The following is a 63,365-nucleotide window of genomic DNA, read 5'->3' as shown; positions in this document are numbered from 1 at the left end:
CCGGGGCCGGGGCCGGGCTCGGGCTCGACGCGTCCCTCCAGGAAGGGCCTGGGAAGCCGGGGACTTTCCTGGGCCGGCAGCCAGGCGGGGAGCGGCTGCTCGGCGAGCCCCGCTCCCGGGGGTGCCCCGCAGCGTGGCAGGGGGAGATGCGGGGCTGCCAGGGTTTTGGGGTTTTTTTTTCTTCCTTCCCCCCACTAGCCCTTGAAGCAGGGGCCGGGGTGGGGAGGTGCTGAGGATGCACCCCGGGGGTGGGCCCTGCTCCCAGGGTCCTGCTTATTCCCTTTTTGCAGGGCTCCGCTGGCCCTGGGAAACCTCCCCGGTGGGCGATGCAGCAGGGGCTGTGTCCCCCCCAGTTGCACGCAGCCTGGCACCGGTGCTTGTGGCTTTCCACTCTGCAGCGGGCATGCTTATACTGGAGTTTACTGGCCAAGCTGCCCTGCTGCGGTCAACCACCCCTTGGCCTCCGAACCCTTTGTGCCCAGCATGGCAGGCTTCCACCCTGCCTGCAATCCCTGCGAGCAATAGTTGACCGCAGCAGCAGCTGGGGGACAAGGGTGGGCACCTATGGGGTGTCCACCCCGCTACCTGCCCTGTGCCAAGGCTGGGTGACTGCTCTGAGGACAGGGAAGTGAAAACGGCCGATGTTCCTGCCAGATCTGTGGGACCTGTGAGGCAGGGTCTGCCCGCTTCACCTGTCCCTGCCAGCACGCTCACCTGCTTCTGGGAGAGACCCGGCCGGATTCTGATCCGGTTTATCTTGGTCCCGTCCTGGCGCATCACCCTGAGCCAACAGGGAGTTCCCTCCGTGCTACACCGGGTGCGAGCTCAGACATCGGCCCTGCTGCTGTGTCTGGGGTGAGAGGCTTTATTTCCTTGGGAGAGGGCGTAGAGTCTGTTTCCCCCCCAGGCCTTGGTATAATAACCGAGGTGGAGGTTAAAAAAAAAAAGAAGAATTAAATATTATCTTCGCGGAGCCTCTGGGGATGGCTGTTGCTTAATCACAGCAATTCGGGATTGTGTTGGGACCGAGCTGGGCTCCGAGGCAGCCTGAGTCAGATGCGATCTCTGTGCAGCAGGGGCTTCTCCTGTGTATTTACACTGTCTTTGTGCTGGGGGGGGGCGTAGCTCAGGATGAGACCGGCTGATTTAATTAACAGATGACTTCATTGGAGCCAGCGATGGCTCCTTGACCAGCTGTTGGACCGGGGGGGTGGTTGTTTTAGGGTTGCAGGTTGCCAGGTCCCATGGGCAGCCCCCATCGTGAAGTCACGGCCCCAAGGATGGGCATGGGGCTGGGGGCACTGGCTGTCCATCCCCGTGCTCCTTCTGGGCTCCCTTCAGCCATTTGAATGATTAGATGTGGTTTCTCATTTTCATCAGCTCGCAGACAATGGGGCCAGGGGGAAGGCAAGGAGCCCATCTCCCCTGTATCGGTCAGGACTGAATCAACCCCAGGTCTTTAGTCCGAGTTAATTTTATATTTTGGCTCTGTTTTCTGAGGGCCAGAGCAGCTGGCAGATGCTTTATGGCTTTATTGTCCAGCCGGGATGCTTGGGAGAGGGCCTCGGAGAAAACCACGGGGTTTCGCTGCCCTTCCCTGGCTAGCCCCATGCAAGTGCCAGCAACGAAGCAGTGAGTGCTCGGACCTGTGGGCATCGTGGCACCGGGGCTGCCAGGGCAGCAGGACTAGCTGCCAAAATCCCCCATGCAAGGGATTTTTTTGCCTTGTACCCTCCAAAGGCATTTGCTGCCTTGGGCTGAGCGCGGCCCCACCTTGAGCACTGTGGTCAGTGGGTGAATGTGGTCACCTTGCTCCTTGCCTGGACCCAGACGGATCCCATCTCTATGCTGTTTTTCCAGGCTCCGAGACGCAGATAATACTGTTGTCTGCCCACGGCAGCCTGGCAGGATTTAGTAGGGTTAAGTATTAGGCACCCAGAGCCTATGGAACAGAGCTATAATCGATCTAAAAGCGCAGTTGTTTATGCTGCGGGTGTCCCTTTGGGGTAGGAACTGGCCTTTTGGGTTGTAGCCTTGGGGACAGAGTTTCCGACAACGCTTTTGGAGAACGCGCTGAAATGAAAGTAACAGCCCGAACCATGAGCGCAGATCCCTGCACCTCCTCAGCTTGCCCTGTCTAAGCATCCTGCGGCACCACTCAGATGCTCATGCCCACTGGAGAAGCAGCCTGGGACTCTGGCATTTGCATCCTCCAGTGCCCCAGGGTGACTGTAGGTTTGTCACTTCATGCCAGCATCCCACCCAGAGGTGCCACTGGCATGGCTGGAGGGGTGGTGGAACAGGAGGGGACCAGGAGATGTGATTTGGGCAGCAGGAGGAAGATCTGGAAGCTGCAGCACCTTGCCGCAGGACTGGCCATGTCCTGGGCATAACGATGCCATCCCACCTCCGCTTGGACCCGGCACTGGAAACCATGAGGACAAAGCTGCCGCTCATCTTCCTAGGGAGCCCCGAGTGCTCCCCATGAGCTCGGGCTGAGGCAGACAGGGGCTGCGAGGACGCAGGGTGCAGGCTGAGCCCCTCCGCCAGGCGCCGAGCCCTGGGAAGGGAGAGATGGAGCAGGTAAGCAGCCAGTGGGCGTCTGGAAGCGCAGCTGGGTGTAGGGCTGCAGTTAGGATCCCTTGGTGCCGGCAGGGCAGGTTTTGCAATGCAAATACCTTTCTCTTTGCATCGAGCCCTGTTCTCACGCAAATCCCTGGGTTTTGTACATTTTTTTATTTCCTCTGGTTCTAGATCTTGGTGCGGTCATTTTTACCTGTGTGGAGGCAGGTAGTGCATCCCCACCGCCTGATGCGGCTGCCACCTCCATTGCTCCCAGACACGCAATGGGATTGAAATGCTGGGTGAAAGGCTGGGCTTTGTCCCGTAGTCGCACAGTGGGACTTCCCTGCTGGAGGAAACTTGGTGGGGACCAAGCGCTTGAGGGACTGGACGTTCCTGTGGATATTGTAACAATCCCGAGTGATCGTAATTAAAGCTGGCAGTTTGGAAGGGATATTAAACCTTCTGCATCCAAGCTGACGCTGAGCAATTTGAGAGCAGAATAAGACCCCATGGGGGAGTTGGATTAAGCCACTCGGGCTTCCCATGGGCCTTTCCCGCGTCCCTCTGAAGCACCCGCTTGTGCCAACGGACCAAAGAGCTGGAAGTTTGCAGATTCCTCCCAGCAGCGACTTCTCCCAGGGCTGGGGCTGGAGTGGCGGCAGCAGCGGGGGGCCCGGGGCGGCCGCTTTCCCAGCCTGACACGGGGGGACTCGGCTGCGGAAAGGAGCGGAGCAGCCTCCGGGTTGAGGGACGTGCCATGAGCTCATTGTGAAGCCTCAGCTCCGCCAGGCGAGAGGAGCTGTGGGGCTGGATACAACCCGGGGAGAAGGGAAAGAAAATTGTTGGTGTTTGTGCTTCTGGAAGGGGGTGCAATCAGGGGGAGGGCAGCGAATTGCCTTGGTGGCCTCTCCCCAGCTCCTTGGTAGGTGATGCACAGCCAGTGCTTGGGGCTTGAATAGACATGGTGGTAGGGGATCTGCTTTGACTCCCCAGCTCCTGCCTGGGGAGCCCATCTCCCCCTCCTATCCAAGCAGAAGCACCCCTGGGGTTTTTCCCTCACCGCGCACCCACCTTCTGCTCTTTCTGAGTCACCCATGGGTGCCCAGCTCTTGGTGCCAGCAGCCTATTTGGTGCATATGTGAAATATGGCCACTGCTCCATTCCCCCCTCCACCGCCTCCCGCTTCCCCGGCAGCGCGGGGCTCGAGGGGCCGGTGGCTGGCGGGGGAGCGTGGTGGTTGCCAGCCAGGGAAGGCATCTATTGTGTGGAGGCAGCAAGGCGTGTTTGCGTAGCCAAGCAAGCAAATGTGCCGGGCACTTGGCTCGGCAGACCCATGTGCTGGGGCCGGGATGTGCCTCCCATTCCCAGACTGGTTTCGGAGGTGTGCCAGCGGCATCCCCACCGTGGGCATCGCTACTCCAGGGGTTCCGCGAGCCAACCTCCCTGGTGTCGGCGTGGTGAGGGAAGACAGCCCAAAAATTATGGTGTGAGGCAGGCCTGAGGCTTGTATTAGGTTTTCTGCCTGTCCATAAACAGCTATGGACTCTGGCTTGCTGTGTGCCTCAGTTTCTCCATCTCTGTCATGGGCAGAGCCATGCTTCCAGCCCTCCCAGGCTTACTGGGAGGATAAACAGCGGTGGAGTCATGTGCCGGGAATCCAGGACCCCGGGGTCCACCTGGCTCATTCTGTGACTCAGTTTCCCAGTCACCGCAATGCTTGTTGGGTCAAGCAGGAAAACACCTGCCCAGATGTGGCTGATGGTTCCTTCTGCTCCTGCTTGGCCCCAGCGGTGGGAAGCCAGTGATCATTGGTGTGCGAAGGGCTGCGTTCACCCCCCTCTCATAGCCACATTAGAGCATCCTGACTTAATGCTGGTATTATTTAATTGATCTGGATTTGCAGATGCTGGAAAAAGAGCACCGCTGGCATAAATCGGTGAGCTCTGGCATGGGAGCAGGTGGATGCTCGCCGATCCACTCCAGTGCGAAGGCAACCAGTTTGGTCCCAACCCTCTTGGCCAGGACAGAAGTTGTTTGGCCGCCAATTTCTCCCTCTGCCCTTCGCTCAAAGTGGGTTTTTCTCCAGCAAATGTCATGCCTGGCTCTCGCGAGGTCTTGGCACTGAGTAAAGCTGGGAGAGAGCCACGCGGTGTGGGTTTGTGCTACCTGGTCCGAGGGGCATGCTGCCTCACCAGGGATGGGAGGAGAGGATTTCCCTCTTCGGATTTGCCCTGCAGCTGTTTGAAATAGGAAAGCTTTCTCATCTAGAAATGCTTGGATCTATGTTTTTTTGAGCATTTGAATGCAAAAGATAGTTTGTGTTTGAGGTTCATGGACTCAAAGGCAGGAGAGACAGCGGCAGCGGCTTTTCTGACTGCCCCGAAGCCCAGCCGAGCTCTCTCTGCTTTGAACCCTGTGATGTGCTCCAGCATCATCCCGAGAAGCCATCCAGTCTGGACTTGAAGATGTCAAGAGATGGCAAATCCTCTCCTCCCCTGGGGAGTTTGTTCTGATGGTTAATCACCTGGCTATTAAAAATGTGAGTTTTCGTCCTTGTTTGCATGTGTCTGGCTCTCGCTCCCAGCCCTTGGCGGTCGCTCTGTGTCTCCACGGCCTCAGTAAGGCGAAGCCACTTATCCTCCTGGAGACGAGGCATCCATTTCCAGCCTCTCCGCCTGAGCACCTTGTGCTGCCGAACCGGCTTTCCCCACTCTGCCAGGCAAACCATCCGAAAAAAAAAAAAAAAATCCCTCTCTTCCCCACTGGAGTGGCCAAGTTGCTCCGCTGGCACTGGAGCGGCTGCGGGGCAGGAGGACAAGGAGCTCCCGGCTCCAGTGACCTGCAGGATGGCTGCTTGATTTACAAATTAACCTTGCAAAACCATTGGGTTGGGGGTTATTCCACCCACCAGCCTTTGCTGGGGAGAATGTTCAGCTGTTTTGGTACAGGCAAGACAGAGGGTCCTTGTCGGCCAGAGCTGAGCCCTGGTCCGGATGTGGAGGTCGCCCGTGGTTCATCTGTGGATCGTGCCAGAGCAAACCGTCCCGTGCCGCTGCTCTGCTCTGGGAAAGCACCCCAAAACCTGCCCGTAACCTCTGCCCCTTCACCAGCTTGTGATTGAAGGGCTGGGCTCGCTGCAGCCCTCTGCAGCCATTCCCATGGCTTGTTGCTCACTCCCCTTGGAAATGCGTGCCTTGTTCTCCCTCTGAATGGATTGACCTTCATCTCCCAGCTCTGGTTTTGCTTTTGGGAACTGGATGGCCCCGGGGTCCCCACACCACCAGTGCAGCCATAGAGACCCCTGACCCCGGGGTGGACTTGAAGTGTGGCTGCTGACCACGGGATTGTGGTGGCCGAGGAGCATTAAATCCACAGGCTGGTGCCTTGAATGACTGAGATGCATTGGAAAACCCCATCTTGATTTTGGCTGATAAATTGGCTTCACCTCTCCAGGAGTGCCTGGCTCTGGCTGGAGTGGGGAGGCATGGGAGCAGTGCTCAGCCTGGCTTGGGACACTTCGGGGAGGGTCGCATCCAGCAGCAGACAGCCGCGTGGTGCCGGCATATGGGCCAGGGTGCCAGTGTGGCATGGAGGTGATGCCTGGGCAGGTTTTGGGCTGTAGTGGTGTCTGGGGGGTTTTCCAGCCCACCCTCATTTTCCTCCCCTGCCCATCGGGTGCTCACCAGGGGTCAAGGTGAAGCAAGGAGCTCTCATGGGGCGGATGCCCCCGGAGGGAACCGGAGTGGGTGACCTGCAGGACAAGGAATTTGGCTGACGGTGCCTAGTGTGACGTGCTGTGGCTGTCCCCCAAACACGTGGCTGGGTGGCTGCCACGGCACACGCGTGGTCCCAGTCCCCAGGGAGGGGATGCCGTGAAGCAGCCCTGTGCGGCAGGGATGCCTGGCTCCTGATTTCCTTCTTTCTTGCTTCCCCCAGCTTGACAGCGGACCCCCGGCAAGGCCACCTGTCCTGTGAGCGGCCCCCCCATGCACAGCCCCCCTCCGGTGCCCGCCAGCTGGATGCCGTCCCCGCCGGAGGCTGAGGATGCCCCAAGTGCCTCGGTGCCCCCCGGGACGGGGGACAGCACCTGCCTGCAGCCGCCTCGCCTCAACTTCCCACACCACCCTGCCGGTGAGTCCCTGGGGGTCTGTCCCCTGCCCCAGTATCAACCTCCTAATGGTGTTAATGGGACCAGACTGGGGACAAGCCAGTCCTCAGCCCCCCTGTGCTGAGGCCCCGGCATTGTTCCCAGCAGAAACCCGATCCCTGCCTGCAAACAAAGCCCAGAAGAGGGGGGGCTGGCAGGGGCTGGGGGGGGTGCACAGGGGGGTCCTTTCTCTCCCAGTCCCTTCCCCTTCCCCCATCGCTCGCTGGGGATGCCGGGACGAGTTCCCGGTCCTGTTGCCATCTCCTAGACAACCAGCGTGGGGGGGGGGCTTTTGTTTCCATAGTGATAAATGTGTGAGCATCCAGCATCTGGGACAAAAGGATCACCATCCCTCCCTCCCTTTTTGCCTCCTCGACCCCATCTCCCCCTCTTTGAGGCCTTGGAAAAGAGGCCAAAAGACATTTGGGTTTTATTTGGTCGAAATGGCATTTCCGTGGTAACCCAGCATGGGCTTACCCCCAAACACAGCTGCCGTGACCCCCCCCAGCATGCGGTACTGCCTGGGAAGCGGGGTTTGGGGCTCTGGGGGATGCCTAATGCCCGCAGCCCCCCAGCACCCTTAGGGTGAGGGCAGGAGGATTTGGCAGGACCCCTCTGATGGGCTCCAGCATCCCCTGATGTGGGTCAGGCAGCCCAGTGTCTGCGATGGCTCCCATCTGTGTCCAGGTCCCCTCCCTGGTGGGATCACAGACCCAGGCAAGCCAGCACCGAACCTGCATCAGGCCTGTAAGCGGCTTGGGAGTCCCCAAAACCAGCCGGGTGACCCAGACTGGGACCCCGGGAGACCACTGACAGAGACCCCGGCTCCTACCAGCATCCTGTGAGCCTTTGCCCAAGGTCCTGGTGCCCGGCTGGGATCTCAGCAAGGTGTTCTTTTTCCCAACCCAGCAAAGATCCAACACCATAAGTAGGTGTAGGTGGCAATCATGTGCGTGTGTGTATATATTTATATATGTGTGCATCTACAAATGGCTGTAATGGGAGTTTGGGGTTGGCTAATAACGACATGGCAGCCGTGAGTCAGCGCACGGGGCGATGGTATCTGCTCCAAGCCAGCCTTGCGATGGTGGACTGGTCCTTGGATGCTGTCGGGGTGGCCCAGGCCAGTGGTCCTATCCTCAGAGCCACCGCGGTGGCATCTGGCAGCCTGGGAGCCCCCCGATTCCCCCGGTCCCAGCAATCCCGAGCTCTCCCTGGCTTAGGCTGCTGCTGCAAGGGGAGCTGGAGCCAGTGCAAAGGGATGCTCCTCGAGAAACCGGGACTCCCGCGCCTATCTCCTGGGTGTAAGATCCCAGCTCCACACCGGGAAACGTGTCCGGGCAGAGCCCCGCGCTGCAAGATGGGCCTGAAACATTGCCTGCACCCAATTATTCATTCCTTTTTTTTTTTTTTTTTGGCCCCCACCCTAGGCACTCAAAGTAACTATCTTGGTATTAATTAAAGTGTAAATCACCCAAAACAGAAGCTAATCATGCAGTATCATTAATAAAGGGGAAGGTGACCATCCTGGACCCAGCTTGGGCATGGGATAAAATAGAAAATGCCCCAAAGTGACCCAAATTCCCTTTCTCTGCTGAAGTCTCGTCCCCATTTGCCACCAGGGCTGGAGCTGCAGTGGTGCAGGGACAGTGGGCAAGGGGATCTTCACTGGTGGCCAGGACCCCCAGGGTATTGCCAGGATGCTGTTGTGCCACCACTGACCCTTCCCCTTCGCCTCCGCAGGCGGGCAAGCTGTTTTCTCCTGAGACGAGCCCAACCAAGTGATCAAAATAGAGTCCCTCAAGGTGACAGTCGACTTCTTGAAGGTGCCCCTGGGCCTGAAGAAGCCCCCTCTGAAGGAGGCCCTGGCCACTGTCCCAGGGCCGGGGAGACCCAAGCCCCTCGGCGTGGAGCGGCACAAGCCACGGCACTCTGACACCATGGACAATGAGTCACAATACTCGGGATATTCCTACAAGTCCGGGCATTCCCGCAGCTCCCGCAAGCACAGGTGAGGGGTCAGTGCCTGCCTGGGGAGGGATCCCCTGGCCCCAGTGGGCACTGCCACCCAGGTGCACCCACCCCACTCCCTTTTTTTGCCTTCCAGGGATCGGCGGGACCGGCATCGCTCAAAAAGCCGGGACGGGAGCCGCGGGGACAAGTCGGTGACCATCCAAGCACCAGGCGAGCCCTTGTTGGACAATGAGTCGACCCGGGGGGATGAGAGGGTGAGTTGGGCAGGGGGAGGAATAGGGTTGGCATCTCTGCCCCATCGTGGGGATGCTGCTGAGGGTGGGAGCCGCTGGCGGGGCACGGGGGCTCCCGGCATGCCTGGTGCTCCCCAGCAGAGCGGTTGAGCCGGTTGGGCTGGCCCTTGGCTGGCGGATGGGCTTCTGTGAGTGCTGTGGCAGCGCCGGCGGGGAGGGCAGACAGGCGGCACGGGTGCAAATGAAAGGGGACCGGCTGTTGCGGCACCCTGGGGAAGCAGCTGGGTTGGGCACGGGCTGCCCAAGGGTGGAAAACACCCCGGAGATCCACTCCCTGGGGATCCACTCCCTAGGGATTAGCTTCAGCTCCTCGCTCGGCGAGATCCTCCTGCAGGCGATGCCGGCTTGGCCATGCCAAGGCATAATAACCCCAGCCCAGCTCCCAGCAGGATCACACCGGCGAGCAGGTTGGTGCAGAGGAGGGTCCCACGCTGCATCCCCCCACTGGCCACCCCAGTCCCCTGGTCCCATGGGGGTCCCTCGCCATGAGTGGCAGTGGGGGCAGAGCTGCTGTGCCCCCCACACTGGGTGCCGGCACTCCTCTGGCCGCCGCAGAGCCTGGTCCCTGGCTTTAATCATCTCCCAGCCACCTACGCAGGCAGCTCCAGCTCTTTTCATCTTCCCCCACCAAGAAGTCGGTGCCGGCAGAGGCCGGGGTTTGCGGTGGCCGGGATGCCGGCGGCGGAGCCTGCCCGGTCCAGCTGTGGCCAGAGCAAGCTGATGGCAGCGTGGGTTCACCTGGGGATGGGCTGGGACATGGACTGGTCCTCCCGGACCCTCCTCTGCTTCCCATCCCTCTGGAAAGCCCCAGGCTGTGGCTTTATTTTGTTGTTTGGAATGAAATTGCTGGCTTTCCTGCAGAAATTCGGGGGGGGCGGGAAATAAGATACGATAAAACCCCAAGTTTCAGGGATGCCAAAGTGCAGTAAAACAGAATGCACAAGTCTGAGTGAGAGGACAGACAGATGGACAGATGCGTGGCTGCGCCAAGGTGGTGTTTTCAGCGCCTGCAGCACAGCACCTTCTCCTTCCACTAAAACCCCATGTTTTAGCTGGGAAGGAATCAAATAGGGACAGGTCATTTCTGCACCCCTCTGGCTGGAGGAGGGGTCTTTTTGGAGGCAATGGGAGTCCTGTCCAGTGCAGTGAGCTGCCAGATTGCTGGACACTTTGTCCTGCCTGGTGCAGTGCTGGAGGAGGCAGCGCCCGCCTGCTCAGCAGCAGCGAGGGTGTGTTGGGATGGCAGCTGGGCATGTTCCTTCTGGCCCCGCTAATGAGGGGGTTTGCCTGGAAGCAGGATGCTTCCCACTTCCAAAGCTGCTCTCGCCAGTGCCGGAGAGGTGAAGTACGGCACAGAGCCGCCGACGGGGGTTTCCTAGAGGGTCCCAGCCAAATGGCTGCATTCCCCTACCCCAGGCTGAGGTTTCCACTGTCTAAATGGGGGTGATGGCGCCAGGCAGCGCACCGGGCTTTGAGGTTTGGTGGATGGGAGATGCTGGAGTTGGGTTGGGGTGGGGGTCCAGTGCAGCTGGCAGCCCCCTGGGGTGCTAGGGACGGGGAAGGGGGGACACGGAGCCATCCCCTGCATAACCCTCCCATCCGCCCTTCCCAGGATGACAACTGGGGCGAGACCACCACGGTGGTGACGGGGACGTCGGAGCACAGCATCTCGCACGATGACATCACCCGCATCACCAAGGACATGGAGGACAGCGCCCACCTGGACTGCTCCCGGCACCTGGGCGTCTCGCTGGCCGGGGCGCTGGCACTGCTTGCCTTCCTCACACCCCTCGCCTTCATGCTCCTACCCCAGCTGCTGTGGCGGGAGGAGCTGGAGCCCTGCGGGACACCCTGCGAGGGGCTCTTCATCTCCGTGGCCTTCAAACTCCTCATCCTCCTGCTGGGCAGCTGGGCTCTCTTCTTCCGTCGCCCCAAAGCCTTCTTCCCTCGCATCTTTGTCTTCCGAGCATTGCTAATGGTGCTTGTCTTCCTCCTCGTCGTCTCCTACTGGCTTTTCTATGGTGTACGGATCCTGGACTCACGGGACCGCAACTACCAGGGGGTGGTACAGTACGCCGTCTCGCTGGTGGATGCCTTGCTCTTCGTGCACTACCTGGCCGTGGTGCTGCTGGAGCTGCGCCAGCTCCAGCCCCAGTTCACCCTCAAAGCCGTCCGCTCTGCTGACGGAGCCAGTCGTTTCTACAACGTTGGCCATCTCAGGTATGGGGGTGCCGGAGGGGATTGCTGCCACAGTGGGTTCCCCTCTTTGTGTGTGTGCATGAGGTGTGCGTGTCCACTGGTTGCTCCTGGGTGTTTGTGCAGTCCCATGTGTGCATTCCCATGCACATGTACATGTGTGCATGTGCATTGGTGCATGTGCAGGTGCCCAAGTGTACTCATGAGTGGTTGTGCTCACGCTTCTGCCCTCCACGGCACCCCAGCATCAACCGGCTGGAGGAGCTGCAAGCATGCCCTGCAGCGGGTACAGCCCCGCTCCATCCATGGGATGAGATGTCCCCACAGTGCCGCACGCTGTCCGTCCCTCCCTCCTTGTCCTGCCCCGGCTGTGTGTGCCTCCCACCCTCGGCACGGTGCTAACTGGCTCTCTGTGCCCCCCATGCCTGGCTGTGTCTCCCTGCAGCATCCAGCGAGCAGCCGTGTGGATCCTGGAGAACTATTACCACGATTTCCCGGTCTACAACCCTGCCCTCCTCAACCTGCCAAAATCCGTCCTGTCCAAGAAAATGTCTGGGTTTAAAGTCTATTCACTCGGCGAGGGTGAGCTCCCCTTCCCCTGGCTTCTCCTCTTGTTCTCTCTCCTCCTTCCCTTTCCCATCCCTGTGTTTTCCTCTCCGGAGGCTCCTCTTGGCTCCAGAGAGCCTGGAGTGGGATCGCTGCAGCCTGACTGTGGGGCAGGGGGAGTGTGGGGCACCAACCCTTCTCTAACTTCACCCTTTTCCCTGCAGAAAACACAACGAACAACTCCACAGGCCAGTCCCGGGCTGTCATTGCGGCAGCTGCCCGGAGGCGCGACAACAGCCACAACGAGTATTACTATGAGGAGGCAGAGCATGAGCGCAGGGTGCGGAAACGCCGAGCCAGGTACGGGGCCGGTGGTGGGGACCGGGCTGCGTGCCGCATTGGGTGCCCCACTGCTGTGTGTCCCATGCGGTCCCCATCCCAGGACCCCCCATGAGGACCTGGGCAGTGCTGGCAGGAGGGAGTGAGTGCTCCTGGGGTCACCTCCAGCCCCGCAAGACGAGGTTTTCCTGCTCTTAGGGAAGTGAATCCCAAGCCCAGCTGTTGTGCAGCACAACCAGATCTCCCCCAAAACTGTTTTGGGGTAGAAGCTGGGTTCCTGCCAGCAGCAAGTGGCTCCCCCCCCAACCCCAGGGGATTTCCTGCCCGTGGCCGGACTCTGCCCTCTTGCAGCCACATCCATGGCTTTCCTCCCAACAGGCTGGTGGTGGCGGTGGAAGAAGCCTTTACCCACATCAAGCGGCTGCAGGAGGAAGACCAGAAGAACCCACGGGAGATCATGGACCCACGGGAGGCGGCTCAGGCCATCTTTGCCTCCATGGCCCGGGCCATGCAGAAGTACCTGCGCACCACGAAGCAGCAGCCCTACCACACCATGGAGAGCATCCTGCAGCACCTTGAGTTCTGCATCACCCATGATATGACGCCCAAGGTGCGTGGAGGAGGGGCATGGTGAGGTGGGACAGGTCCACAGGTTTGCCCAAAGCCTTGGTCCAGATCATGAGGACTTGGCGGGGGGGGTCCCCACCATGTGAGAGCATCCCCCTGGGAGGACAAGGGATTGGGGGATACAGCCAGAAAAGTGGGTGTAACCCCAAGGGAGCAACACACAGTGATGGGAACCAGCTCCGCGGGGATGTTTTTCCTGCAGGACCTGCTGAGCAGCTTGAGGCTGCAAAAAAAAAAAATAGGCTGAGCCATAGGAAGGTGACGTTCACATGTCTTTTCCCTCCTCCAAGGCATTCCTTGAGCGTTACCTGATGGCCGGGCCCACCATCCAGTACCACAAGGACCGCTGGCTGGCCAAGCAGTGGACGCTGGTCAGCGAGGAGCCGGTGACGAATGGCCTGAAAGATGGGGTGGTCTTTGTGCTGAAGCGCCAGGACTTCAGCCTCGTGGTGAGCACCAAGAAGATCCCTTTCTTCAAGCTCTCAGAGGAGTTCGTGGACCCCAAGTCACACAAGTTCGTCATGAGGCTGCAGTCGGAGACCTCCGTGTGAGCTCAAGAGGGATGGAGAGGGGTCGGGGGGGGGAGACCCTCTCTGCACCCCTCTGTCTCATCCTCACCATCTCCAACGGGGCTCAGGGAGGCCACGGCTCGAGGGCAGAACTGCAGCGGGCGCTAGGAAGCAGCACCCATGCCCGGCTCCATCACCTACCTGTGAGCACTCGCCCTCAGCCTCGGCTTGGCCCCCGTTGGGGTGGGCTGAGCCCCTTCCTCTTCCTCCTCCTCCTCCCTCCCGAAACCCAGGTCCTTGTAGCAATCCCCCAGAAGGCGCAGCCGGCGGAGGACAGTGGCACAGCCAGGAAGGAAACAGTGTTTCGGTGCCATAACTCAAGGGCTAACTCTACATGTTCTTCACCAGCGTCTTCAAGAACCATCAGGTCCCCAGGACCTTCTGCGCTTGCGCGTTTTCTACCTGGCAACTGTCCTGGCTCTGGCCTTAAACTACTGCCCGGCATCTGGGGCTGGTTTTTAATCCTAGAGATTTTTTGGGGGGAGTATTTTGCAAACACCTCCGCGATCTGTGGCTGCTATGAAAAACTCCCCCGGCATCCAAGACACCGGAGTGGCGATGCTCCTGGCTGTAGGAATGTCCTCCTCGCCTCTCTGCTGATGGTTTCTGTGCTCAGCTCTTAACAAAAGCAAGTGAAAATCTGGTTTTTAAGAGAAGCAGAAGGTTTTTTTTATATGGTTTCCCTGCTCCCAAGGTGACCCATGTCCCTGGTCCCAACAGCATCTCCATGGGGCTTCCCCACGCCAGTTGGAGCTGTGGCCATGGATTGCAGGCCCAGCAGCTTGAAATGTCTCTCAGGGTCCAATCCTGGCCCCAGAGCCAGCGGGCTGAATGAAACGAGGGGTTCCTGATGAGGGTGATGAAGGCTCGTAGCTCAGTGAGGTCCTTCACGTCCCATGGTGGCAGGTGGCCTGTGGTGGTCCCACAAGCAGGGGCTGGGGCTGGCTCGCCATCAGGGACGCAAAACCTTTTGCCTTCCCTTGGTTTTGTTAAGGTCGCAAATACCTCATGGATTTTTTTTTTTTTTTTTTTTCCCCACCCTCTGGATCCCATAATCCAGCCATGCCGTGCCGGGTGGGGGGGCTTGTGTGGTCCCAGCGGGGGGGTTGTGGCTGGTTTGGTCATGGGAGCTGCCAAATTTCACCCCAGGGAGGCGTGAGGTTGGATTTGATTTTGGTTTATTTTGTCCTAAGCACTAAAAGGGGTGTGATTTCAGGGCGGGGGCAACAATGCCGCTTGGGCTGTGGCACGCTGGCCACATGTGCCACCCCAGAGGGGCTGGAGGCTTCCCCAGTAAGTACCAGTAGCAAAATTAAGATGCTGGAGGGGTTCTATGGGGTCTGTCCCCATCCAGGCACCGCACTGCTCGGGGCTGGCTTTCCCGATTTCCAGGAAATCGCCATGTTTGGGGAGATTCTAACCCCTCCCTGCTGCTCCCCTCGTCTTCCAGCTTCTTGAGGCCGAAGGACCTGGGTTTCACCCCCCTGGTCCTCCCAGCTCCATCAGTGCGGCTGCTGCTGGGAGCCTGTTTTGGGGTGTTTTACAGGAAAAGAGACTTCAGTGAGCGCGAGCAGATGGGTCAGCCCGGGAGGGGGGATTTTCCACTTGGAGTTTAAGAAGAATAAACCCTTTTTCATTTGTTTTTGGTTTTGGTTTGGGGTTTTTTTTTCCACAGAGCCGAGACCTTGTGCATGCGTGTAGAAAATTGTAAAATGTAAAATTGTTTTTTAATATATAAAAAGCTTGTTTTTACAGTTTGCAGTGGATCAAAGCATTACGGCAGTGGTAGGAAGTTTTGTTGGTTGTTTTGGGTTTGTTTTTTTTTCATAGAGCAACTAAAATTGTACAAATTTTTTTTTTTATAAAATAAACCCACTTTGACTTTTTTTTTTTTCCTCCTTCATCTTCCTGCACCCAGTGCTTTGGGGTGAGGCAGCAGTTTTAGGTCCCAGCTTTGCTCCTGCCCAATCTGGGCAGCTCAGAGATGCTGCAGTGGCAGGATGTGGCCTCAAGGGAGCACTCGGGGAGAAACACGTCCTGCGCTTGGAGGATCCTCGGTGCAGGACAAGGGCTTGGGGTTGGTGGGGGGCATGGATTTAGGGTCTATAGGGCCAAGGAGGTGGGGTTTGAGGGGCCAAAGATTTGGGTTTTATGGGGTCAAGGAGTTTGGTTGATGGGGTCCAAGGGTTTAGAGTTTTGAGGGGTCCAAGGATTTGGGGTCTGTGGGGCCAAGAGTTTGGGCTTTACAGAGCCAAGGGTTTGGGATCTGTGAGGTCAGGGGGTTGGCGTCTATGGGGCTAAGGATTTGGAATTTATGAGACAAACAGCTTGGAGTCTAATGGGGCCAAGGGTTCGTGATTGTGGGGCCAAGGGTTTAGAGTTTGAGGGGTCCGAGGATTTGGCGTTTGTAGGGCCAAGGATTCAGGCTTTATGGAGCCAAGGGTTTGGGATCTGTGAGGTCAGGGGTTTTATAGGGCCAAGGATTTGGAATTTATGGGGGCCAAGGGGTTTGGGGGGCCAAGGGATTTGGGGTTTATGCGGGTGAAGGGCTTGGGATGAGCAGAGGGGAGCAGGGGCTGCTGCTCTACCTCCCCCCAGTGCAGATGGGAGAAATGCCCAAACCCTCCCCGGCGCGGGGGGGGCAAGACCCAACCTCGTTGCTGGGGGGAACGAGCCCCCCCCCCACGCACAGCTCCCCGGGGGCAGGGGCTGCTCCCAGCCTGCAGAACCTCCACCTGCCCCGGGGCTGCTGCCGCCTGCAATCCCCTCACTGTGACAATCGAGGTGGCGGATGTTTGGGCTCCTGTGCGCCCTCTCCAGCACCCACCTGCACACACCCCCCAGCCACCCCTGGGCCCCTGCACCCCTGCTTGTGGGGGGGTCCCTCATGCAGCAATGGCACCACTGATTCACTGGGACCCAGCGTCAGCGTTTCCTTTGGCTTTTACACCTTTTCTCCCCTCATCTCAGCCCTGGGCCGCCCCCACACACACGCTGTGCCCCGCTCCCTGCAGGAGGATGTTTGCTGTGGGTGGGGGGAGCAGAGCGAGGGGAAACTGAGGCAGGTCAGTGCAACTGCAGCACTGTCCCCAGCACAAGGGACACAAGCTGGGGTGGGGGGGGGTGCTAGCCCCCCTGCCAGGCTGTGCTGGGGCTCATGGACCCCCCCCAGCTCCTCATTTCCGTGGGGACATTCTTGCTTCTCCAAGGGTATGTTACCCACAGGGTCACTGGGGCTCTGTGGAGTGTTTATTTCCCGCCCTATCTTTGCCCTGTGATGAGTTCAACAGTCATCTGACAAGCTGCTGGCCCCAGGGTGGGGAGGGCGGTTTATTTCAGTCCTGTGTGGTTTTTTTTCCTTTCCGTGACTAACGGAGGCAGCACAAGAAACTCCTTCCCCCAGCCATCTCGGAGTGGGCTGGCTGCCAGCCGCCTCTGATCCGTTTCCAGACATGGGGGAAAAAGTGACGGCTGGGCTGGGCAGGGGGGGCTGCCTGTCCCAGCAGAGAAAGTCCAGGGGTTTTGGGGTGAAATCCTGCTTTATTGGCTCGGCCATGCCCAGCACAGACACCCGGAGCCTCTGTCCTTGCACGTGGGGCACAGCAATAACAGCACACACATGGCCACATCCCACGCGGTTTCCTGTCCCACGCAGGTCCCCGTTCCCACCAGGATTCGGGCACACACTCGAGCATCCGTAGGAAGGGCTGAGGAGGCACATGATGCTTGTAGCACCCTGGTTGCCGCGTGGCCTCCAGCTGGGAGCATCATCCTGGCTCAGTCCCCTCGGGAGTGGCCTCGTGGTCCCTGGGGGTGTCTGGAAGCCACTGGGATCCCCTGGGTGCCCTCAGACAGCACCAGGCTCCCCGGAGCAGCAGGGACCACCAGCGACTGTGGGTGTATCAGGCTGGGAAAGAAGCAAAATCGGGTGCTGGGGGGGCTACAAACCCTCCCCAGGGACCTGCATGGGCTGGAGGGACTGGAACTCAGCTAGCAGCACACCCCCCTGCCAGGTACTGGGGTTCAGTGCATAGGGGTGAAATACCTGGGGTGGCAGTGGCGGTGGGGGATCTGGCTCACAGAAGGTGGTTTCAGTGTGCTCTGGGGGTTTCTCTGGCCCCTTCTCCTCCTGCAAGAGAGGCAGTGGCTGCTTGAGGACTCAGCTTCACCATGTCAGTTGCGGTGGATGGGGAAACTGATGCATGGGCTGGGGCTTGCCCAAAACCATGCAGGGGCTGGAAAACAGCTCTCAGCCCTCCCAGCTCACGTGTTGCCAGCAAGAAGATCCCCATCAGCTGGGCTCACCTGGGAAGCAGGGATTATTGGGGTGGTGTCCTGGATAGGGAGATGGTCCAGGGCTCCCAAATCTGCAATGCAACGAGCTTGGATGTGAATCACAGCACTGAGACCAGGTTGGCGATGGTATAACGAGATGCCCCGGCCTCACAGGGCTCAGGCTGACCACGTCTTACCTGAAGAGTCGCTAGCGGGGGTGGCTTGGTCCTGGGTCCCTGCGGGCCAGGGCAGACACAGGCGTTACAACAGTGAGGCCGAATGGGCTTTGCAAAAAGCTGAGCAAGACCCTCCTGGGAAGAGGGCAGCAGTGGGGGATGAGCTGGTGAGCTTTGGGTTTTGATTTCCAGGAGGAAAAAACCCTTGAGCTTCAAGTTTGTGTTAAAGCAGGGAAGGAGAAGCTGTGGGGAGAGATGGCAGAGCTGGCACAGAGAGATGCAAAATTGAGCAGAAAAGGGAATTATGGGTTAAACTTCTGGACTTTTAAAGCCAGATCTGAGCAAGGGGCAACACTCACCATAGGGCTAAGCTGTGGCCAAAGGGGTTTCTGGCTGGTGCAAGGGCCTGATCCTGCCCCCCACCCCAGCACGAAGCCAGACCCCCCCACTCACCGAGTTGTACCAGAATAACTGACTTTTTGCAGCACTTCTCAATGCTTTGAGGATGTGGGCTGCAAGATGGTTGTCACCCTTTCCTGCTAACCCAGCTGAAACCAGGACACATGCAACTGAGTGAAGGGGGGAGATGCTGGTACCCCGGTGGGGGAGCTCACCTTCCCCCTTGGTCTGCCGGTATGTGAAGAAGAGCACGAGCAGAGCAACCACCACAAAAATGGCTGGGGACCAGTACCTGATGGGAACAGCCGATGTATTTTCTACAGGAAGAGAGAGGAGATGTGGGCATGCTGCCCGCAAAGGTGGCTGGGGGCAGTGCCAGGCACTGGGGGGTCTCTGGGGGGGGGTGCAGGACCCTCCAAGGATGGTGGCACATCCCCAAGTCACATCTCTTCCTTTCTCTGTGGGACTCACGGGTTTTGTTCCCCATGGCGCCTGGTCTTGTCGGCATGGAGGTAGTGATGGTGTCTGCGGTCCAAGGAGGCATTGGGGTGGCTGTTGGCCACCTTGTCAACTTGTCCACATCCTCAGCGGTTGTGGTGGGTTCTCCCACGTGTTCCAGGACATCATCACGCTGCGTGGTGCTTTGGTGCCCTGGCTCCTCTTTTTTGAGGATGAGAGCTGGGAACAAGTGTCATTAATTCACGTTAATGGCTCCCCAAACCAGAACTGCCCCCGAGGATCAGGAACACAGCTGCAGAGCTGGGAGCTGTACCGGCCCCACCATGGTCCTGCACAGGCAGCTCAGCCTGCACTGCAGCACTGTAGCTGAGGGAAAGGCAAGGCAGGAGCAAGAAACAGCTAACCCACGTCCCTCTGGCCTCAGGTGACTTGGGACGGAGGCGTGGGGCTGGGGGGCCATCGCCTGAGCGGGTGAGCGGATGCCAGCAAAGCAGCAAGTGCTGCCGTCCCACATCCTGTCAGGGCGGCGAGCAGCCAGGTTCACACGCTTCTGCTGCACGACTCTACCAAGACAAACCCCCGCTAATGAAGAAGGTGCTAAATGGCGGCTGTGCCGCGGTGGATGCTGGAGAGACCAAGCCGAAGTCCTGTTGGAAGTCATGCACGGCCACATGCTGCCGAGCAGCGTCACGTTGACACAGCCCCCATGGAGCTGCCAGAAGTTGGGCAATTGGTAGCGGTGCCAGCATGGATGGGTGCTCTGCGGTGGCAAAACAGGCTCCCCAAGCAAACCAGCCCATGGCCGCTACGGTCCCGGCCGTGAAAGGGGCTGGGTGGTCAGAGAGCATCCCTGCTGCTTGGCCAGCAAAGGGCTGGGCAGGTATGAGGAAACCCAGGGTGTAGGTTTGTGGCACAGCCTGGCACTGACACAGCCCAGGAAACCCCAGCCCTTCCCCTGCACACAAGCCAGTCCCAAGCCAAGCAATAAAGCAGTCAACCTGAGCCTTACCCCCATGAAACAGCCAGGCAAGCATCCTGCCCTGCTGCAAAAGGTCCCCCAGGAAGGCATCGGGGCCTGCTGCCTTCACACCACCTCTTCTTCCTCCTCCTCTCTCCAGCCCCAGAGACAGGGGGGAGCCCCCAGACCCCACTCTGCCACCCCAACCCCACTCACCAGCTCCACAGCAGAGCACTGCCATGCAGAGCCACCCCATCCTGATGCCTCTTGGCTTCATCCTCCTCTGCCCCACCAAGCCTTCCACCGCCGCTCCCTCTCTTGCAATGTCTTCCTTCCCCTTTCTGCCCAACCAACAGCTTCCTGTGAGCTCAAAGGTGTTGGCACTGAAATAGGGTGATTAATGGCCAGAAACCGTGCTGGGGGGTCATTTCTGGGGCTGTTCCCAGGGTTAAGGGATGGAGCCCCGTCAGCTGTCGGCGTGGGCGAAGGAGGAGGTGATGCTCCAGCGCTGCCCTGGCTCTCTTCAGGCCAGTCCCTGGTGCCATCACTGCTGTTTTAAGCCCTGTCCAGGCTGGGGATAGGAGTTACAAGGACAGATTTGGTGCCACACAGACGAATCCCTTGGTAAAATGCATGACCCACCGAGGTATATATTTTTAATTGATCGACATGGATTTGAAGAACTCAAAAACAAGCATGTCATATACTGTGAAAATGCAGAGAACAAATAAATTACTCCACAATCTTGTCAATAATGGACTGTTTTCACCCAAAATAATATGCAGACAGAAACTGAGCTCGGATGTGTCTTGCATTTTTATTCCAGCAGCTCCTAGAAGGCTCTCCTGTGCCAGGCACTTCAAAGAAATCTCCGGTTTCATCCCTGAATAATTTACTATCAGCACAGACAAGACAAAGAGCAGGGGGGAGCAGCACACACGGGAAGAGGCTTCCCATCGAGGGCAGCATCTGTCTGTCCGGCGGCACTGGAAAATTGATGCCAATGTGCGCGTTTCACTCAGTTGCTGGTTCTGGGTGGGTTTGGGGAGCAGGAAGGGTGGGGACATGCCCTGTGCCCTGCTCACTGGGCACCCAGTTCCCTGTAAGTCCCAGCTCAGGGTGAACCCACGCAGACCCTGCTGCAGGACACGCATTCCTGTGGGTTGCAGCCACTACCACGCCATGCAGCATCCCTGCATCACTTGGGGCTTGGAGAGCTGCTCTCCTCCCTAAAGCTCCGCTGGGAAGCTGCCTAACTCCACAGACACAACACTTCACATAAAAATATTTCATCCAAGAATAAAAACCTCATATACAAACACATCAAAGGAATGGAGCAGAACAGCATCAGCCACGTTCCTTGTCCTGTTTTCCCCCAGGCCCGGACCACCTCATGCTCTTGGACCTCGGCACAGCCCTGCAGCGTCTCAGGGGATGGCAAGCAGCTCACTGGCAGCATAAAGTGATGCTGAGCATGGTGCTGGGGTGCTGCAAGGTTTGGAAGGTCCCAGGCAGGCACTGGGGAAACAGCCGGCACCGAAACTGCAGCAGCCTGGATGTGTTCGCCGTAGCAAAGGCACACGTGTTTCTATATTCAGCTTTCTACCAAGTGTTATTTTTGCTTTCTCTTGGTTTGGCAACCAAAGGAAGCAGCCAAGTATTTGCCAAGTTTAAAAGTATAGCAAAAACAAAAAGGGGCTTTAAGAGGCTCCTCAAATCTTCCTGTCCTCTTGTTCTGAGGCTCTGAACTGCCAGGTGCTGCAGAACAAATCCCAGGAGCATCAGCTCATGTCCTTGCACTGGGAGGACTGGACTTGCAGCCCCAGTTTTGGTCCATGTTCCTTGGTCTCATCACAGAGGGCAGAAAAAGAAGCCCAAACCCCACGCAGATGCCAAAACATGGGCAGAGCTCCTGTGCCAGACGAGCCTGCAATCGGAGGCAGCAGTGATGGGGAGGGAAGGGGAGGATGCTGCAGCCCCCATGGGCCAGGGCTGGGCAGAGAGGACCAGCCACCATGGTCAGAGCAGGCTCATGGGTGCACCAGAGGGAGCCGTGTCGGGGCTGCGTCACAGGATCTGTCTAGCTGACCAACGAGTAGACACTTCTCTCATCCTGCTCCTGGCACCCCGCCATACCGTTGCCCATCTTCTCATCATCCGTCTGCAACTGCAAAGAGACAAAAGCTTTGCTTGGCCTCGTGGGAGCTGATCCCTCCATTGGTGAGAGAGAGGGGACCCACGGGCTTGGCTTGAAGCTCTAGACCCTGAGAAAGCCCGGGGAAGACCCATCTGTCTGTGCCCCTTGCTCCAGGGAGCACATCTCTCACCCTGGGGTCTTGCCCATCTCCTTGCTCAGCACTGGAACCCCTGCAGGGGACATGGCCATGAGCCTGGATGGTGAAATAAATGGTTTTGAAGGTCTCCACGCTGGCATTCGGCATCTTCTTTGGGTCATCTTGCTGTGCCTTAGAGAAATTCTGCAGGTGCACCTGAGGAAAAGGTTTTAAAAAGTATTTCCAGAGTTCAGAGCTGGCAAAGGGATTTCAAAGCCCGGGTGAGCCAGGGACAGAGGCCCTGGTCATGCACTGAGAAGTGCAGGCAGGTGGCTGTGGCCGTCCTGGCTGCTCTTGGGCCAGCCCCAGCACTAGCATGTCCCCCTTCAAGTTCCCAGGAGGAACTAACAGACAAAGCCAGGGGTTGTCCAGCTACCGTCCTTCCATCCCATCCCCACCACGCAGCCCCCAGGCCGTCCCTGTCCTCTGCAGGGACCCCCCAGCTGTGCAGCCCAGTCCAGCCACATACTGGGAGGACAGCAATGAGCCTGCGTGGACTCACCTGCTGTGAAGGGCCGACTTGGGCGTACACCGTCATGTCCTCTGCTCTGGCCTCTGCAAGGAGAAAAAAGTGGAAGTTCAGTGAGGGAGTGGGTTGCTGCAGCTGGGAAGGGTCTGTAGTGGATCTCCCTGCTTGACCCATGGTGCTGCTGGGATGCTCCTCGCTGAGGGCTGGAGGGAATCTCGGCTTAAAGTGTGCCAGGCTCAGGCAAAAGCTTAGCCGTGCAGGAGCTGCAGCACCCAGCAGCCCCTTGGAGCTGATGGAGGTGTTTGCTGTGGGTCTGGGTGGAGGTGAGCATTGCTTCTCATCCCACTGACCCTCCTGCCCCGGCCACTGCAGGAGCAGGGAGCTTGCTTCCAGTTCAAAGGACAGCAGTCAAAGGGACTTGCCAGTGAAAATCAGTGCTTTTTTATTTAAATACAAGATCCCAGGCTGCTTTTGGAGGGTGATATGCATTTGTCTCTCCTTCATGTGTAGCCACCATTGCAGCAATTGTTAGTGTCGTCTTGTTCTTTGGCTCATCAAACAGAGGTGGGGAGAGAGGATTTAAATCCTTCATAATCCCTGTTTTGGTTCAAAATGTCAGTGCCTCCCATTTGAAGCGCTACTGCCAGCCCCACAGAGGAACAGCCATGCAGGCTTCAGCCCATGCACAGAGGAGCGCTTTGGGGAGAGGTTTTGCCCATGGTTCCCGAGGAATGAGCTGGATCCAAATTATGGGCTGGGAGGACCCTGTGGTCCTGGTGCTGGGTGCACCCCAATGTCCCGCTTGGGCACATGCAAATGCAAAATACAAGGCAGGAACTCCCCCATTTGTGTCAGCTTTATTTCAGCTTACAGAAACAACAAAACACACGCATAAAAAAAGAAAAAAGTCAGCAAGATCTTTGCTGGGCATTGGCTCAGAAGTAGCAGTGATGGGCACGGCATGTCCCATCACAAAACAGCCCTGAATGTCAGGGAGAGGAGATGAGAACTGGTCCAGTGATTTCTTCTTCCACCAGGTCTCTTGGTTGGACTTATATCCTGAACCCCTGAGTCTAGCAGAGCTGATCCCAAAGCAACATGAAGGGCACACTTCAGTCCCTGCAGCCGCCATTGTGGGAAACCAGGCAACGGCTGTTTCAGGCAGCAATTTCAGGCAGCAATTTCAGGCAGCAGTTGCAGGCAGTGGTTGCTTGAGTTGCATGTGGTGCTGCAGGGGAGTTGTTTCTGGTCATGGGCACACGACCCCTCATTGCTTGTCTCTGACCCCCAGTTGTCTCTTGCCAGCTTTTCCCCAAAATCCTTCTTGCTTTGGTGATCTCATGGCTGTGCTCCCAGCTCCTTCTTGGTGGGCTGGCAGGAAGTTTTCCAGCAAGAGACTGGGGGAGAGCACGGCTTTAGCCACTGCGATATCACCTGGGATCATCCCCTTTCACTCGCCTTTGTGGGTGCAGGGTGGGGGCACAGGGAGGTATCGGGGTCCTGCGAGCTGGGGTATGCTGTGGTACTAAGCCACAGTGATGGATGATTTCCCTCCTGATCTTAAATGCGACTAGGCTATTCCCACCAGGAAAAAGGGGAAGGGAGGGCAGTGCCTGGGGGAACCCCAAAGTCCTACCTGTGTTCATAGCCTCAGCTGCAGGCAAATGGAAGATCCTCCAGCCTGGGGGAGAAGCAACACAGGGCTCCTGTCAGCAGCGGCAACAAAAGCAAACCCCATGCAGCATCTTCAGATCTGGCTGCTGCAGCCCCTCCTGGGTGCCTGGGCACTGGGCCTGGGTGCATCCTCCCCTCTCAGGTCCTATCTCCTGCTTGCCAGGTCTGCAGGGATGGTTACCCACAGGGGAAGCAGCTCACCTTTGAATTTACAGTAGATTACAAAGATAACCACTGCTAAAAGCGCTCCGGCTCCAGTCACCAATGCAGCCATGATTCCAGCCTGCCTGCTGGAGTAGGTGCCTTGAAAGAGAAGAAGGTCCGGTAACAACATCCCCAAAATACATCTGTCTCTTTCTGGCATCAGAGAGGGGGGAAATAGGCACGTCTCTGCTTCAACACCCCACTGAGCCCTTCCCTGCTTTGCAGGGAGCCTTATTTCACAATTACGTGGTCCAAGACAGAAAAGAGGCGACACGCTGCATGAGGACAAGTGGCTTTCCAAACAGAGCAGCAGCTGGGAGACTCCTGCCCCAGCCCCTCCATGGCCACGGCTGCCCCTGCCGATGCCCCTTTGCCCTCCAGGGACTTCACAGGTGGCTTTTTGAGCGGAGGAACCCCACGTGGGCTGGGGGCAGCAGCTGCACACAGAGTCACACTCGCACCTCCAGCCCATCCTTGGCTCTGCCTCTCCGTTGCACGAACTGATTTAATGTTCCCATCCCAAGCCAGGACTTTTTGGGGGACACCCCCCTCTCCCCAAACTCCCCAGGTGACAAAGCACATGGATGCTAAGGGCACAGCCCAGAAAGCCTGAATATCCCCCCGTGAGCTGTTTTGGGAGAAGATGGACTGTGCTGGCCTCAGGCTCCCCATCTCTCCCCTCCCCAGGCGTGGGGGTCCAGCGCAGCCGGATGCTGTTAGCTGGCTTGGGCACACTCAGACATTTAGGAGCCAGGCCAGACACGGACACGCAGTTTGGCATCTCACCAGTTGTGGGAGGGTGGCTTGTGTTTTCTGGTGGCACAAGCGACACAGTGAGGGGAGAGAACAGGGAGAGAGGTAAATGCCTCTGCCAGGGGTCTGCGTTTCTCACTTTGCACGCCAAGACACAGCTCAGGGGAAAGCTGGAGCCACCAGGAGCAGGATATGGCCCATCCCTGCCACCCACCCATGCATATTTCCATGGCTGTTACCTGCACAGAGGGCAGAAGGCGAGATGATGGTAACATTGCGGCTGCTGACAGGGTTTTGTGCCGTGCATGTGAGCGGGATGAGTGGCTTGTCCGGGGATGACTCCTCCACCAGCACTGTGGGCCCCTCCTGCCATGACAAGCCCCCAGCGCTCCAGCTGTAGGAGATGTTGCCGGAGCCAGAGCCCAACGCGGTGCAGTGCAGGGTGTAGAGGCAGTCACCAGCCGAGCAGTTCTGCGCCACACAGGTCACCGTCAGCACTGCCAGCTCCCCTGTGGGAAGCGGGGGGCTGTCAGGAAATCCCCAATCCCCCCATTTAGTACAAAGCATTGGGAAAAAAAAGCCAACACTAAAAGGCACTTACTGTACACATGTAGGGTGAAGGTGGCTTTTACCCCCAAGGTCTTTGCGGTGTAGGTACCAGCGTCTTCCATCCTCAGCTGGGAGATGGTGAGCGCGCTGCCGTTCTTGGAGAAGGCCAAGCGCGGCTTGTAGTTGTCATCAAAAAATGTGGCTTCAGGAGGATCGCCGAATTTCACGGTCACTATGACATCGTTGCGAAAGCTCCAGGCTGTGGCTTCTTTATCCAGGTTCTTGAGGTGGAAGGTGACAGACCTGCCCACGGCCCCAGTCACCTCTGCCCCATCGCTGGTGCATGCTGGAGAGAGAAGCCGGGCTGAAGTTGGTGTGCCCAGGGAGAAGATGCACAGCAAGCTTGGGGCCTGGCTGGTGGAGAAGGCAAGAGGGCTTGGGGAAGGGTCCTTGGCCAAAAAGAAGAGCCTCAGCCAAAAAGAAGAGCCTCACCCTGCTGCAATCACACAGCATGATGCCATGGACAGGCTGATCTATACGGGCCAGAGCCCCCTGTGCTATCGCGCACACAGTACCTCTGTTCAGCTGCGGGTGAAGTCATAGGTTGGTTTGGGTTGGAAGGCACCTTTAAAGGTCACCTAGTCTGACCCCCCCGCCATAAGCAGGGACATCTCCCACTCGATCGGGTTGCTCAGAGCCCCGTCCAGCCCGACCTCGAATGTCTCCAGTGATGGGGCATCGACCACTTCTCTGAGGCCAGTGCCTCACCACCCGCAGTGTAAAACATTTCTTCCTGACATCACCCCTCTTTCAGTTTAAAACCATTACCCCTTGTCCTATCGCTACAGGCCCTACTAAAAAGTCTGTCCCCATCTTTCTTATAAGTATTGAAAGGCCACAGTGAGGTCTCCCTGGAGCTTTCTCTTCTCCCAGCTCTCTCAGCCTCTCTCCGTAGCAGAGGTGTTCCAGCCCTTGGATCATTTTTGTGGCCCTCCTCTGGACCCACTCCAACAGGTCCGTGCCTTTCCTGCACTGAGGATCCCAGAGCTGGACGCAGTACTGCAGGTGGGGTCTCACCAGAGTGGAGCAGAGGGGCAGAATCTCCTCCCTCGACCTGCCGGCTACACTTATCTCTATGCACCCCAGGAGATAATTGGTTTTCTGAGGTGCAGACACACATTGCTGGCTTACCCAAACTCTCTGGGGCATCCCTGGGGACAAGGATGCGTGCTGGATCACTGACACTGGATATGGAGAGCACTGAGGAACCACTCCATTGTGGGGTGATTGCAGGAATTAGGGGATTCCTTTTTATTTTAAATAAACTAATTGCCTCTGAGGCTCTGGGCTGAGGAGGACCTGTGCTTTCACATGCCCCAAGGGCTCGTGAAGCGAGCAGCACCAGGTTCCCCTGCAGCTACAGGACACCCACACTGCTTCCCGCATGCAAAGGGGGTGCAAGGGACAGACCCTTGAGGTGCAAAATGAAAGTGCAAGGAGGAGTTTGCAATGGCTCAGAAAGGTCAGGCAGGTTCCCTTTCATCACCAGTCCAAAAGGCCAAGCTCACCTACACGGGCAGGCAAGAAAACAGATAACCTCTTCCCCAAATGTGCAGCTGCTTCTTCCCTCTTCTGAGGAAGAAGACGACATTTCCCTTATTTTGAGGATGGATCTACTTCCCATTTTAAAAATCAGTGCTGCCCAGTCTGGACTGGGGACAGAAGTTTTCTCCCCAGTTCCTGGAAGGGAAATTGATCCTGGCTTAGCCAGGCAGCCAGACCCCGAGGTTGTCACCTCTCCCCAGGGCTCTGCATTTCTGCTCACCACTGCCTGACCCCATGGGGATGCCTCCAGGACATTGAGAGCAGGCATCTCTTGACTGCATGGAAGGAAGAGCTGGTCGGGGAGGATAAACTTGCAGAAGGAAATTCAGCTAAAACAGCAGATGAGGACTCATCCGGTGGTAAAGCCCTCCTTGAGACTGCAGGGAGGGGGCCAGGGAAGAGCCAGTGTCTGCTCATTTCCCTCTTGCCTAAAAAAAGGCAGAAAGTGTCTCCTGTTCCAAACAGCCCTAAATACCCCACAATGTTCCCCACAGGAACATAGAAAACTCAGAGATGACACGGTGGGGACAGACCCTGAACAAGGAGCAGAACGGTAAACTTGGTGGCTGATGCACATCCGGCAGCAGCTGGAGAGACGCTGGGCTGGAGTGGAGACCTGATGCATTCCCTCATTAGCAGAAAGGGACCACACGAGAGCAAGAGGCCAGCACCAGGTTGCACTGGGTGTCTTTCACCCTGGTTTCCCCAACATTCTTGGGACGAACTCCATCCCTGCAGAGCTGCACCTGCTCTTGGCACCGCTGGTCCCACACATGCCAACCCTGTCCCTGCTCTCCCAGGAGTCCCTAAAACCACCCCAAGTCCCCTGTGGGCTCCTTCCCTTCCACCACCAAGGGAAAACGAGCACCTTGTACTTACTTGCTTGGTGGAGGAGGAGGGCGAGCAGCAGGCACCAAAACATATCCATTGCCTCACAGCGCACAGAGAGGGGCTCACCGTACACAGCATCTACTACAGATCATGCATGATAGCAAGAGGAAGATGTATGCAGCTGCACCCACACAGCTTCCCCTCCAGTGGCTGATCACCACAGTGACATCAGGCAGTGACATCATCGCAGTGATGTGTCTAGTACCAGAAGGCGTATGACAAGAAGGAAAATCCCACATGTATAATGAAAACTTGAGCTGAAGAACTCCATTTTGAAGGAAAGATGAGTGTGGCAGCTGGGACAAAGAGAATCATCATGGCCATGTGTGACAAGTGTCCCAGCTCTTCTATGGGAACCAGCTCTAAGAGAGGGGTGTCGTGGAGACCATCGCAGGTCAGTGCCCAGGAGCACAGTGGTGCCCATGGACCGATCTCACCAAGGGCATCCTTCATAAGGGACGCTGAGATCCAAACTCTCCCATCCCCTCAAACTCCATCCCCCCTAAACAGGACAGCTAAATGACAACTGCAGGGAAACCAGCCACTTCCCTAATTCGGATTATTCTGGGAAGTAGCATGACACCAGTGTCAGACTGAAATTCAGGTGGGGGAAGCGTGCTGGACAAGCTGGGGGATGTGAGGCTTTAAAATAACCCTGGTTCCTCTACCCCAGCAAGGAAGTGGGGGCTGCTGTTGCCCTTCAGTGCTGTGGCAGGGGCTGCCTCCCCCTCTCAGCCAGAAATTCAGCTTTAAATAGTCCACTTGGAAGATCCTGAACTCCTAAAAGCAGCTTGTGTTTCACAACACCCTGGCAGGGGGGCTGAGATGAGAGGCACAAAGAGACACTCTGAGGAATGAGCTACCCCATAACCCCCCTTTGCCACCTCCAACCATCACCTGGGAGATGGGGGGGGGGTGTCTGTGGCATTGTGTCTCAGTGCTCCTCTGCAATGGCAATATTAGCAGTTTTATTTGAACTTTTCCCCATATTGAGCATCTGATGGCCCCTCAGAGCCATGGGGTGGGCTGCAATGAGTGCACGCATGCCCGGCCTGCGCGTTGCAGGGTCAGGCACCTTCCCCATTATTCTGCAAGGACCAACACAGGTAGCACTGGGCTCCATCCTGCACAAGTGCCAGGCACAGAATTTGGGGCTTTTGCACCATTTTAGAGGCAGAAGGGCAATTGTGACCTTGCCCTTCCCTGGACCCCCCCCAAGCTCCTTGGGGAAGCGGTTGCTTTGCGGGCAGACTTTTCCAAGGAAGCCGCTCAGCTGGTTTTCTGTTGCAATGAAAGAAGGAAACTGGGGAGGTGCAAAAACACTGATTTCTCTTCCCCCTAAAGCCTGATGCAGCGTATGACACACTCCTCCAGCAAACCTTTCCAAAACACTTTACTATAAATTTATTTTCCTTTCCCTTAGCAGCGGCACACAAGATCAGACCTACTGTATGAGCTGAGTTATGTTCGGATTATAAAATAGCTCAGACTCAGGGGGGAGTTGGAAAGATTTTACAGCCTTGGTCCCTCATCCAGGCCATCTCCAGCATCCCCACACCAGATATTTCTGAAGGGAGGTCGGGAGCTGCTGCAGGCAGGGGGTGGCCAAGGCACAGGCAGGGGATGCCTCCCCCTCTCAGCCAGAAATTCAGCTTTAAATAGTCCACTTGGAAGATCCTCGCCTGTTCCCATAGTCATCAGTGGAAAAGGATGGGGATGGAAAAGCACAGTGGGACACAGCTGCTTCCCCAAGCACGGGCATGGGCTGCCAGTGTCCCCAGTGCAGGAGGCAGCCAGGGCTGGGCAGGCACCAGGCAGGGCTCAACTCCAAGGGCACTGTAAAACTTTCTTTAGCACTTGGATAAAAACCCAGGCATTTTGTAACCAGTTGCTGAGCAGAGGTCAAAAAACAAAACTCGTTTCTGATTTTTTCTCCACTGCCATTGAACCCACAACCCTGCACATCACCAGTGTCACTGGCTGCCAGGAGCTGGGGGCTCCCTCTAGCGAAGCCGGGCGCCACAGGATGAGGCCATGGGGTGAAAGCCCATGGGGCTGGGATGAGATTGGGATGCAAACTTGCTCTGGCCATGCTTCCCAGTGCTGCCTCACTGTGCTGGCAAGGCTGACCCTTCCCCTCTGAGGCACTGATTCTCTCTCCCTCGCATATGCCCAGCTGCGGGGTTGTATCCAGAGCCCCTCGACCCTCTCCCAGTGCTTCAGCATCTTGCTGGCCACCCTTAACCACAGCCTGGGGAGATTTCTTGCCTAGCTTCAACCCTGCTCTTTGCTCCACTGTCCTTCACCTCCATGGCCATCGTTGCAGCCCCAGCTTGGCTGCAGTGGGGGGGTCAGCGTGTGCCAGAGTGTTTTGCCCCGATTCCCTAGGGACAAGCAGAGTATCCTCCAGTCGGGAATGTGGATGTCAGTGCCCGGCGAGCAGATGCGGAGGCTGGGCTCGGCTGCTGCCCACTGCCTGGAGAGGATCAGGCCATGGGCATCATCACGCTGGCGTAAACTGTCATGGGCTCCTTGTCAGGGCTCTGCAGCAAGGATCAGGGAAGCAAAGGGGTCAGCGAGGTGCCTGAGCTGAGGAGGGGAGGCTGTGGGTTGCCCCATGGTGATGCCCAGTCAGGGTGAGGACCTGGTGGGGGGCAGCCACCCTTACCTGCGAGAGGGATGGGTAGCCCTGTGGGGCAGACGGCTCTGCCAGATGGCTGTGTGGGGGTCGTGGGGCTCTGCCGTGGGCTGGGGCTGTGTCCGTGGGCAGGCCGGTGGCTGCAGCGTAGATGGTGGTGCAGGAGGGGTGCTCGGTGGCAGGGACCCCTTTCTGCTTCTGCTTGGAGAATGAAGGATGAGCAGCAGTAGGCAGCTTGCCACAGGGGCCCTTCCCTCCCTCCACCCTGCATGGGCCCACTGTTTCCTCCTCAGTTTGTGCTGATCAGGACTCGGGGAGGGGGAAAAACCACACAGTCTGGCCCCAAAGCCACCCTGGGCTGCTGGGGGCTGGGGAAGTTGCAGCACCCAACCTTATTCCCAGCAATTCCTAAATTAATGGTGACTGGGCTGACTCCTGGAAAGGCAGGGATGGGTGACCCCAGGGAGCCCATGGCCACCCCAGTGTCCCTCCCCACCCCGCCCACAATTTGACCCTCTCCCTCGCCAGCCACAGGGCTGTGTTGACACCCAGTGGTCAAAGCCCATCACAGAGGGTGCCGCAGACCAGCGAGGAGGCACCCAGCAATGACCCAGAGCTTTGGGTGCTGCTGCTGCCCAAAGCCAAGCTGCCACTGTCCGAGACCCCCACCCAAGAAACCCTGGTAGGGTCATGCCCGCGCTCCCCACCGGCTGCAGCATTCGGGGTCCTATTACTAAAAGAGCATTTCCATCACTAAAGGAGCATTTTTCCACCAAGGTGCTGAGGCCGGCTGGGGTCATGCTGGTCATGGCTCACCTCCACCCGCTGCACTTGGGAGTAGATGGTGTGCACTGCATTGTCCTCAGCGAGTGGCAAGTGCGCCTGCTCCTGCTCCTGGCTGGCTGCGGGGGGATAAGCAAGTCACCAAGATGCAAGGGGAGCAGGGACTGGGGGGACCCCAGCGCTTTGCAAGCCACATCCTGCTCCTGTGCTCCAAGGCACAGCAAGGGTGAGCCCATGCTGGATTTGTCCCCAGCACGGTGCCCGCTGGCTGGACCCAGCTGCATCCATATTGCTGTAGCTGCCCAGGCGCAGTCAGAGGATTTCTGGCTGCCGCAGGTCAGCTTTGCAAATCTGTCGTTACACAGGGAATGGGAAGGAGGAGCACGGCCCGGCTGAGGCACTCATAGAGATAAGGCGCTCTCTAATTTGGGCTGGGATCATTCAATTCCCCTTGAGACTGTGCAATATGAGCTTAGAAGCCCACCATCCAGGTAGAGTGTTGGATATCATCTGCAGGTTCGTTTCTTTTTTTTTTTTTCTTTTTTTCCTTTTTTTTTTTTTTTTAAGCTCGTTTCCTTCCTGCCTTTTACTCTGTGCTTCAAGAGAAACAGGTTTCGTTCATCCCAAGGGCCAGGGTACTTGGTAGACAAGGTGCCCACAGGAATCAACCCCTTGGTCAATTCGCTAGCACTGGCTGGGGGCAGCTTCTGTCCCCCCACAAGGCTCACCCCACTCATGGACCACCAACTGCCCCAGCACCCCTCCCTTGTGGCACTTACCGATTGGCGTGGCCAAATAGGCAGTCACAAACACCCCAGTGAGGACCATCACTGCAGCGATGGGCACCGCCACCATCAGCACAAGATGCTCTGTCCTCAGCTCGGCACTGCCTGGTATGGGGGACAGAGAGAGGAGGGGGTCAGCCACTGGCCCTGGGGCCCAGGGTCACCTAGAGCTCAGCAGAACAGGCTGCTAAAATCTTTCTTCATCTCATCACCTAATTTTGGGCTGATGATTTCTGTAGAACAGGAAACAAGGGGCAGGAAGTTCTTCTCTTGAGCAAAGCTCTCTTTAATCGCCTCCAGACAGCAACAGTCAGCAAAAAGCCAGACAAAGCCCTCAAAACGTCACTGGTGGCTTTATGGAGGCCTGTGGGGAGGCAGCCCCTTTGTATAATGCCCTTGCATCGCAGGTGTGTGAGAAGAGGGCCCTCGGACGGAGCTCTGCAGCTCCAGCTGCCAGCTGGGCTCCCACCACTGGGAGGCACCCAGGGCGGCCCCGCTCCTGGACTACTAACGGTGACACCATGCAGGGGTGTCCCACAGTGCAAGGGGTTTTGGGGCAAGGCAGGTTGAGAAACAAGCCCGAAACCCTCCTGGAGCATCTCATTTCAGCACCTCCTTTTCCTAAGCAAAAGTCCTGACCTTTTTTCCCATGGGGATGTTTTCTCAGCACAGGTCACTGAGAGAGCCCCAGCAGAGGTGTGACTTCACCTCTGGGTCCCCAGGGAAAGGGGCAGCCACCGTGCTTCCCAGCCCCGCAAAAGTCCCCCATGTCACAAGGGAGTGCTAGAAAATCCCAGTGAGACAGAGCGTGACTTTTGCCCCGAGAGCCTCTGAAGGGGAAGTTGTCACCGAGGTTTTTATCCTCCCCAAATCACCCAGCGTATGAGTCTCATGCATTTAAAAATGAGCCTTGAGCACTGGGGCACAGCGAGTGCAGTGGCCTGGCTGACCGGGGAGGCAGGTGGGACATGCAGCTCCACGACCGGCATTTACAGGAAGGACTCAGCAACCCCGGGCGGGTGACACAGCAGCCACTTTTCTTGCAAAAGGCTCCTTTGAGGCTGCCTAAAGCAGCATGAAAAAGAAGTCCCCTGAAAAGCAAGAGCAGGACTAGGAGGCTGGAGAGAGCCACATCGGCAACTGGGGACTTACTTACCCCCTTGCTCATAGCTGCACTCGGAGAAGTTGAAGGCAACAACCCGGCTGCTGACTGGGTTGCTGGCCGTGCAGGTGCAGGGGATGCTTGTGTTCTGCAGGGGGTAGGAGAGGTGCAGGAGGCTGCCATTGCAGGAGCAGAGCCCCAAGGTGCTGGTGTCCCAGCTGCTCCAGCTGTAGGAGACTTTGTCCCCTTTCTCTGCCGTGCAGTTGAGGGTGACAGTGCAGCTGCCGTTGGCCAGCACCCAGCTGAGGATCTGGATGCTGGGTTCAGACACCGGCTCTGGAGAGAGGGAGGGAGGAAAGGGGTAAAAGTTTGTGTCTGGGAAAGGAGGCAAACGTTGCCTTGGCCCTTGCCTGGGAAATCCTGCCGGCCTCTCCTAAATCGCCGGGAGATGGAGAGGAACCGGTCTGGCCCCAGAACCACTGCAAACAGCATTAGGGAGGGACATGGTCTGTACGTACCCAAAGGCTCCAGATGGGATGAAAGACTCACTGCAGCACCTTGACATCAGGGTGGGCATCTCCCACACCTCCTTGACCACCACCCACCTCCCAGACCTGCTCCCAGCACCACAAGAGGCTGGGAGCACCCAGCACTGTCCTCCCAAAGCAGCGTGTCTCACCATACACCTCCAGCTGTATCTGCCAGACTTTCTCCTCCGGCCCCTTGCTGACTATGTACTCGTAGAGCTGCGTGTCCTGCCGCTGGGTGTTCAGGATCTCCAGGGAGAAGTCCAACTTGTGGAAGCGAGTTCGTCCCTGCATGTAGTTGGTGTAGTTGCCACCTGAGTACTTGAGCAGGACAAGCTTCCTCTGTGGGTCCTCTGTGTCCCGCTTCCAGACGGCTGCCCCAAAGCGCAGGGTGAGTTCCTGGAGTTCAGGGGGGATCCGTAATATTGTCGCCTTCCCCAGGGTGCCCAGCACAGTCTCCCTCGCTCCGCGGCCCATGCCTGGCAGGAGACCAGAGAGAAGGGCTGAGACTGGCAGGGAGGCACAGGACGGCTCAGAACGACCATGTCCCCCGCCCCCCGCCCCCCGTCCCGGCTCTGCTGGAGGAGGGCGGATGCCCACAGAGCTGCGGTAGCCAGCAATGGCTTTGGACCCACCCTGGTAATCCACAGATTGGGGACAGCTTAGGTTGCGTGAGACAAATGGGTCGAAAATTGAACAGATTATCGAACCACATTTTCAAGCTCTGGATTATCCACCACATCCTGCACCAGTGATTGCTGGCAGGTGGGAACATGAGTTGCGCTGTAAATCAGGGTTCAGTACGAGCTCTGCCCCCTGCCCACCTCACAGGACCATCCTCAGAACCAAAGGAGCAACACCCAGCCCTTGGCCCCACATCCTTGACCCTGAAGGATGCAGGTTGAGGGCTTGGCTGAGGAGCTGGAGGGGAAGCATTGCCTTCCTCTGCTCCTCTCCTGGAGCAAGGCGAGTCTTTATCTGCATCAGCCTCAGCGTTCTCCTGCATCAGGCACCACTGTGTGCGATGGCCGAATCCTGGTTTAAGGCTCTGGACTTTCTGTTGGCACAACAGCAGCCAGTCAGAACAGTGAAACATCACCCCATGGAGCGGGGCTGCCTCAAGCAGGGGAAGGCGCTTGTGGTCCCAGTCTGGTGGGGATGCTGGTCCTGGGAGAAGGGTGCTGGCTGTGGTGGGACCACCTTGAGAAGTCCCAGTGCCACTAGGGCAGTCCAGAGGGAAGCAATGCTCAGTGGTTCTTGGCCAAAGCCTGCAGTTGGGTGCATGTCATGGCACCCACCTCCCTCAAGCACCTCAGCGCCAGAAACCTTCAGCGGGACTTTTCTTGTAGAAATCGCAAGAATTTGGAGGTGGGCTTAGGTGTAAATCCCAGGCTGTCCTTCTTCTGGTCGAGGTGGTCCCAGGTGCATTTCTTGATGGCCACAGAAAAGTGCTCTTAAGAAGAGTGCAAGCATCTCCCACGTGTTCTGAAGCATCTGAATCACCCGGATTTCCTGGAGGGCATGCAGGAGGATCTTCTCCCCCAAACCCTTTCCTGTCTTTTGCTGCAAGGCAGTGATTACCCACACCCCTGAGCAAACAAGTTTGTTTGCATAGGAAACAGCATGGGGAGAAATGCCAGCTCACCGTTGCTGCCAGCCACCCTGAACATGGAAGGGACCCCACCATGTCACCCCCACATTTCCTATCGACTTCTTTCCATTGGGGTGAGGCTTTGCCCCAGAGTAGAAAAGAAAAGAGGAGGAGCTACCCCAGAAGAACAGGTCTAGAAAGGCCCAGATAAGCCCAGTATCTGCCTCTCCTGCGGCACATATGGTTCCAGTAAAAACTACAGAGCACTCTCCCTGCCGCCATCCCAAGTGAGTGGCATCGCTTATTTTTGGCCCTTCCATGGCATGAAACACAGTAGTTTCTGAGCTGTCCCTGTGGACTGCATCTCCCCAGCATTGAAGCAGCCATGCGGACATGGTGGTCATCCCCCAGAAGCCCCACGGTCTGTCTGACCCAGTACCTCATACATTTTTTGCTGATACATTTACTGTAAAGCCCAGCATGCAGACGGATGGGTTTTCTCAGCAACATGTGTTTTTGACACACAGCAGTTAGGCTCCTCATTAATTACCAAATGGAAAAGCCCTTTTTACATCACATTAGAAAAACCCTCTACCCCAGAGAGAAGCATCTCCTTTCCGGGGAAGACGACTTGTCTGAAGCAAGACTGCAGGAGGATGGATGTAAAGAGGTCTGAAACCATCTGCACTGAAGCCCAAATGGAGGAAGGTAAGCGATTCGCACTGGCACAGCGCTAGGTCCAGAGCAGCCCTCGCATCAGATATTGGGTTCATGGGACTTTCAGTGTGCTGGCTAGGCAGAAAACCCCGGGGGGATTTTAAAGGCAGGTATTCTAGTAACAGTGAGCCAGCAGAGCTGAGGAGAAGCCCCCGCTCTGCCAAGGTTGCTGGTTTTCTGGCCAAGCCCTTCATTTGGTGACCCGTAATTACACAGATGCAGTGGCAGAGGGCTGATGGGGCTGCAAGGACACACAGCATCCCCAGGGAAGGGGAACGGACATCAGGCTGGGACCAAGAAGAGCGTCAGGATTAGTCACAGCTCCCTTTGCTCTGCTCTGCTCGGGGGCCCCAACTCACCCGAGTGCTTTTGCGCAGGCTCACTACCACTGAAACCGATTTTGCAACATCCTCCCATAACTGCTGACGGGCTGGGAGGAGAGGACCCAGGAGCCCTGGTGTGTCCGGGTGGTCCTCACTCCCTGACCAGCTGGTCTGGGGGGAATTTTGACTTGTCTGGGACACCATCATCCCTAGGACACCATCCACAGCCAGCCAGGGCTCTTTGGGCACCCAGAAAACAACCATTGCCCACTGCCAGTCCCTTTCCACTTGGCTTATACACATTTTATTGCTTGGGTACTGTCTCCCAGCCCACTGACACCTCTTGATCTGAGACACTTGGTATCGCAGAGTAAGACAATCCACCAAGGACCTTCATCTCAAGTATCTCAGTTCACATCTGGTACTAAATTATTTGCTCAGTGCTATTAATACCCCATTAAAACACACGGTAGAGTGCTTCACTATTGCAGCTGTACTTTGTCCATCACCACCTTTGTTCATCATCTTTCATTCTCTCCTCCCTCAGCCTGACTAGTAGGAGCATATTAGGGATGCACCACACATCTAGCTTGGAGTTGCGAGCCATTTATCTTTTATATGCATATTTATACTCAATCTGCCCGTCCACCTGGCACACAGCTCATGATTTCTAAAGGTCTTAATATCTGACAAAAATCCCCAAACAATCCAACCCAAGTATTGCACGGAGAGGAAAATATACATACCCCAAACACGGCCAAGAGAGATCAGCAGCCAGAGACACACACTGCAGCCCATGCCTTGGTTCACGGAGCCTCTGCTGCAGTGGAGTTAATATCTACTGCCGGGCTCATTATAAGGACAGGTGTACTCAAATCAGAGACGATGCCTTGGGCCATGTGTTTCCTGTTTTTGGCTGAATAACTCTTCTCTTTTTTTTTTTTCTTCAGTGGAAAGTATTCAAAGCACTAAGCCGTGCTGCTGAACGCTTCACCAGAGTCAGCCCAAGAGACCTGCAGAAGGAAGCAGAGCATCGATTTATAGTTTGTGCCAGAACTGCATCATCCTGCCACAGGTCCTTAACCCAACGGCAAAAGAAGAGGAAACGACCAGCAAGTTAATCATTTCACATACGGTAACAGCTTCCTGGGGCTGTACAGAGCCTTCAAACCCTGCTACCACAGCGGGGGCAGGCGGTCGCTCCCCCCACGTGGCATCGTCCCAACCGCTGCTGTTCAATCCCAGTGCCGTGGGGCTGGTACCCAGCACGAAGCTCACCCAGAGAGACGGTGTGCACTTGTGCTCACAGCCACAATGCCCACTGGTGCAGGAAAACCCCAAATATTCTGGGATAAACCCATACCCCTACTTTGGGCTGCATGGGATCTACAGCGAGGAGGAGTATGGGTGGTCTTCAAAAACTCACCGAGGAAAAGCCCAATCCTTGTTCTCAGGCTGAGTGCTCAGGGAGGTGATCTGGACTTCAATTTGCCATCGTTCAACGCCATAGTGGGTGCTCAGGGATGGGGACAGTCACCCGTCCTGCTGGTGTCCCCCTCCGGGTGGTCATGGAGAGGGGACTGCACCCTCCCACACTCAATGGAGAGCTGGGGATCGGGAGCGCAGGGAAAACACCGCCCGCTTGTTCCACTGCTGAAAAGGGGTGAGAAAAGCTTGGTTGTTTTTCTGGTTTTAGTGGAATGAATTATTCATCTCTGTCGGTGCTCAGCCCGTGCAGCTTTAAAATAGGAGAATGTTTTTTTCCTATTGCTTTCTTCAAGTTTTCATTGCTTTCTTTGGCTTTGAGAAAAGAGCAGAGGCAACAGCACAAAGCAGGAACTCCTCCACTGTTTTAAACCAAATTTGAGTGCCACAAGGAAATAAAGGGTGATCTTACAGCCCACCGCTTTTCAGTGGAGACAAGCTCCAAGAGTTTTGTTGCCGATAAATTATTTCTAATGATAAAAACCCTAAAATCACCCCAGCATCCTGCTAGGCCACTCCTTTCCTGCTCAGAAAGCATCTAGCTGAGAAAAGAAAAGAAAAAACAAACAAACAAACAAACAAAAACCCAAGCCATTTCCCAATAATCAGCAGTTTGCTGAAGGGAAGAGCTCTGCAGAGGCCTGAAAAAGAAAGGATGAGTAAGAGCAGCACGAAGGGACTCGGCTCCTTTTCTTGCCACGCGCACACAAGGAGCTTTGGCTCAGCTGAAACATGGCGGTGGTTCCTACCAGAGGCAGCCGGCTCCCAGACCGAATGCTTGGCCAGATGGTAGAGGGCCAAAGACAGCACCTTGGGGTATTGTGCAGAGCAGCAAGCTTCCCCGGCACAAATCCCACCTGAAAAGTTGGTGGTCAGGACAGGGGTCTCCAGTGGATGGGCTCCTTCAGCTCAGCCCCCCAGGTAAGGCAGCAGGATGGTCCCCAACCTTCCCCTTGCCACGGATAGGCGCCCCGCACTTGGGTACAGGCTGTGCCGGCATGGAGAAGACTGTTGACGGCAATCTGGTCCAGGAAAACTATAAAATGCCAGTATCACCCATGGGGCCCTACCACAGCAGCATGCCCCAGGCTGGGCTGGCACCAGCCAGGAGATATGGGAAAAATTATTTAATAAGCAAAACTGTCAAGGAAAAAAGTCCTTCCAGGAAGCACCTGGGGGCACAAAAAACATACAGGCAGTCACAGAAAAAAATCCTTTAACTGAAAATAATGATCCTAAATGCCTTTACTTTCCCCATCAGCTCAGGCTGAAGTCTCCTGGCTAGAAAGATGACTGAGGCACAGCACCAGGCTCTGTATTTATTCATCACAGGAGGTTTTATGATGATGCTGTTGCTCAGCGGTCATCTTGGATTTTGTCAGAGGCAGAAAAGCCCCAAACCTCCATATGGGAATGGACCAAGACCCAAGAAAATATTTTCAAGGGGGGACATTTCTGCAAAAATATACATTGGTGCTAAAACCATCAGCCACGTGGCAGGAATTACCCCAAGCTCCTCATTAGACCCAGGAGCTGGAATGACTTGTGCTCGTTATTGATTTTTCAAATGAGCCGGCAAGGTCCCCGTTGACCCTTTGATGAATCTGCCCTTAGGAGTCTTTGCTTAAAGATGGCACTGGAAAGTGATGCTTCTTGGGTTTTCCAGAGGGTAGAGCCCGGTTCTCCCTTTTCTTGGGCTGGTTTGCTGGAGCTGGCAGGAGCAGCAGCATCCCAGGGCTGCGGTGGCCCTGAGCCATGTCCCCGTCCCTCCTTGCATGTTGAGGGACCATCTCCACTGCTCACAAGACACATCCTCCCACACCAGTGGGCCTGTGTCCCACCATCCAGAGCCAGCTCCTCCCATGGGGGACAACTGTGGAAGGGCTTCTGTCCCCAGCAAGGGTATTGGGGAGGGAAAGTGGGTCCCTCCATCATCTCCCCAGTCCCTGAGCACCCTCTGTGGCCAACCCCAGCCCAGAGAACACAGAACAGGCACCTAAAAAGGTGGTGTTTAAGGTTAAAATTAATTTAATGTATACACAGACACATTTCTGAAGGCAGAGGCCATACTCGCCCTGCTGAATACTCCCTTGCAGAGAAAGCCACCTTAGCTCTGCCCGCTTCAAGATGTTCTGGTGCTCCAGACCTGGAGGTCAGGCAGCACCCAGTTGCATCCATGCCAGTGTCACTGGTTTCAGGCTAAACACGTCATGTACTGTCCTGCACCATCACACTGCTCATCAGCACCATAAAGGCCATCATCAACAGCAGGCAATGGCCAAGGATCCCTCCAAGTCCATGGGCACCCCTGGGAAAGGCTCAGATTGGGTCTCCCCACAGATCTCAGGGCTGGGGAGAGGAGGATTTCCAAGAAGTTAACCATGAACTTAATTTAGATTGCCAGGGTTCTTGAAACACCATTGCAACAGTGTTCATCCCGGTTTTGTTCAGATCTGGAGAAAATGACCTCTGATTGAAGCAAAGTAGAAAAGGTGAGGGGGGAAAGTGAAGCATGGAACTACCCTGAAGGCAGTGGCAGAGAGGCCAGCGCCTGGGCTGGTGGGAAGCAGGTGGGTGCTGGTGTAACAGACACTGGTTATAATGGTTCCCTTGAGCAACCGCATCATTCTGCATCCAGCCAGTTTAGGGACTTCATCCAGGCACTGGGGGTGATGAGATGAGGAGAGATGTCAACCGCAGAGCATCCTTAAGCCAGACTGAGGAGGAAGAAGAGGGGGAGGAGGTGTCCCAGGACCACCAGCATGCTGGTGGTGGTACAGGCTGCAGCAGCGGAGGAGTCACCTGGAGGCAAAGAGAGACCTGGGACATGGAGAGGGCTGTGGGCTGTCCAGCCCTGGCAGGGGACCCCACCTGGTCCCCTCCCCAGCTGGGCTCCTGCCACCCACCAGCCCGCGGTGCAGCGGGAAAAGGCACCCACCACTCCTGACCCATGGGCCACCTTCAGCCTTGCAGGGACTCACTGTCCTCAGGGTCATCACCACTGCTCTGGGGACCCTCCAAAGCCAAGGCCACCTTGCAGCCCATCCCACCCAAGTTTTGCCATTTCATGTGTGCACTGCAGGTGGTACCTGTCCAGGAACAAGGGTGCCTGTAGGTCAGTGAGGCATTGTTGGAGGAGACAGGGTTGCTGACTTTGCAGGTGTAGGTTTCTATCAAGGGGTCAAAGGAGACATGCTGCTCAGAGGCACCCGCATCCTCCAGTGGGAGCTTGCTGGGGGGGATCCACTCGTAGGTCACCCCTTCAAGCCCCACTGAGCACTCCAGGGTGGCTTTGCACCATGTCAAGTCACCCCTGATCACTTTGGCGTTCACAGTGGGCTTCGGGACCAGCTCTGCAAGAGGCAACAGGATGTCACAGCCACCCTGTCCCCCCATGGGGTGCTGGGACAACCCTCCCATTCTCCCAGCTCACCATACACTGTCAGAAGGATGTTTTCAGTGTACTCCTTGCCCACCTCATCCTCCAGGTACACCTGGTACATGCTGCTGTCATTTTTCTGCAGGCAGCTGATTTTTAGGCTGTTGTTGGGGAAGAGCTCCAGGCGTCCCTTGTAGGTGCTGTTGGTATACCAGACCTTCCCCTTGCTGTCCCGGCTGGTGATCTTCACCGAGTTGTTGCGCCGCCAGTGGATTTGATGATAGGAGGTCTGGGTTTGCAGTCTGGGGCTGAGATATGCCACCCCATCAACAACCCCTACCACCTCCAATGGACCGTGTTGTGCCCAGGCTGCTGAGAAAGCAGAGACCGGTACTGCTTGGCCAGCCAGACACAGCCCACTCTTCCCTGGGACTCATCCCCAGGGACCTGCATTCCTCCCAGACACATGAAAAATGCAAATAACCCATTTGCTCACTAATTCCTAACAGCTTTGCGCTCTCTTGGCCTTGGAGGCATGTGGCATGAACAAGCCCTACAGCTGGCAGCAGAATTTCCACCTCCCCACCCTGAGCATGCAAGCACCCAGACGCCCCAGTGTTGGGGTTTTTTTTTTTTTCCCTCTTTGCTTTCATATCTGGGGTCCTTTCACCGCTCCAGGCTCACCCAGAGCAGCCCCTCAACCCTCAGCTTGGTGGTGGTGATGCCAGGGGCTCCCGCAGGAAGGGAGCCGGTGGGTCACACCTTGGCACAGTGCTGGAATGGGAAAAGCCAGGGGAGAGAGCGGGGATGGGGAGGGTTTACCTGCAGGCACATCCCCAAGGTCCCCCACCATCCCTAAAGCCATGTCCCCCCCCAACCCAGCACCCTCACCCCCACAGAACCCACCGCCATACTTTGCATGATGAAGAAGAGGAAGAGGAACGCCCTTGTAAGCCCCATCGCCATCTTCTCTCTGCATCTGCACCCAAACCCCAGAGTGGAAATCCTCTCCTCACCAGGCAGCTGCTCACCGAAGACCCCCGGAGTCTGCAGCCCCTTGCCACCGTCCCTAAACCCACGGCCAGGAGGGGGGCTCTGCAGGAAGGGGGCTGGCTGTGCAGCCACGCAGCTGGGAGGTGACATGAACCCACCACACTTCCTCCACCACTTCCGTCTCCCTTAAGAGAAGTCACCCACACGGGGTTTGGGGGAGGTTTGTGACGCCGTCCAGTGGGCGGCCAGCGAGAACAGGCACTGCACCCCTGAGCTTCCTTGAGGAAACCACACACAGCACCCCATGGACCCCTGAGCCTCCTTGGGGATACCACGCACTGCACCCCATGGATGCCTGACACCCCCACCCCCCATCAGAGTCACCCCGCTATTCTGACAGTAAATGAAAAGCAGACGCCAAGGGTCACATCTCCCCTTTACAGCTGCTGTAACCAACCCACAGGGTTCCCATTTGTCCACCTGCAAACCCAGGTCTGTGTCCTCACGAAGGTCTGGCCCCTGGACATGCCATTGAGCAGCCCCAGCTTGAGTGGGGACCACTGGCACCAGCCTTCAGGGTGTCCCTGTGATGCCGGTTTGCAGGTGGGAAGGAGATGGGAGGGATGACTTGCTGATGCTAAAGCACGTGCCACGGCCCAGCGTGCTGGCCTCTGACCAGGGCAGATGCTTAAAATGATTTTAATTACAGCCTGGATTCCTTTCTGAAAGACATTTCAGGGCCTTTGTTTGGCACCGGCTGAGGGATATGCGGGGCAGCAAAGCCAGCACAGCCCCCACGTCGGGGGCAAACAGCTGCCAGCATCTTCCCACGCACCACCCCAGCCACGAGTGAGGATTACAGTGGCCGACCCCGGCAGTGAACAAAGGGCGACAGCAGCACCCGCTGAGCCCTGACCCAGTTTAATTTCAGCCCTGAGCGGTCCCCGTCCATCGGAGAGGAGATCCGATGTCAGCACAGGGAGACGTTAGCATAAGCACACCAGCAGGCACGCAATGATGCTATGGCCGGATCACTGGCACAGAGTCAGTGGCACTGCAGTGCCGAGCACCCACCGGCTTGTCCCCACGCCTGATTACACCATGCTGATAGAAACGAATGGAGATAGGAAAGCAAACTTCCCTGGCAGGGAGCAAAGTGCTGCCTCAGCGCTTGCAGCAAGTGCTGCAAATTATCTCCAATATGCAAAAGCAGGTCATTAGCATAAATTACAGCCCCGTGATGGAGCGTGGCTTCAGCAGGAGCCCTACATGTTGATGGATGCGGCAGCCCCCAGGCTCTGTGCTGTCGCCTTCAGGTGTTTCTGCTCCGTCAGGAGCATGGAGACCAGATGTTTTGGGCTGCAAAGGGGCTGAGATGTGGCTCCTGCTTTAGCCCCTGCTCCCAGGCGGCAGCCACAGCCCAGCAAGGACGGCCACCACATCCCCAGCGCCTGCACTAAAGGATTTCCATCCCCTCCATCATGCCTGAACTTTTCCCACTGAATTCAGCTGGCCACAGGCCCCGCTGCCGCCTGCCACGTGCAGAGGGGAATGCCCTTACAGTGCAAGAAGTATTTGACTGACACCTGCACATCGTGAAAAGCAGAGCATAGGGTTTGGGATGGTGTAAACCAGCCCAGCTCTGGTGGCAGTGCCAGCATGCTGAGACTGAGTCCCCATCCATGCCAGCCCAGCCCCCTAAATTCCCTTGTTGTGGCAGCCAGACACCCCCTCCCTCCCTGTGCCAGCCTCCTAATGCAGTTCCGGTTAATGATCCCAATTAACGCTTGTTTCACAGGGAGCAGCCACAAAGCTATTTTGATCCAGGGACTTAGGCAGGAGAGGAGCATTGTGGAGCCACCATTGCTCCCCATGCTGCCATTAAAGTGCCACGTTTCATTTTCATCCCAAAGAAAAGCCCTTGATCTTGCCTTTGGGAAGATCTTTGAAGCCAGAGCCCTTCTTTCTCCACCTCCTCCTCCCATGGCCACTTGTGCTGTAGGAGCATGGGATAACTTAGTTGGGAAGGGACATGGCAGCGTCTCTGGTCTCAGCTCACCATGGGGCATCTGGGGCCATGCCCAGCCCAGCCAATGCAGGTAGGGACCATCCTGCCCAGGGCCACCTCTCCCCTACCCGACACATGTGGCTGAAATTCTGCAAAGTGCATCTCTGCACGAGATTCTGATCACTTCAGAGGGTCCCAAGTCACAAACAAGGCAATTCCCACTTCCTCCCTGTGCCCGAGGTACACTTCGGGCTATAAATAACCAATTAAGCTAATTAAACAAGCACCATAATGCCTCATACAGTCCAGCTTATATTAGTGCCTAAAAATAAATTCCCAAGGTCTATCAAACCTGTCAAGACCTATAAAAACCCACAAGATCACACACTGGCACGAAACACATACATATCACACGTGTCCTCTTCCCCCACAACCCCGCCTGTCCAATTTCACATCCATCTCCTCCAAAGACAGGTTTCCATCACCAAGTCTTTCCTCCTTCCCTCACAGGAAAGCCTCCAAGGCACAGCTGGGGTTTGCATCCTTGCAAAAACCCACGTCTGACCATTCCCATTCCAAGCAAGCCCCCAGCTTTCCTGGTTGGGGTCCTGGTGGGTGCTAGAGGTCTCTGTGTGATCCAGAAGAGTCCTGTAGGGAAGGGAAGGTCTTGCTGAGGCAGCTGGGGCACTAGGAATGGTGGTGGCCAGCAGGACCCAGGGGCGATGTCTGCAACGGGGGACACCAGCTTCTAGAATCCCCCATAGCCTGCAAGGAAATGGGTGAGGTTTAGCACGCCACAGCCTCAAAAAGCTGATGAGCTTTGGAGATACCCAGGTCTTGTCTTCCCACTGGTCTGGTTCCCGTTACCTCTATGTAGGTGGTGGAAACCAAAGCTGGGTTCAGCCTCTTCTTCTGGAGAGAAGACTGTGGAGCAGAGCAAGAACCTGCTGTTAGGCAACACACGAGCAGGACAGTGAACCCAGCACCCGGTTGATGAACCGAGAGGACCTGGGTTTCTGTGCCGCTGCAGAGGGGCCAGGGTCACAGTGGGGCAACTTCACCTTCATGGTGGGCTGAACCGTGGAGTAGATGGTGTAGTTTTGGGGGTCCTGAGGGTGGCTGGGTCCCTGCCAGGGAAAAATGGTCAAGATGCGCAAAGAAAAACAAATTTTGGGCAAAAGGGGTCATCTTGACAGCTGCTATAGATGCAACCACCACAGGGGCTGCACAGCCAAGCCCACAAGGCAGCTCCAGTCCCCCCTCACCAGCACAGGACTGACCCTACCTGCATTTTGGTGCAGATGACAGCGTAGACAGTGTTTCCTCCCACGGTGGCCTCACTGGTCCCATTCTGGGGGAGAAAGCAACCCCAGACTGGTTAAAGGATGCAACCTGGGGTGACAGACATTTCCAAACAGAGGTTCCATCCCTCCAGACAGTGTGGGGAAGGGATGCCCAGGGACATCCCCAGCACTTACAGGGTTTCGGCCGGTTTGGGCTTTGCCCACCTCCTCGTAGACAGTCAGCATCTGCTCAACTTGTCCTGGGGGAGTTTGAAGGGTCAGTTTAAGACAGCTGACATGTTAGAGCCCCCAGACTGGGGGGTTCAGCCCTCAAGCAAAGCAGAGGGAGAAAGAGGTCCCTTGGCAACTGAGAGGTTTTACTTTGTTGGCACCTGGCAGGGGCTGGGGAGGGATGGGCCAACTCAGAATAAAATGAATATCCAAACCCAAACAGTACTCTAGACCCCATGGGACAAGGCCTCCAGGTTTGGGCACCAATGCTTGGGCTGCTGGGGTGCTTCATCTAGCTCATCAACCTGGACCACCCTGCATCAGCAGGGATGGGCAAAGACTTCGTGCCCTGTGCAGCACCTGGCAGGGGGGTGACAGTGCCCGGTGGCTTATCAGGCACCAGCCCCAGGACAGAAGGAGAACACCAGGGCCAGCATGGAGAGCGTTAGGAGTGTCACAGCAGTCAGGAGGAGAGCAGGGGCTGCAAAGCCAAAAGCCCACGGCTGCCCATCCCGCCAGCTACCGCACCAACCCCAGGGACAAACCTGCCGGGGGGTCCTTTGCTCGCTTTCTCCACCAGTAGCAGGTGACAATGAGGGCTATGGAGATGGCCAGTGCCAGCCCCAGGGACACAGCCGCTGCCCACCATGGAATGATGCTGGAATGCCCTGGGGAGGAAGGAAAGGAGAAGGGGACATCTTCAATGCAGGGCAGAGCCTTGAGCCATTTCTAAACACAGTCTCCATCACAGCTCACAGATCACACCACAAGGGGAAGAGACCTGGCCAGGAAACCTCAGCCCCGGTTCTTTCCCAGGAGAGGAAGCTGGCCACATTTTGGCGTCAGTGCGACAGCCTCCACGGTTTCACTGGCCCAGGCAGGGAGATGAAGGGCCCCGAGAGAGGACTGGAAGCAGTGCGGCTTGCACACCCCCTAAATCCTGCTTTTGCAGAGCTGAGGACAAATCACCTGGCTAATTACCCCTGGGCACCGAGGCTGGGTTGGATGCCTGGTTGGATGCACAGGCTCAGAGCACTTGCGGGATCGATCCTGCCACATCCCCACCGCTGCCAGCTACGGTTCACAGCCACGCAGCACCTTCCACGCTAGCTGCGCGCTGCACCGCGGCCCCAGCCCGTGGCTACATCTCCCGCTTACTCGTCCCAAACGGATTTAAGTCCCAAATCTCATTTTGGAGCTGGAGGGGCAGAAACTCCACACACACACACCCTCCCCCAACATTTGTCCCACAAACCTGAGGCCAGAGCTTGGCAGGAAGCTACCGTGATGTTGGTGCTGTCTGCGCTCCAGCTCACCGGGTTGCTCACGTTGCAGCGGCAGATGATGGGGAGTGAATCCCCATGGACCTGCAGGTGCAGCCAGGGCTGGTGCTCCAGGACTCCCTGGGGATCCCCACTGCAGGACCAGCTGTAGGAGACGTTGCCAGCACCAGACACAGTGCAGACCAGTGAGAGGTTGCACCAGCCCTGTTCCCAGTCCAGGACGCGTGTCTCCAGGTGCAGCGAGTGGACGGGCTCTATGGGGACAGAGCTGGTGAGAGGGGACGGGGGGACAGGCTGACGGGGTGATGGGGACCTGGCTACTCACCCCACACTGACACACGGAAGCACCGGGTAGTAAAGCTGCCTGATGTGTCCTCAAATTCTGCCACATAGACCCCACTGTCTGCCATGCTAACCGGGCTGATCTGCAGGGAGAAGGTCTCCTGCTGGAAAACAGCTCTCCCCAAAAAAGTACTGTTGAAGAATAGGACAGTTTTATTCTCCTCAGCCGTCAGGATTCGCTGGTGGTATCCTGCATCCCGTCTCACTTTCCATGTGAACTTTGTCCATCCCTGTGGGGGTTTCTCCGGCTGCAGGTTCAGCACTCCGTTGGCAGACACAGCTTGTTCACAGCACCCCAGGCGTCCTAAAGCAGAAAGGGATGAGCGAGTGCTCGCAGCCCTGGGAGATGCTCCATGGCTGGCGAGGAGGCACAGCTGCTGGAGCCCACCTGTGCCCCCAGCACAGCCCCTCCTGCTCCTCAGGGGCAAGCTCAGCCTGATTCTCCATCGACATCCCCAAGATGGTGGTACCCTTCGCTCTGCACCAGCCCAGGTTGGTTGTGTGTCTGTCTGCAGCCGCTGCTCTAGCCATGCATTGCAGATGCTCACACAATAGCCTCTGCCCTGCCCTGAGCAGGGATGGTTGCAGACCCTCTAATCATAGCATCTGGTTGCTTGTTTGTGGCTCAGCTCCTTCCTTGCCCATCCAGCCTGGGGAACAGCAGGAATTTTGCCCGCTGGACCTTTTTTCTTGAGTTTCTGTACTTGCCTCCCTTTTTTTCAGTGCAGCCCCGGATGTCAAGGGCTCTGGCAGAGGCAAGATAAAAAAGCCCCTAAAACAAACGAACACCCACGGCTGCCGGGGCCAAGTGTGCACACAACCTCATGGCTTTCTCACGGCTGCATGCGGTCAGAGCAGTGCCGGGAGCTGCCTCAGCCGTGGGTAGACTTTGTCCAGTACAGCCCCACACAACCACCTGTCCTGCAGCCCTCAGCAAAGCCCGGCTTGCACAGCCATCAAGGCAAGCATCAGCCTCCAGAGCCTGGCTTAGCCCACCCAGCCCACAGCCCCCGGCAAGGCTTTGTCTCCATGCAAGCAGTCCGAACACTGAGCCGTGCTTGGAGGACACCTCTGGAGCCACCAGCTTTGCTATGTCCTGGCACGGCCAAAAGACCCCAGGCAGCTCCAGCTTAAACCTTGTCTTTGCAAAGCCACAGGCATGAGGATTCCTGCCCTCACCAGACCCTGGGGTGTAGAGGAGACATCCCCATACTCAACAGATCTAGAAATACAATCAGCCAGAGCGAGCCAGCAAGCAATGGCAGAAACATCCTCCCCTGGAGAAATGAAGGCGCAGGCTCTATTTATCAGTTCCCACCCCTGATGGCTCACACCTGGGACCTGCAGCTCATTACAAAGGGGGCCCTTCCCACCACCCCAGGTACTAAACAGCCTGCAAGAAATAGGGGTTATTGCTTATTACTGCTTTGCAGGCATCTAAAACTGCAAGAAAGATGTAAGGGCACCTTAATGCCCTCATCCTAGGCTCCTGGAGCTGCCCTGGAGGGAGGGTGCTAGGGCAGTGGGTGTGCAGAGTCAGGGAACAAACGATGCAAAAACACACCCTGCAGCCTGGAGGTGTGATTGTAACCCACTGCCTACAGCTGGCATGAGTGCTGGGGTCAGGCCGGTGCAGCACGCCACAGGTTAACCACGCCAGCACCTGCAGGGAGGTTTTGCACCTCAGCTGAGCCTGTGCCTGCTGTGGGCTTTACTGCTTTAAGCAAGCAACACCCCATCCTGTGCAGCCACCCCTGAGCAGCGAGTGTCCCCCAGCCCTGCACCATCAGGGTGGGCAATGAGGTTGGGAGCTGTGTCTTAGGGTGCTGAGAGAGGGAAGGTGGAGGTGATACTTGCCTGCTCTCCCCATGAACAGGGAAGGGTGGCACGATGGGGGATACAGAAATGCAGCCAGGAGATGCTCCAGGCATCAAGCTGGCCCCCGAAATTGAGCGTTTGTCTGTTCCACTCATGCAGGAGTTGCTGGTTTTAGGAAGAAGACCCTCAGCCACCACCAGCTCCACTGAAATCATGGGGGAAAGGTGCCGTGTTTGTTCAGTGGAGAGACCTGGCCTTGAAAAGCTGCATTTCTGGGTGCAGGAAAGGTCAGGGCTGGCCACAGGGTGTGGGCTCAGCTCTGTCAGGGAAGTGACTTCTTTCAAGCAAACCCTGCATGCTGCAAGCAGCAATGATGCCTGTGAAGGGGAATTGGCACTGCCTGAAAGCTGTCCTGGTTCTACCTGCTCTGGGCAGGACTGGACACAGAGAACTGAAGAAAAGCCAAAAAAACCCCAACCCAGCCCCACTCCATCTCCCGAGGGACCCCAAGCCTGGCTCACTGCCTGTGATCCCGCAGCCCTCCCCAGACTGAGTTCCTGTGGATGCCTTCACACCAGCAGCACAGTCAGCCTTTCTCCAGCACCCAGCTCCCCGGGGCAGGCAGCGGTAACGCCTTCCCATCCATGCATCCCTCCTGCCCTGCCTGCAAATGCTGCCAGCACCCAGGCAGCGAGCCCCCGTCCTCCCAGTGAGCACCCATCCTCCCAGCAAGCCCAGCACCGCGTTCCCCTTCCTCACCTTGGCCGCTGGCCGCAGCCAGCGGCACCAGGCAGAGCAGCACCGATGGTGCCAGTGGGCACCAGGGATCCCGATGCCTGTGCATCTTCAAATGGCACTCGAGCGAGCTGCCTTGCAGCCAGAGAGGTGCAAAACCCCTCAGAGCTGGCGACTGTCCAGCAGCAACTTCCTCTCCCGCCTGCGGTTCCTTTGCACCCTCCGCCTCTATGTGTTATCCTCCATGCTGCTACTCTTGACCCCGCTGTCACACCCGCCCCCAAGCCCAACCCTCCCCCGTGGTGGATGCCAGTGTGGATGCCAGGGTACCCCGAGTCTCCGTGGGGCAGAACACAGTGGGGAAGGCTGGGCTGCTGGCTGCCCCGGCAAGTTCAGCTACAGGGCTGGGCGGCTGCAAACCTCAGAGGAAACTAATTTTAATTACCCAAGGGGGTGGGGGCAGGTTTTGGGGGTTTTGCTTTCCTTTTGCAGCTTGACTTTGGAGCTGCATGGCAGCACTTTGTAATGTGCGGACGTGTCCAGCATCCTGACGGCAGGCTAGGGACAGCCCTGAGCAGCAGGATTCGGCCCATCGGGTAGCAGTGGTCAGCCCAAAAACCCCTGTGTCTTGTGGTCAGGGAGTTGGGGAGCAATGCGGCCCAGCCGGGGGGCTCCCAGGAGATGTGGGGGGCAGCGGATGCAGAGCGAGGGCTGATCTTCCCCCTGTGCCTGCCCCGATCTCCAACCCCAATTCCCACCTTTCCCTGGCACAGCAATGGAGCGTGTCATCCTTCTCCTCTTCATCTCCCTCTTCTTCCTCTGCCAAGCCCAAGGTAAGCATCTGCCACGGGAGCTGCAATGAGTTGTGTCCAGCCTCTGTGCCAGGCATCCACGTGGGGCTGGTATGTTCCTTGGGAAACTGCTTTTAAAAGCATGCCCAGGGTCAGTGCTTGGCTGTGGGTTGGTTTTTGTTTTTTTTTCCTTGTGCAAACTAGCAAGCAAACAGCTTGTCATGGGATCAGAGTAGTCTCTCAGGTTGTCAGGTGAGGAAAAAAAAAAAAAACCACAAACCGAAGCCAAAAGCAAAAGGCTCTTTTTGAGTGTCAGAAAACCTCAGCACTACAGGTATCGCTTAAATTGGGCCATTGAGAAGGAATTTTTATGAAAAATTGTCCATTTTTTTAAGAAAAGGCTGCGTGTCCAGGAAAAAATGCTCTGCTCGTGAGGATTTGACTTGCTGTAGGAGGCACAGGGGAGGGCAGTGAGCGACAGCTTTGTCAGTACTTCCCCCGTCTTTGGAAAATGGAATCCCCTTTATGTTAGCCTTAGATAACAAATATATATTGGGAGAAAATAACCCCCACATGCACTGTTTGGAGTTGCTGTTTCTTACCAACTGAAGGTAAGCAGAGGCGGAAGATGAGAGAGAAGGAGGAACTGAAAACAGCTTGCCAAACTGTGCTCAGCCGCTCCAGGGGCAACCAAGGGATGGCTGAAGGTGCACAATGCCGGAGGCTTTGAGCCCCAGATCCCCAGGGACGGACAGAGCCGGGCTGTGCCGGGTGTGGGACTCCACAGTGGTGGTGGTGACCATGCCCCCTCGCCAGCCATGGAGCATCTCCCAGGGCTGCGAGCACTCGCTCATCCCTTTCTGCTTTAGGACGCCTGGGGTGCTGTGAACAAGCTGTGTCTGCCAATGGAGTGCTGAACCTGCAGCCGGAGAAACCCCCGCAGGGATGGACAAAGTTCACATGGAGAGTGAGACGGGATGCAGGATACCACCAGCGAATCCTGACGGCTGAGGAGAATAAAACTGTCCTATTCTTCAACAGTACTTTTTTGGGGAGAGCTGTTTTCCAGCAGGAGACCTTCTCCCTGCAGATCAGCCCGGTTAGCATGGCAGACAGTGGGGTCTATGTGGCAGAATTTGAGGACACATCAGGCAGCTTGCATACCTGGTGCTTCCGTGTGTCAGTGTGGGGTGAGTAGCCAGGTCCCCATCACCCCGTCAGCCTGTCCCCCCTGTCCCCTCTCACCAGCTCTGTCCCCATAGAGCCCGTCCACTCGCTGCACCTGGAGACACGCGTCCTGGACTGGGAACAGGGCTGGTGCAACCTCTCACTGGTCTGCACTGTGTCTGGTGCTGGCAACGTCTCCTACAGCTGGTCCTGCAGTGGGGATCCCCAGGGAGTCCTGGAGCACCAGCCCTGGCTGCACCTGCAGGTCCATGGGGATTCACTCCCCATCATCTGCCGCTGCAACGTGAGCAACCCGGTGAGCTGGAGCGCAGACAGCACCAACATCACGGTAGCTTCCTGCCAAGCTCTGGCCTCAGGTTTGTGGGACAAATGTTGGGGGAGGGTGTGTGTGTGTGGAGTTTCTGCCCCTCCAGCTCCAAAATGAGATTTGGGACTTAAATCCGTTTGGGACGAGTAAGCGGGAGATGTAGCCACGGGCTGGGGCCGCGGTGCAGCGCGCAGCTAGCGTGGAAGGTGCTGCGTGGCTGTGAACCGTAGCTGGCAGCGGTGGGGATGTGGCAGGATCGATCCCGCAAGTGCTCTGAGCCTGTGCATCCAACCAGGCATCCAAGCCAGCCTCGGTGCCCCCTGGGGGGGGCAGGGGATGCCCCCCCCATCCCCAGTTTCTGTCTCTATTTGCAGGTGTTTCCTTGTCCTACTGCAGAGTGAAAGGGCTCCTCTGTCTGCTGCTGCTGGGCAGCCTGGTCGCAGCCGTGGCCATCACACACGTCCTTGTCTGGCAGCGGGGACCCCCTTCCCACCGTGCTCCCGGCTCTTCGGGTACTGGGTAGGACCCCTCAAAGGGGGAGCCTGCAAAGCAGCCACCAGCCCCCACCCCGCTTTGTGCATCACATCAGGCCTCAAAACTCCCCAACAAATGAGCTGCTTTTAACCACAGAGAGCTGTTAACCCGCATGAGCATGGATTAAAGAAAAATCTGCTGCTTTTTTTTCCCCCCACTATTCTGTATTTTGGATTCGTGAACAAGTTCTGGGCTGTTCTGTGGAGAGGACAGATCAAATTGGCTGCAGGGGTTTTCACCCCAAAAGATGAGGCTCCCCTCCAACAGCCCAGGGCAAAGCTTCCCCCCACCCCAGAAGAGACCCCAGGGGTGGTGTTCTCCCTCCGGTTTTGAGCAAACAGGGACACACTCGCCTCCCTGGCGTCCTGCCAGACTCCTCGCTCTGGGATGGAGCTGTCCTGATGGGATCGGGATGTGGGGACTGAGGAGCATTACCCCACCCCAGCCTTGCGTTAACTCTCCTTCCCATCCTTTAACGAAGCAGCTCGGCGTATCACCCACTCATCGCCAGAGGTTTATTCCCTCTCCCAAATATCTTTACTCCAGATCTGACGCGTTTAGATAAACTGCGGATGGAGCGCCTTGTGGAAGGAGTATCATGTTATCTGGGCACAGCAGCAGTTTGTTTGTCCCTTATCTAGCCCTGGCCAACAGATACCACCTCGTTAAATCGCTGGTAGATGTTAATGAGCTTGTCCTGAGACTGGTTTTGCTAGGATCCAGCAGCACTCTCGGCTTTTCCTTGGGATATCAGGGATGCCCAAGCCCAGCACAGCCCTGCTGAGGCCAGGCTTCCCCAATGTCCACACCATCCCCTGCCCAGCAGCATCATTCGGGGCCAGTGGGTTGCAGGCAGCCGCAGTGCCGCTGGAAGAGAGCAAGAGGCACCAGGGCCAGCGGCCCCTAATCCGATCACCCCGGCGTCTGCTTCTGCCCTCTGATCCGCGCCACTAATCACCTTATGGTAAGCTCATTGCCTCTGCAGTGGCCCTGAGCCATTCCCCGGTTCCAATGCCGGGTTGGATGCCGGCAGGGAAACCGTGGCTGGGAACTGGGTGATGCATGGGATGAGTTGGGGAGCAGGGGTCCCCGCTGCAAAACAGCCACCCTGAGAAGGGGCCGTTGGCTGGTTCTGCTGGGAACTGGGCAAACAGGTGGGAAAAGGGCAGATTCCCAGCAAAAGTCTTGGAAAAAGGCTGTGGCACGGGGATCAGAGAGAGATGGGATCAGCTCAGCCTCTCCAGCAGCTGGAGCGGGTTCCTGCAAGCCTGAAACCCACCAGCATGCCCATCCAAGGATGCACAAGCCAATGGGTCCCCGCTCCATCACCCGGCAGTGACCACAGTGCAATGGCTTCAACTCCGCCGGTGGGGGAAACTGAGGTACGGCCTGACCCCACAAGCCCAGACAGAGACGGGGCTTTCCCTCCCCATGCGGTGCCCCGGCGGTGACGTGGGACGCGCTGGCTCCCACGGCCCCTTCCTCCCCCTTGCAGGCAGAGGAGCAAAAAAACTAATTAAGGCTACAAAGGGAAAAGCAGCGTTTTGCAAGGTTGAAAACCTCCGCTCCAGCAAAGGGGCTGAGCCGATTAATTAGAGCTTTTGTCTGCGGCTCCATTCAACATGTAGGGAACAATTTACATCAAGGGGACCTTCCTTGGGCTGGAAGAGCTTTGCCCAGGGAGCGCGAGAGGGGGGAAAAAAGGGGGGAAGGGAATGAAAGGGGAACATTTACCATCTTTCACAGACCATGTTGAGGAGGAAGGGAAGATGCTGCATACTTGAAGCACCGCATTGCAGAGGGTGTTTTTATTCAGCGCATCATCCGCGGTTTCTCATTCCCCTTCCAGCTAAATTTGGCCCAGGAGATGCGCAGGCGAGGAGGGCGGCAGAGGGCTGGGGGGGGGGGGCTGCACAGGCAGAGCTGCTCGCGTGATGGTGACGGCTCGGGGACGCGTGGCTGCTTTCCTGGTTCCAGCATCCCTCCGGTGTTCAGGAACGCAGCCGGTACGGCCAAACCAGCTGCAGGATGGGAGCAGGAAGTGGGCGGCCATCCTGTATGAAGCTTTTACACGGATGCCACTGTCAGGGTCCCCATGGGGACCCCCACAGCCCCACACACACTTCTCAGACAGGCAGGTTTTAAATGCTTTTTCTGTTTTAATGGGCCTGCAGCCCATCCCCGCAGCATTCCACCTGCACTCCGCTTCTAAACCACGGAGGGAGGAAAAGCCACTTTTTTTTTTTTTTTTTTTTTTAACCAAAATACTCTCTCCCAGGCCGGAGTGTGGCTCTGCCCGAGAGGTGGCAGCATGCGACCGCACTCGGTGGCAGCCAGGCTGGGCTTGTCCCTGGGGGGCCTAGGCCTGGCCCTGGATGGGGGTCCCTGACCCCCCACCCCCACCCCCAGCATCCATCCCACAGGAGCTGAGCCCTGGTTCCATACGCTGATCCCAAATCACTTGAGAAAGCGATAACTGGGTGGAAACCTTCGCTTTTTGAATGGGACAGGGATGGAGGATGGGACTGCATCCAGGGGAAAGCAGCTTTCCACCCAGAGCATTTTATAGAGCACCTGAGCATCCCCCAGCCCCAGCTAAAATTCACCTGTCCTGGGGGGCAGCCCCTGCTGGTTCCAGTGGGAAAAGGGCCGGGATGCGCAGGGAAAGGACCCCAGCCCCAGCTCTGCCTGTGCCCCACCAGGCCGGTCACGCCCAGCAAGCAGGATCTTAAACCTCTGCCTCCCCTCTGCCTCTGGTCCCATCACCTCTGCCAGGTTATTCATCATCCGCACAAGACAGTGGTGAAGTGGGAGCAGCCCCTTGCTCTCCTGCCTGTCCTGGGGCAGAGTCAGGCCCTGGTACATCCTGGCAAACACCAGCTGCCACCACGTCCTCCATGAAGCCCGTCCCATCCACCAAGTCACCACTTCCCTCGCCCCACAAAAACCCACGTCCTTCCTGGTAGCAAGCCTTGTGCAATCCCTCTCTGCCAGCGTTGTCACCAGCCCCGTTGGGGTTCCTTGCCCTGTGGGGGGGCTCAGCCCCATGTGTTGGGGGCCACAGCATCTGCTCAGCCCCCCCCAGCCAGCCCCACGCAAGGAGGGGACATGGTCAGAGCCAGGGTCACACTTCTTTGCTGCATGCTGCTAGCGGCAGATGGGGGTAAGGATGCTCCTGGAGCTGGGGTGGGCAGTTTGCCACAGGCAGGGCTGGGATGCTGGGGCAGGTGGGCTGGAGCACCCTGAGATGCTTTCAGGGTTTTGGGGTGCTTGTTTTTGGGGTGGGGGGGTGAAGACCACCCTTGCCCTTACAATCACCACTGCTGTGGTCATGTCCCCCCCCCAGCCGTCTCGTGGCACCTGGTGCCTTGCAGGTCTGTGTCTCTGTTGCGATCTCAAGCTGCTGAAGGGGCTGAAGGGACAGTCCCTGTCCTTCCCGGCCCTGCACCCCTTTTTTGTGGATATCACGCGGGTCAGCTGGAGGTCCCAGGGGACCCACATCACTGAGGCCAAGCCCAAGCAGAAGAGGTTCACCGTAGACTACGTGCCCAGGTTCTGTGGCCGGCAGTTCATCCACCCCATCAACCTGTCACTGAAGATCAGACCACTGAAGCTGGGGGACAACGGAAAGTATGAGGTGGTCATGGACACCTTGTCTGACCCCACCAAACTAAAGACCTTTTCCTACTCATTGAGGGTTCATGGTAAGTCCAAGGATGGAGGGAGGAAGGTTGTGGGGACCAGGCTTGGGTTCAGTCCACCCTGGGCATGTCCCCATGGGGGTGGGCTCCCACTGTGTAAGGCCCCCAGCCCTGAGCCCACCCATCCCATGACATCTCCCCCTTGACCAGGCAGAGGAGCCCAGGATGAGCATGGTCAGTGGAGAAATTCCCCTTCCTCTTTCGGTGCCTGCACTGATCTGCTACACCCACTGCACCCAGCCTCGGTGACACCCAGACTGCCCCCAAGGTGGGGGTTGGTCCCTGGTCCCCAAAACAGCCGCTGGCCCCACGGCTCATGCCGTGCCCTGTGCCCATAGGTGGCTTGCCTATGATGCCAGCCGGGACCAGTGACACGGGAGGACAGAGCAGGAGCACTGTGGGACCTCAGGGAGTGACCGAGCCTGATGCAGGAGATACCGGGACACAAGGCACAGGTGGGGGGCAGCCCCGAGGCAGCAGCGGTGGGCCAGAGGCATGCAGGGTGCAGGACTACTGCTGTGTGGTGAAGGGGTATCTCATGGCCACCGTCTTCGGGCTACTGCTGATGCTGGTAGCCACTGTTGACATCGTGACCAGGGACAAAGGCACCTAGCTGGGGGATGAGGTCTCAGTGGGGCTGAGAGCGGGGTCTGAGCCCCTCAGCATCACCACTCTGCAGGGATCGTCCCCATGGCAGCGATGAACCCATATTCGGGGCTCCGGGTGCGGTGGCTCCTCTGCCTCCGTTTCCCCAGCCAGGGAAAGCCAAGATTACTCTAATAAGGGCCCCTCAAGAATGCAAAGTGAAACCCAGTTTCCTCATTTGTTGCACAAGCAGCTGCCCCCAAAAGCGGCAATGCCTATTCCTTCCAGAGGCCACCGCAGCCCATGGGGTGCCCGGCAGCTCCCTGGCACCCGGCAGGACCAAAACACATCCTGGTGCAGCCCCTGCACTGAGCGTGCAGCAGTGTCAGGTCTCAGCACACCTGATGCAGGGACACCTCTGTTACTGGGACATCATCGGTTTCATATTTACGGCCCCGAATCCAGTGCGAGATAATAATTCAGCATTTCATAAAACCTTCTATAGTTTATAATAAGTGAATTATTTACTGGTGACCCTGACTAAATGCTGCGTGGCATAAATTATTGAGTGGCAGATCTGTCAAAAAGTTCTCATAAATAAGTTATCTGGTGCTGTCTTAATGTTCCCAGTAAATTACTCATTCAATCTCCCGTCTAAATGCTCTCCTGGGGAAATTACTCGCGCCTGCTGATTTATGAATTAGGCCTGGGCAAATAAGGACGATTAGGAAGGAGAGCCCTGCCAGGACACCCGAGGGTTTTGCTTCACCATGACGTTTCATCCTGAATGCATCCCCGGTGCTGCCCCGTCCCAACAGCCACTGGCTAGGTACCAGGCAGGACAGATCCTGGTCTGCCCTATGCACTGGTCCCAGAGGGACTGTCCCCACCCCGGGGTGCTCAGCACCCTCCTTCCAGCTACAGGCACGAGCCAGGCAGCCATCCAGGGTCAAGCACCAATCCCGGGGTCCAACAGTGATCCCGGAGTCAGGCAGCAATCCCAGGCTCAAGCAGGAATCCCAGGGTCCCGCAGCAATCCCAAGGTCAAGCAGCAATCCCGTGGTCCCGCAGTGATCCCAGGGTCGGGGAGTGATCCCAGGCTCAAGCAGCAATCCCGGGGTCAGGCACTGATCCCGGGGTCAGGCAGCGATCCCAGGCTCAAGCAGCAATCCCGGGGTCAGGCACTGATCCCGGGGTCAGGCAGCGATCCCCAGGGTCCCACACTGATCCCAGGGTCAGGCAGCGATCCGCAGGGTCAGGCAGCGATCCGCAGGGTCAGCCAGCGATCCCGGCGGCGGGCAGCTTCCTGCAGCAATGCCTGAGGAAGCAGCACCTACTGCCAGCCCTGCTCCGCTATTCCCCATTGCAGGAGGGAGTCGGTGGGGCTCCCCCAGCACCCCAGTCACCTCAAGCAACCCCGCGGCAGCCCTGGGCTCGTTACCTGTTCTTTATTGCCTGCAGGCTATGGCACACTGCGCTGGCCATATGCTTTATTGCCATTATAATCATCGCCCGGCAAGCACACGTTTCCATCTCCCCCAACAAGCCTAAATCCTCCCTGCCAGCAGCCCAGGGTCGCTCTCGATGTCTCAAGCACACCGAAAACCATATTTCTACCAGGTCCTGGGCATAATTAAAGCATCACCCAAGGAGCTTGACAGCTGTGACCCCGATGCAGAGGCAAAGCACAAAGTCACGAGCCCCGGGAGGGGACTCCTCCACTTTTACCAACCCTCTCCCCGCCACTAGTACGCGGGAATTGCAGCCGCTTTCGATGAATCTCTTTGCTCTGCCTCTTATTCCAGGAGTGGAGCTGATTAAAATAATACGTTAAGCACAGCTCGACCTCGTGGGGTGATAGGGTGGGGAAGTGCCTTCCCCGTGACGAGGCACAGCCTGTGATGGAGGCAATTAAATCAATCATGGAGGATGATGAATTGGGGAGGGGGGGTGAGGCAGGAGAGAGGAAAATTCACGTGTGAGAGCCGGGGGTTTAATGGGAGACCAGGATGCTGCACAGTTATCCGCGGTGGGAGAACTGGATTTGCCCCCGCAGAGAGGGGATCGGGATGGGGATGGGTCTCCCTGGGGATGCTCCTGCATCCACTTCAGCGCAAAAGCCACCCTGGCCGCTCCGCCAGGTCCCCATGGGAGCCCTGCTCGGCCATCACCCATGTATCAGGCCTGCACCAGTGTTTGCTTTAATAATTGAATGCCGGTTTGGGGGACAATTATTTATTTAAAGGAAACAGCATGTTAACAAGAACACAATCTAATCCCCGATGACAGATGTCTGCTTTATTAGCACCTCTGTCCGAGAGCCGAGCCCGGGAGGGAAACAAACAAACACAACAAATAAAACCCTCGTTAGAAGATGTAAGCACACGCCAGAAATTAGTGTGAGGGGGAAAAAATAAATATTAAAAGGCGACGGCACTCCTGAGATGGCTGCTCATGCTGGGTGAAGTAGAGGGAGGTGATGCTCTGACCTGGGGCTGGACCGGTGCCAGGGTGATGCTGGAGGCTGCGTTTCGGATAAATCCCCTGCTAGGTGGCACCTGGCTGTCCCTGGGGCCCTGCACCGAGGGATGCAACCAGAGCTGCTGGGTGAGATTGTGTTCCCTTTTCACCCCACGACACCCAAATCTGCTCTCCTTGCCTGAGCCCAGCATCAGGGAGCAGCAGGATTTGGGTGATGGGGAAACTGAGGCACAGAGGGGCAAAGGGATGCATCCATGGTGCCCAAGGGACACTCGTCTCAAGGAGCCCTTTGTGGAGGAAACCCTGGTTGTGGTGGCGGGGAGCAGCTGGGGAAGGACAGGCAGCGCAGGCAGTGGGTTACGGAGACAGGATTAGTGCTGGCAAAACAGGCTCAGTCCTCAGCCACCGTCTGGGGTTGGGAGGAAGGAGAGCAGATTTTCCCCCCGTGTAGGATTAGTCCAAGGAACTGTTGGGGAGTGGCTGGCCAAGCGCTTTGGGGTGCTGGGGATGGGGTCCCGATGGCCAGGGCAGGGCTAGGTCACCATCACCTGCTGCCTGCGGCCGGATCCAGGGGACTGCCCCCCCCCCTCCCCAGACTGCGTTCATCCCGGCTCAGCTGAGAACAGCAGCGATCGAGGCAGTGATGGATGCCACAGCACGCCAGCCCCACAGGGGCTCTCCGGCACGTCCCCATCTGTTTGGTGTCCATTTAGCAAATGCCTCTGTGAGGACCAGCTGTGAGCTGGCACCCAGCACCCGGCTGGCACCCAGCACCCGCTAGCACCCAGCACCCACCCCGAAACCAACTGGGGAAGCCAGAGCAGCTGGTCCCCTGGGCTGGAGTCCGCCCTCAACCATTTCTCCCTGGGACTCATCTGTGCTCCAAAAAATAAAGGAATTAAAGAAAAAATTACATCAGTGAGTTGTGGAGGGTTTGGTGCCTGGCTTCCTGCAGCACCTGGTGGGGATGCTCTGATGTCTAATATAGGGCTGAACCCACTGAGCACAGTCCCAACAGCTCCCACCTCCCCAGCCCCCTTCTCGTCCCATCTGCTTTATCCCTGTGACTTTGACCCACTTGTGAAATTTGTTTTAAATCAGCCAAGGAGTTGAGGCGTTATTGGCAGGGGGAAGGAGGCCGGAGAAGTGAGAGGAGCTGCCTTTCCTTAGGAAATCAAGTTTCCTGCAGCTCTTTGCAAATCACCATCCGCCAAGCAGGCAGGAGCTGGGCAAGCAGTGCCCGCCGCAACCCCTCCTGGAAGGCAGTTAATTACCATGGAATAGAGGTCATGCCAGCAGGAGCATACAAGCACAGGCAAAGAGGCTTCCTCGTAATTGCTTTTTAAAAAAAAAATAATAATAATAATAAAGAGACCTAACGTGGGTCTGAAGGGCTGAGGTATAGACTTCTCCAGCCTGGCCGCTTATCTAAGCAGGGAATTCACCTGCCTTTCCCCGCCGAGGTGCTTTTCATAAGCCAAAAAATATCTCAAACTATTTTTTTTCTGCTCCCTGGCCTTGTCCCTGGGCGAGTGGGAAGCAAAATCCCTTCCCCTGCATCCCACCTCAGCCGCAGCAGGAGCATTGGGCATTGCAACTCCCCGGAGACCCTCGGGTCCTGACCCGGCACGGACTGGGGACGGCTAACGAGCAACTTCGTTAGCCATTCTGCTCCAGTGCATCGTTCGTAATGAGGAAAGGCGAGCGGCTGCCTCCAAATGGGTTCTGGAAGCTGCTCGGAGACATTAGACTCTGTATAAATATCATTATGATTGTTATTATTATTGGCACAGATGGGCTTTCATGGCCCGCCGCGCACCGCGGGAGATCCTGTTCTGCCTCCGGTGCTCGGCGAGTGGGAGAAAACAAATTGCCGATGGCAGTCCCGGCTCTGCGCGATGCTGGGCGGGGGGGGTCATGTACCCCCCTGCCCCGGTCCGGCTGCTCCCCCCTCCAACCTTCCACCCCAGCCTGGGTAGTGTGGTGGGATGGCACGGGAGGAAGGACCTCTCACCTGGCACTGTGGGGACCGTGCCACCAAGGATGTCCCCAGGGCCGCAATGGCCAGTGCTTACCGCAAGGATGGACTTGCTCAACCCGCCCCAACACCGTGTTGATGGGCCTAACGCCAAGTTGGTTGAGCCGTGCTGTCCTATGGGGACTTTGCCCCCCAGTCTGCCAAGCTTTTGGGGCCTTGGGGGTCCAACACTGCCTCTGCTGCTCCCCCTGACCTCCCAGCCCAGCCCCGTTCCCAGGGGAACGCAGTCCCGGACCCTGGCCCCCCCCGGTCCTGAGCAGCGAACACGATGGCATTCTCCTCTCCTCCCGTCAGCAAATTCCCAGCCACCGTCGCTGCTCCTCCCTGACCTCTCTCCCCTTCCTCCGTGCTCGACAAACTCCTTCATATTTCTCTCCACTCCGCAGCCATCTCCTCTCCTACTCAAATTCCTCTGAGTAGCTGGGGGAGGGTGAGAGTGGGGCAGTTCTGCGGGGCCCCCAGTCCCCTGAGAGACCCTCCAGCGCTGAGGGAAAAGTTTGGCTGGATTTGGGGTAGGAGAAGCCAACAGGCATGGCAGTGCCCAGGGACAGCATGGCCACAGTCCTCCCATCAACACCTCCCATCCCCCCCATGCCGATCCGGACACAACGTGCATCGCCCACCAGCTGCCTCCTGAGAAGAGCTGCTGTTATTACTTTTAATAAAACATCCTTTATTATCATCTCTTTTTATGGCAATCATCGTCTCAGGTGCTTCAGAACCCACGAAGGCTCCTGGTGCCCCCAGGGGCTGTGCCGGGAGGGTCTTGGGGGTCCCCAGCTCTGTCTGGGGGGGTCTCTGGGTGTCACTCCCCATCCAGGAGCAGCGGGTCCCCACAGAAAAGCTGCAGCTGAAGGAAGCCCCTGAGGAAGAGGAGGGAGCCTGGAGCCCCCCAAGCAGGGAACTGAGGGGGAGGCCGGTGCCCGGTGTCAGCTGAGAGCTACCTCCTGCATCGCACAAGGGACTCCGGACTCCGGCGACATGCCAAATCAGAGCCACCAGGCAGGGGTGCAAGACCCCAGCCAGGGGGGCGAGAAATCCCTTCTAGAAATCCTCATCAGAGCCAAAAAATTTGGACTTTTTGCTGTCACATGTGGCAGTTCAGCAGCCTTAACTCCTGCCCCAAATCAACCCCGCGGCTGGGCAGCATTGCTCTCCTACCCCCTTGGCAAAGCCGGCAGCCGTCGGCGAAGCGCGCAAGATGCCTGCTGACTCAGGCGCTGGTTCCCATTTGCAATGTTTTCTCTAAAACCCTCAGGGCTAGAAATTCTATTTAAGAAGGGGAAAAAAAAGAAAAGAAAAGAAAAAAAAGAAACCCAACAACAACAAGAAAAAAAAAGCACCAAAAAAGCCCCAACCCCACCATGAAAGCTGAAGCTTCTGCCTCCACCAAGAGCTTAGCTTGCTCTACTAGACTTGGAAAGCTTCCCTTCCCGGGAGCCTGCAGGCAAGAGGATTTTTGGAGGCGCGGATATCCAGGGCCTTTAGCTGGAGCTTAGGAAGTTTTCCGAAGAGCAATAGCAAGAGGAAAAGCTGAAAGCGTGTGCAGTGCGGGGAGGGGAGGGGAACGTGCCTGGGACACGGGAGGAGAGGGCGAGGGTGAGGACGAGGGGTGCAGCACAGGCACCCGCGTGCTCTGCCCTGGGGGTGCTGGGGGGGGCCACACACCCAGCCAGCCACAGCGTGCACTGGCCCCAGTGTGCACACACATACTCA

General features: G+C 57.1%; 7 protein-coding genes across 11 annotated transcripts; 2 read left to right on the top strand and 5 right to left on the bottom strand.

The window, feature by feature from the left end:
• The first annotated feature begins 8,652 nt into the window (after window positions 1-8,652).
• Window positions 8,653-13,238, top strand: VANGL2 (VANGL planar cell polarity protein 2). Of its 2 annotated transcripts, none has more exons than XM_010564135.1 (7): window positions 8,653-8,723; window positions 8,820-8,940; window positions 10,592-11,199; window positions 11,621-11,751; window positions 11,946-12,081; window positions 12,439-12,670; window positions 12,978-13,238. In XM_010564135.1, exons 1-7 carry the CDS (start codon window positions 8,653-8,655, stop codon window positions 13,236-13,238), a joined length of 1,560 nt encoding a protein of 519 aa, XP_010562437.1. The 2 variants fall into 2 exon arrangements, with proteins under 2 accessions (XP_010562437.1, XP_010562435.1); XM_010564133.1 differs by having other exon boundaries at window positions 11,621-11,757.
• A 3,373-nt stretch (window positions 13,239-16,611) lies between these two features.
• LOC104829692 lies at window positions 16,612-19,848 on the bottom strand. Its single transcript, XM_010564132.1, has 6 exons — window positions 19,740-19,848; window positions 18,578-18,784; window positions 18,322-18,423; window positions 17,729-17,767; window positions 17,561-17,623; window positions 16,612-17,387 (listed from the first exon to the last, which is right to left on the bottom strand). Exons 1-6 carry the CDS (start codon window positions 19,798-19,800, stop codon window positions 17,197-17,199), a joined length of 663 nt encoding a protein of 220 aa, XP_010562434.1. The 5' UTR covers window positions 19,801-19,848; the 3' UTR covers window positions 16,612-17,196.
• A 1,624-nt stretch (window positions 19,849-21,472) lies between these two features.
• On the bottom strand, window positions 21,473-28,171 carry LOC104829691 (SLAM family member 5-like). The gene is made up of 8 exons (XM_010564131.1): window positions 27,990-28,171; window positions 25,558-25,851; window positions 25,196-25,465; window positions 24,201-24,302; window positions 23,962-24,006; window positions 22,359-22,411; window positions 21,851-22,012; window positions 21,473-21,690 (listed from the first exon to the last, which is right to left on the bottom strand). Exons 1-8 carry the CDS (start codon window positions 28,036-28,038, stop codon window positions 21,604-21,606), a joined length of 1,062 nt encoding a protein of 353 aa, XP_010562433.1. The 5' UTR covers window positions 28,039-28,171; the 3' UTR covers window positions 21,473-21,603.
• A 2,316-nt stretch (window positions 28,172-30,487) lies between these two features.
• SLAMF1 (signaling lymphocytic activation molecule family member 1) lies at window positions 30,488-37,291 on the bottom strand. Its single transcript, XM_010564130.1, has 7 exons — window positions 37,214-37,291; window positions 33,989-34,315; window positions 33,364-33,645; window positions 32,202-32,312; window positions 31,456-31,541; window positions 30,670-30,837; window positions 30,488-30,544 (listed from the first exon to the last, which is right to left on the bottom strand). Exons 1-7 carry the CDS (start codon window positions 37,263-37,265, stop codon window positions 30,488-30,490), a joined length of 1,083 nt encoding a protein of 360 aa, XP_010562432.1. The 5' UTR covers window positions 37,266-37,291.
• A 57-nt stretch (window positions 37,292-37,348) lies between these two features.
• LOC104829689 (CD48 antigen-like) lies at window positions 37,349-42,489 on the bottom strand. Of its 4 annotated transcripts, none has more exons than XR_774152.1 (5): window positions 42,348-42,489; window positions 41,386-41,703; window positions 41,042-41,305; window positions 37,894-38,120; window positions 37,349-37,480 (listed from the first exon to the last, which is right to left on the bottom strand). XR_774152.1 is itself a non-coding variant. In XM_010564128.1 (4 exons), exons 1-4 carry the CDS (start codon window positions 42,472-42,474, stop codon window positions 40,660-40,662), a joined length of 906 nt encoding a protein of 301 aa, XP_010562430.1. In that variant the 5' UTR covers window positions 42,475-42,489; the 3' UTR covers window positions 39,993-40,659. The 4 variants fall into 4 exon arrangements, 2 of the variants coding, with proteins under 2 accessions (XP_010562430.1, XP_010562431.1); XR_774151.1 differs by having other exon boundaries at window positions 37,351-37,480; window positions 42,246-42,489; XM_010564128.1 differs by lacking the exons at window positions 37,349-37,480; window positions 37,894-38,120 and adding an exon at window positions 39,993-40,754 and having other exon boundaries at window positions 42,246-42,489.
• Window positions 42,490-45,118: 2,629 nt separating this feature from the next.
• On the bottom strand, window positions 45,119-50,133 carry LOC104829756 (natural killer cell receptor 2B4-like). Its single transcript, XM_010564204.1, has 8 exons — window positions 50,049-50,133; window positions 47,455-47,775; window positions 47,102-47,383; window positions 46,392-46,514; window positions 45,811-45,875; window positions 45,618-45,683; window positions 45,319-45,459; window positions 45,119-45,256 (listed from the first exon to the last, which is right to left on the bottom strand). Exons 1-8 carry the CDS (start codon window positions 50,131-50,133, stop codon window positions 45,119-45,121), a joined length of 1,221 nt encoding a protein of 406 aa, XP_010562506.1.
• A 666-nt stretch (window positions 50,134-50,799) lies between these two features.
• Window positions 50,800-57,158, top strand: LOC104829755 (natural killer cell receptor 2B4-like). The gene is made up of 6 exons (XM_010564203.1): window positions 50,800-50,857; window positions 51,685-52,005; window positions 52,078-52,359; window positions 52,685-52,822; window positions 56,219-56,548; window positions 56,884-57,158. The coding sequence occupies exons 1-6, from the start codon at window positions 50,800-50,802 to the stop codon at window positions 57,156-57,158; spliced, it is 1,404 nt and encodes a 467-aa protein (XP_010562505.1).
• Window positions 57,159-63,365: the final 6,207 nt, after the last annotated feature.

This window comes from Haliaeetus leucocephalus, unplaced genomic scaffold (assembly GCF_000737465.1).
Source record: "Haliaeetus leucocephalus isolate CR32 unplaced genomic scaffold, Haliaeetus_leucocephalus-4.0 Scaffold175, whole genome shotgun sequence".
Classification (NCBI taxonomy): Eukaryota; Metazoa; Chordata; class Aves; order Accipitriformes; family Accipitridae; genus Haliaeetus; species Haliaeetus leucocephalus.
Note: the sequence above shows the minus strand (reverse complement) of the source record. Positions and strands in the feature narration are given on the sequence as shown.

What these genes read in the sequence shown, in the direction of transcription:
- VANGL2 (XM_010564133.1), top strand. Translation starts at nt 8,653, where the DNA reads ATGGACAATGAGTCACAATACTCGGGATATTCCTACAAGTCCGGGCAT. An exon ending in CGACCCGGGGGGATGAGAGG is followed by an intron (nt 8,941 to 10,591) that starts GTGAGTTGGGCA and finishes CGCCCTTCCCAG; the next exon opens with GATGACAACTGGGGCGAGAC. An exon ending in GTGCGGAAACGCCGAGCCAG is followed by an intron (nt 12,082 to 12,438) that starts GTACGGGGCCGG and finishes TCCTCCCAACAG; the next exon opens with GCTGGTGGTGGCGGTGGAAG.
- LOC104829692 (XM_010564132.1), bottom strand. Translation starts at nt 19,800, where the DNA reads ATGAAGCCAAGAGGCATCAGGATGGGGTGGCTCTGCATGGCAGTGCTC. An exon ending in CGCCATGGGGAACAAAACCC is followed by an intron (nt 18,424 to 18,577) that starts GTGAGTCCCACA and finishes CTCTTCCTGTAG; the next exon opens with AAAATACATCGGCTGTTCCC. An exon ending in AATAATCCCTGCTTCCCAGG is followed by an intron (nt 17,388 to 17,560) that starts TGAGCCCAGCTG and finishes TGCCTCTCTTGC; the next exon opens with AGGAGGAGAAGGGGCCAGAG.
- LOC104829691 (XM_010564131.1), bottom strand. Translation starts at nt 28,038, where the DNA reads ATGGATATGTTTTGGTGCCTGCTGCTCGCCCTCCTCCTCCACCAAGCA. An exon ending in AGCTGAGGCTATGAACACAG is followed by an intron (nt 22,412 to 23,961) that starts GTAGGACTTTGG and finishes TTCTCCTTGCAG; the next exon opens with AGGCCAGAGCAGAGGACATG. An exon ending in GAGATGGGCAAGACCCCAGG is followed by an intron (nt 21,691 to 21,850) that starts GTGAGAGATGTG and finishes GTCTCTTTGCAG; the next exon opens with TTGCAGACGGATGATGAGAA.
- SLAMF1 (XM_010564130.1), bottom strand. Translation starts at nt 37,265, where the DNA reads ATGGGCTGCAGTGTGTGTCTCTGGCTGCTGATCTCTCTTGGCCGTGTT. An exon ending in CTCTCTTGGCCGTGTTTGGG is followed by an intron (nt 34,316 to 37,213) that starts GTATGTATATTT and finishes GTCTCCTGCCAG; the next exon opens with GCATGGGCCGCGGAGCGAGG. An exon ending in GATACAGCTGGAGGTGTATG is followed by an intron (nt 33,646 to 33,988) that starts GTGAGACACGCT and finishes CCCTCTCTCCAG; the next exon opens with AGCCGGTGTCTGAACCCAGC.
- LOC104829689 (XM_010564128.1), bottom strand. Translation starts at nt 42,474, where the DNA reads ATGTCACCTCCCAGCTGCGTGGCTGCACAGCCAGCCCCCTTCCTGCAG. An exon ending in CATCCTTCTGACAGTGTATG is followed by an intron (nt 41,306 to 41,385) that starts GTGAGCTGGGAG and finishes TGCCTCTTGCAG; the next exon opens with AGCTGGTCCCGAAGCCCACT. An exon ending in GCACCCTTGTTCCTGGACAG is followed by an intron (nt 40,755 to 41,041) that starts GTACCACCTGCA and finishes CTTTGCCTCCAG; the next exon opens with GTGACTCCTCCGCTGCTGCA.
- LOC104829756 (XM_010564204.1), bottom strand. Translation starts at nt 50,133, where the DNA reads ATGCACAGGCATCGGGATCCCTGGTGCCCACTGGCACCATCGGTGCTG. An exon ending in CTTCCGTGTGTCAGTGTGGG is followed by an intron (nt 47,384 to 47,454) that starts GTGAGTAGCCAG and finishes CTGTCCCCATAG; the next exon opens with AGCCCGTCCACTCGCTGCAC. An exon ending in TCATCTGCACCAAAATGCAG is followed by an intron (nt 45,460 to 45,617) that starts GTAGGGTCAGTC and finishes TTTCCCTGGCAG; the next exon opens with GGACCCAGCCACCCTCAGGA.
- LOC104829755 (XM_010564203.1), top strand. Translation starts at nt 50,800, where the DNA reads ATGGAGCGTGTCATCCTTCTCCTCTTCATCTCCCTCTTCTTCCTCTGC. An exon ending in CTTCCTCTGCCAAGCCCAAG is followed by an intron (nt 50,858 to 51,684) that starts GTAAGCATCTGC and finishes TTTCTGCTTTAG; the next exon opens with GACGCCTGGGGTGCTGTGAA. An exon ending in CTACTCATTGAGGGTTCATG is followed by an intron (nt 56,549 to 56,883) that starts GTAAGTCCAAGG and finishes CTGTGCCCATAG; the next exon opens with GTGGCTTGCCTATGATGCCA.